This window comes from Garra rufa, chromosome 10 (assembly GCF_049309525.1).
Source record: "Garra rufa chromosome 10, GarRuf1.0, whole genome shotgun sequence".
NCBI classification, from domain to species: Eukaryota; Metazoa; Chordata; class Actinopteri; order Cypriniformes; family Cyprinidae; genus Garra; species Garra rufa.
The window spans coordinates 15,363,703-15,433,474 of record NC_133370.1 but is presented as its reverse complement, the minus strand read 5'-3'; the positions used below and the strand labels follow the sequence as shown (position 1 = coordinate 15,433,474).

The 69,772-nt window shown below is 35.4% G+C and overlaps 7 protein-coding genes and 1 long non-coding RNA gene across 9 annotated transcripts; 4 read left to right on the top strand and 4 right to left on the bottom strand.

Moving 5' to 3' along the window:
* Positions 1-1,136: 1,136 nt before the first annotated feature.
* Positions 1,137-3,659, bottom strand: cbln13 (cerebellin 13). The gene is made up of 4 exons (XM_073848887.1): positions 3,280-3,659; positions 3,044-3,106; positions 2,839-2,970; positions 1,137-2,749 (listed from the first exon to the last, which is right to left on the bottom strand). The coding sequence occupies exons 1-4, from the start codon at positions 3,431-3,433 to the stop codon at positions 2,472-2,474; spliced, it is 627 nt and encodes a 208-aa protein (XP_073704988.1). The 5' UTR covers positions 3,434-3,659; the 3' UTR covers positions 1,137-2,471.
* A 1,228-nt stretch (positions 3,660-4,887) lies between these two features.
* On the top strand, positions 4,888-11,311 carry LOC141344112 (uncharacterized). The gene is made up of 5 exons (XM_073848859.1): positions 4,888-5,747; positions 6,983-7,078; positions 7,163-7,268; positions 7,352-7,444; positions 9,343-11,311. Exons 1-4 carry the CDS (start codon positions 5,243-5,245, stop codon positions 7,407-7,409), a joined length of 765 nt encoding a protein of 254 aa, XP_073704960.1. The 5' UTR covers positions 4,888-5,242; the 3' UTR covers positions 7,410-7,444; positions 9,343-11,311.
* Positions 11,312-18,869: 7,558 nt separating this feature from the next.
* On the top strand, positions 18,870-22,628 carry LOC141344486 (protein lifeguard 1). The gene is made up of 6 exons (XM_073849374.1): positions 18,870-19,092; positions 19,189-19,256; positions 19,335-19,535; positions 21,667-21,795; positions 21,911-22,054; positions 22,160-22,628. The coding sequence occupies exons 1-6, from the start codon at positions 18,870-18,872 to the stop codon at positions 22,310-22,312; spliced, it is 918 nt and encodes a 305-aa protein (XP_073705475.1). The 3' UTR covers positions 22,313-22,628.
* A 3,432-nt stretch (positions 22,629-26,060) lies between these two features.
* On the bottom strand, positions 26,061-35,335 carry parp2 (poly (ADP-ribose) polymerase 2). 2 transcript variants are annotated; one of them, XM_073848932.1, is made up of 18 exons: positions 35,269-35,335; positions 34,926-35,014; positions 34,523-34,726; positions 34,263-34,436; positions 32,901-32,974; positions 32,686-32,736; positions 32,354-32,450; positions 32,190-32,265; positions 31,510-31,612; positions 31,249-31,402; positions 30,397-30,535; positions 29,887-29,950; positions 29,630-29,764; positions 28,781-28,908; positions 28,526-28,625; positions 27,452-27,550; positions 26,538-26,662; positions 26,061-26,453 (listed from the first exon to the last, which is right to left on the bottom strand). In XM_073848932.1, the coding sequence occupies exons 2-18, from the start codon at positions 34,996-34,998 to the stop codon at positions 26,294-26,296; spliced, it is 1,956 nt and encodes a 651-aa protein (XP_073705033.1). In that variant the 5' UTR covers positions 34,999-35,014; positions 35,269-35,335; the 3' UTR covers positions 26,061-26,293. The 2 variants fall into 2 exon arrangements, with proteins under 2 accessions (XP_073705033.1, XP_073705034.1); XM_073848933.1 differs by having other exon boundaries at positions 34,926-34,999; positions 35,269-35,331.
* A 68-nt stretch (positions 35,336-35,403) lies between these two features.
* mettl17 (methyltransferase like 17) lies at positions 35,404-44,185 on the top strand. The gene is made up of 14 exons (XM_073849687.1): positions 35,404-35,578; positions 41,075-41,213; positions 41,343-41,492; positions 41,577-41,664; positions 41,778-41,859; positions 41,936-42,009; positions 42,161-42,255; positions 42,339-42,409; positions 42,494-42,601; positions 42,812-42,880; positions 42,986-43,036; positions 43,143-43,235; positions 43,333-43,532; positions 44,009-44,185. The coding sequence occupies exons 1-14, from the start codon at positions 35,501-35,503 to the stop codon at positions 44,103-44,105; spliced, it is 1,395 nt and encodes a 464-aa protein (XP_073705788.1). The 5' UTR covers positions 35,404-35,500; the 3' UTR covers positions 44,106-44,185.
* Positions 44,186-53,537: 9,352 nt separating this feature from the next.
* Positions 53,538-57,410, bottom strand: sdr39u1 (short chain dehydrogenase/reductase family 39U, member 1). The gene is made up of 6 exons (XM_073849700.1): positions 57,285-57,410; positions 56,701-56,807; positions 55,798-55,880; positions 55,581-55,702; positions 55,236-55,388; positions 53,538-54,206 (listed from the first exon to the last, which is right to left on the bottom strand). Exons 1-6 carry the CDS (start codon positions 57,298-57,300, stop codon positions 53,779-53,781), a joined length of 909 nt encoding a protein of 302 aa, XP_073705801.1. The 5' UTR covers positions 57,301-57,410; the 3' UTR covers positions 53,538-53,778.
* Positions 57,411-57,914: 504 nt separating this feature from the next.
* Positions 57,915-60,209, top strand: LOC141344133 (uncharacterized). The gene is made up of 7 exons (XR_012356807.1): positions 57,915-58,157; positions 58,516-58,536; positions 58,714-58,749; positions 58,843-58,866; positions 59,650-59,672; positions 59,848-59,883; positions 59,994-60,209. It is a non-coding gene; the product is annotated as an uncharacterized lncRNA (long non-coding RNA).
* A 333-nt stretch (positions 60,210-60,542) lies between these two features.
* On the bottom strand, positions 60,543-68,085 carry ltb4r2b (leukotriene B4 receptor 2b). Its single transcript, XM_073848907.1, has 5 exons — positions 67,835-68,085; positions 63,921-64,506; positions 61,451-61,651; positions 61,325-61,365; positions 60,543-61,246 (listed from the first exon to the last, which is right to left on the bottom strand). The coding sequence occupies exons 2-5, from the start codon at positions 64,485-64,487 to the stop codon at positions 61,039-61,041; spliced, it is 1,017 nt and encodes a 338-aa protein (XP_073705008.1). The 5' UTR covers positions 64,488-64,506; positions 67,835-68,085; the 3' UTR covers positions 60,543-61,038.
* Between the last annotated feature and the right edge of the window lie 1,687 nt (positions 68,086-69,772).

Sequence of the window (69,772 nt, the reverse complement as noted above, 5' to 3'; positions counted from 1 at the left end):
GATTAGCCTCATATATATATATATATATATATGGGCCATTCTACAGGATTGGTGCAAAGTCAGAGTTGGAAACGTCTGGGGAAAAAATGTTCTTTTTCCACTTAATTTTGTTTGAAAAATTGTAATATCCACAGTACACATTTTCAGTTAATTCTCATATTGTGTTTCAGAAAGTTTTGGAATATTTGTCCTTTCTTGGAAATTTGTCACTACTGAAACACAGTAATATATAATTTAATGAGAAGGGTTGTATTGACCTATTCAAATTTTGGATACATCTTCCTTGTAAATATACAGTGCCTTGCAAAAGTATTCATACCCCTTCATTTTTTTCACATTTTGTTTTGTTGCAGCATTATGTTAAACTGCTTTAAATTAGTTTTTCCCCACATCAATTTACACTCCATACACCATAATAATGACAAAGCAAAAACCAGATTTGCAAATTTTACAAATTTATTAAAAATAAAACACTGAAATAAGTACATTGCATAAGTATTCATACCCTTAACTCAGTACTAGTTGAAGCGCTTTTACAGCCTCAAGTCTTTTTGGGTATGATGTGACAAGCTTTGCACATCTGCATTTGGCAATTATCCTTTTCCTTTTTATCGCAATTACCTTATCACCTCTCAAACTCTGTCAGCTTGGATGGGGGCTGGCAGACATTTTTTAGAGTCCTAGTTGTTCAAATCGTCTTCCATTTTGGATAATGGAGGCTACATGCTTCTGTGAACTTTTGACAAGGTTAAAGGGTGTTTTTTTTACACTACTATTGAGAATTTTTAACCAAAGTATATTAGACTTTTCATTAAGACCCTAAAAAAGCATATGAATTTGTGGAAAATAGGCATCCGATGACCCCTTTAAGAGAATTTTGAATCTTTGTAAAGGCAAAATGTTGATCATACTGATTTCAAACTTAAGGATTCATTAGTTTGAATATACGTTGAACCAAACACTATCCTAACATCTTAGTTGATAATTCAGTATACTTCATTTACTGAACAAAACATGTATATATTACATATAAGTATACTGACAAAACATCCATGTTTCAGTAATGACAACAAATGTCGCAAGGGACCACATCACAGAATTTTAACCCTCATACTAAAACCTACAAAAAAATTGCATGAATGTACTAAAATGTGTTTATTTCCACAAATTAAAGAATTATGGGCTCCCATTGGTTATTGCTGAAACAATGATGACATGTTTTGGTTGTGACTGTTTCGGTAGTGACAGGATACTTTTGAACTTAGCTCAAAGATGCTAATCAGCACATGGTTAGCTAACACAGTTCTAAACAGTTGTACACATACAAAAACTAAATGTCATGGAATAACTCTCAAAAAAGTGTGCTCAGTTGCTGAAAAAAGTTGTTCGGTAGTAACATTCCTTGAAGTTACACGCAAATTTTCAGACATTTGAAAACAGTTTACCCTCAAAATGATGGGACCTATCTACTCACACCTTGTAGCTATAAGAGAGAGGAATACATGATCATAAATGTAGGGGTGTGCCGGTGTAGTTAAAATCAGTCTCAGCCAATGGACTAAAACATACTTTATCACTGTTTCAGTAATGATGTTGAAAATGCTGGACATTTTTCAAGTGTCATGATTTGAAAAAAAAAAAACTAAAATATATATTTTTAAAAACAACAGTGGAATAAAATACCCAAAAATTCTAGATTGTTTTCATAAGTGGAAATGTATGGGTTAGGGTTGGGGACAGCCACTTCCCAATTGAAAGCACCCACTAAATTATGGTTTTGCTTACTGATGGGTTTCAACAGATCAAAGAAGGATCTAGTCAACATCTAAGATTTGAATACTTAAATACTTTTTAAATGTGTTTTTTGCTTGTGAGGCAGCAGTTTGCACCAATTCTGTAGAATTATGTAAATATTATACAAATAAAGCCCATATATATAAAAATCCATTAATATTCTACTAGTTCACTATCATAAAAAAATCAGGTACAGTTTGGAATTAAAACATCTTAATGAGCAATTCTTTGCTTTAGAAAACATTTATTGATAGACTGGAGTCGTGTGGATTACTTGTGTATTATTTTGATGTTTTTATCAGCTGTTTGAACTCTCATTCTGACGGCACCCATTCACTGCAGAGGAAGTATTGGTGAGCAAGTGATGTAATGCTAAACTTCTCCAATCTGTTCTAATGAAGAAACAAACTCATCTACATCTTAGATACCCTGAGGGTGAGTTTATTTTTGAGTAAATTATTCCTTTGGTGAACTGCAATCCAGACTAGGCTGTTAAAAAATGTATTGCATACTAAAAAACGTGTTCATTACCATTTGAAATCCATATGTAAAATGCATACAATGTTCTCCTCCCTTGAGGCAAATATCACACAAATATTATTATTACAACACTACACAAAAAGATATGGTGGCAAGCATATCTTTTTGTCACGTCCAATTTTCTATTCTGTGGACACTCACATGGGGAAAAGCAGAAAACCGCTGAAACTGGTGTAGCTGTTTCCATCATCATAAACCCAGCTGTTTTCCCACATCTGTGTGTACACTTCATCACCCTTCTGCAGTGAGAGAACGACACCATTGCTGCCATTAGCGTTGTTTTGAGGCTTCATAGAATACACAGAGCATTGGAGCTGATTATTTTTATGGAGACTGACTGCCATTTGGTCAGAAGTTTGAGCGTGAGCATAAAATCTGAAGAAATAGACTCCGTTCACTGGTGCTGTGAAAATACCTGTGGATACATAAACATGAATGCTTTTATTACTTGAATATGCATTGAACAATTAACATCATGAAGAAATATGAATGGCACAGGTTTACCAGTGTTGGAGTCATATGCATTTCCAGTGTTAGTAAAGATTTTTTGGTACACCAGAGTTTTCCGAGTATCAAAGGGTCCAATTTGTTGTGAACCAGATGCCAGGAGTCCAACTGAAAAGGCAACCTTTTTGACTGTGAATAGATAAGTAGACTTGTTTTGTCTTGGTTGTAAATATAACATTGCATAATAATATTTTTAATATACCTTTATTTTCTGCCTGGATAGATTCGAGTTTATCACTTGCGGCTTTAGTGGAAGTTCTTAAAGCTGTTCAGAATGAGCAATACAGAATTTTGTTATAGTCTTTTGGGCCAGAAATGATTCGACAAATCAACGTATCTTATAAAGGTGAAAATAGATCAAACAGAAAATACATATGATGTAGATGCGAACTCATACAATTATTATTATTATTATTATTATTATTAGGAGATATTTACCTTCATTCTCTCTCTTCAGTTCTTCCAGTGTTTCCTCAGTGGCTTTCAGCCTTAGCTCAATGTCGATTAACCTTTCTGTTATAATGAGATCTTGCGCCAGTGAGACCCCAACACAAAGCAATAAGAGCATCTTCTGAGCAACCAACATCTTCATAGCTACCTATGGCTGATGTTTTTATGGCACATGTAACATGTTTGGGACAAGATGGAATCGAATGATGCAGTAAAGTAAACATGACCCTTGTATTGTTTGGACTTGCATTGCTGACTCAGAAAAAGTTCAGATCAAACAATAACTTTTGCAGTTATATTTACTCTTTGGATTTGTTTTTAAGATTTGATCATTTTCTTTGAGACAAATGTCTTGGTGGATCATTCCTGTGCAGTGTATTTTGAAAACGGCACCAGTTGGATCGAAATCAGTGCTTTGAAGATAAGGATTTTGTCATTTTAATAGTATATAATTTGTTTAAAAATTATATGTTTGTCATTTAATTTATACAATTATGAACTAATATAATTCTAAAACTGATACTATATGCAGTGATATGTAGCATGATCAACATAGATTTGATAAATGTATTTGAAGTGTTCACTGTTGTTTCCCAATATAAAGATTAACAAAAAAACTTAAATGTTTAGTATTTTGTCACTTTTTTAATGAGAATAATGCAATACAATCAACTAGAGCCAGAGTATAATACAACAAAAATACACTACCAGTCAGTAAATGGTTCAAAGCCTGCATTTATTTGATCCAAAGTACAGCAAAAACAATAAAATGTTGAAATATTTTTACTTTATAAAATGATGAATAGAATGATGAATAGAAAGAACCAAAGATCAGCATTTATCTGAAATAATAAGCTTTTGTAACATTAAACATTATACTATTCTTTATTTTCTTTTTCTTTTTTTAAATTATAAATTATAGAAATTAATATGTTTTATTTAGCAAGGATGCTTTGAAAGGACCAAAAGTGATGATAAAGACATTTATAATCTTACAAAAGATTTTTATTTAGATAAATACTGTTCTTCTGATCTTTCTATTTATCAAAGAAACCTGAAAAAAATTACTCAGCTGTTTTCAACATAAATGTTTTTTGAGCAGCAAATTTAGAATATTAGAATGATTTCTGATGATAAAATTCAGCTTTGAAAACAGAAATAAATTACATTTTAAAATATAAAAAAAATTTTTTATTTTAATTTATTTTATTTTAAATCGTAAAAATATTTCAGAATTTAACTGTTTTGCTGTAGCTACTTTGGATCAAATAAATTCAGGCTTGGTGTGCAGAAGAGACTTACTCTTCAAAAACATTTGAATGGTAGAGTGTATATAAATAATCTTCAAAGGAAAAAATACAATTTTATGCTACAATGTCATATTTATATCAATTTTAAACGCTCTAATGGCCTTCTTACTTCTGCAGTTTTGTAAACTATTACAATAAAGCTTAAAATAATTTTTAAAGTGAGAAAAATGTGTCCTCTGAATAAGGAAATGACTGTACAGAGACGTTTTTATTGCCAAAGTATCACAAACACATAATCGAATAAAGAACAAATACTAATTTTATTGATTTAATCTAGAATTAATAATGACGAAACGAACTCACATACTTTTCAAACATTCATGTGCCTTCTCTATGATTGGATAAAAAGTTAATTTAGGGCGTGACGTCACACTGTCGGTTGAACGAAGAAGGAAAAAGGCCAGCTTCCGGAATGGTGTGTTGAACGGGGACCACAGGACATAACTGCCAGGAAAATGCGGTAGGCTGTTGTCATAACTGAAAGAGAAATTAAAACACAACACGTCTCAGTGCTACTTTTATGACTTCTTAATAAATGTGGCATATGCTTGTACGGCCTAAGGGCTTTGTGACGGAAGCAATCGGGTTAGCTGATCAGGCATCGATCGATCGGTATTAGGGAGCTCTGCGCGCCGTTTAACATGGGGACGAGATCGAGCCGTTTACACGAGGAGACTGCTTCGACACCTTTCGATAAAGATGGCATCAAGAGAGACTCCTGTCGACGAATCCGAAGCACCAGGCCCACTAGCCTCATGGTGGAGTTCTCCGGGAGTTTCGACCATGACTCAGAAACGAACCGCAGCCGGTCGGAGGAGGGCAGCGACTCGGATACCGGGCAGCAGACGAGCAGCGACGGCAGCCCCGCCGACAGCCACATGTCCCCGTCGCTGAGCAGCCAGGCCTCTCCGACGGACGAAAACGGGGCCGAGGACAAACGCGAGGATGACGGCAGTCCGGCAGGCCCTGTGAGCGGGGAGGAAATAGGCCGTGCACCGCAGCGCACTTTCTCGGAGCGCTTGCCCGGTGGTCGCCATTCTTCCGCCGGCGGCGTCACAGCCAGGTCTGCCCGGGTGAGGGGCACTCACGCCCGGCCAGTGTCTGAGGCGTGGATCGGCCTCTACAGGGTCAACAACCGACACGGTGGTAAGTCAAAAGACTCATCGTTTCTTTCCCTCAGTAGTCATCTCAGACGTTACACCCTGTTCGGCTCCAATTCTGTCATTTAAACCTGCCCTATTTACACTGAGCGACAGCCAAAAAATGTTCAACAGCCCAGTATATTAAACCAAAACAATCCTGTATGGTCTTTTCATGATATTCAAAAAGCATAGTACACCCCGAAATTATAATTATGTCGTCGTTTACTCTCCTAATATTGTTTTAGATCTATGCTAGTTTCACAGAAGATGGACAAAATGACAGCTCTGTTCACCATTAACTCCATTTTTTTAAATTAGCAAAGAAAGTGAGATCTCTATTATTCGTCTTTTTTGTTTTCCACATGCAAAAGTCAATCCAAAGACGTTGTTCATCAACTAGTTAGCTTAATGAAAGTTTGGCAACACTTCCATTTGTTAGCATTCATTAACGGGGACTAGCAATAATATTCTTAAGTATTAGGTAATGTTAACTTTAACATTTATTAATATGTGACCCTGGAGCACAAAACCATCATAAGGGTCAGTTTATAAAGTTGAATAAATAAGCATTCCATTGGTGTATGGTTTGTTAGGATAGGACTGAGATATTCTATTTTGATCATATATTTATATCGTATTTGGCTGAGTTTATTAAAAAATCTGTAATCTAGTCCTAAACTAACATGAACCTGCAATGAGTAGACTTAGATTTAAGTTTATCAAAGAGTAATAAATACTGTAATAGACATGTAGCTTATTGTTGACAATAGTTAATGCTTTAACTAATATGACTTTATTGAAAAGTGTTACTGTACATAATAAATTACACAAAACCCAATCTCAGTGCAGTGTTTTTTTTTCTCTTTTAAACCAAATAAAACATAGAAGGTGATTAAAACAAGATTAATGAGTCTGCACGAGACTAATGAGCTTGCGGTGTAATTGGGTGTTGGGGTTTATAGACATTTCCAGCATTCCTGACAGGATGATCTATGATGGATTGAAACGCAAAGACGCAGTAAACACAGTTTGCTGACGATCTTTTTTCTTTTCTTTTTTTTTTTACACTATATTGGTTGTAGTCCAGCCAGAGGGTTCAGAAAGTGGGCCACAAAGGCGCATATTCACCCGTTTATTACTGTGACCTGCATGTCACAAAACCTTTCTGCATGAAACCAAAACTTTCTGCATCTCCATTTTACAATCCTAGACAAATGAAAATGTTCCTCTCCTTTCCAGCTATTCGTTGTCCCTTCTGCACCAAGCCGTTCCCTGGAGGGCGAATCGAGGACCATCTTCTAAGTTGTCTGACTTCTCCACCTCTCCCTTATAACAGTAAGCATCCTCTTTGTTTTTATTATTGTTTTCTTTCATCTGCTAATATCTTGGTTATTAATTCTACCGTATCTTGTCCAACAGCTGATGTGCTAGCTAAGGACAGTGGAGAGTGTTCGATCTGTCTCGAAGACCTGCTACAGGGGGAAACCATTGCTCGACTAGCTTGCCTGTGTGTCTACCATAAGAGGTAACTATAACCAACCTAAATCCGAAAAGAAAGTGCTATACAAATGCTTTCAAATATGTAATGGCTGATATGTCTTTAAATAGCTGCATTGACACATGGAGCAAAGTGAAGCCGTGCTGCCCTGAGCATCCTTTTGATTGATTCATGTCTTCACGTGCAATGACACTTTGACTCAGGTGAGTTTGGTCATTAAAGTAATTTTCTTTGTTAAAATATATTTAAATCCGTTGCATTTATTAAAATTTCATGTCACTAGGGATGTAATGGTATTATTAATATTGTGGTATCGCGATTGCAGACCTGAAACGACACAACAAAAAAAAGTGTGGTTTTTCAAATATACCTAAACTTCTTATTCTAACATTATAGGTGTTTGAAGTTGTGTTATGGGCCATTATGTTTTGGGAAAGTATCTGTCAAACAAACTAAAAAGGCGATCTGCTCACGATCCAGTGTTTTCCACAGCTCAGAACGACTCAGTTCACAGTAAATGCAGTGAACTCATTTATTGCATGTGCTGTGCGTATAGCACACGTTTGGGAACGCGCCAACCACCAGTTATGCTTTATTTTCATGGCAGATGATTATAGCATTTCACTAGGTTTGTAGTAAGACACATTATCCTGTTTTCACTGAAGCTGGAGTTTTCTGTCAAAATAAAAGCTCTGCTTTTCCATCAAAACAAATGCTTGTATTAATTGTAATGTATAAATTGCTGACAGCTAGTGGTTTAAATGGGTAATGTTACTGCAGTCCAAATTCAAAATACCGCTTAAGTGTAGAAATTAGGAAAGAAGTATTGGAATTTCCCTACTGTAGTGTAAAGTAAAAATAACACACATGAAAAATTTATTTATTTTACAGTGCAATTGTTTTTCAATATATGGCTATTACTGTCATAGGAATAACAATAATATGTTTATTATATTAATTAGTTTGGCTTCCTAAAACAATGTAAATTTAAGTTTTTTTTATTAGTTAAGAACATGGGTTGGAGCTCTTAATTTTAAACTCTCAAAGTGCATTAGATAGTCTTTTTTTTTTTATGAAATATTTTATTGTTGACTTCATATTGAGATTATTCTATCGTGATATTTTTTTTATATCATTACATCCCTACATGTCACTCACCTACACTGTTAAAAAAACACAATTTGTTGAGTCTACTTTAAAAAAAAAAGTGTTTCCCTGCTGCCTTAAAATTTTAAGTTAACTCAACTCAAATATCCAAGTTGTCGCTTAGTACAACTTAACATTTAAAGTTGACATAACTTAAAATTTGAAGGCAGTCAGGTAACAAATTATTTTAAGTTGACTCAATTTGTTTTTTTTTTACAGTGTGTATATTGTTCCACCTATGTATTGTGACTTTTTATTCTTTGGAAGATACAATACTTATAACTAATATAACTATTTTTAACTTTAGACCCTATTGACTGATTGTATGGACATTAAAATATTTCAAAATATCGTCTTTTGTGTTTCACTGAAGAAAGAAATGCATACAAGTTTTTGAACAATATTTGAGCGAACGATTCCTTTAAAGGAATAGTTCATCCAAAAATTATAATTAGCTAAAAATGTAATTACCCTCAGGCCATCCAAGATGTAGATGAGTTTGTTTCTATATCTGAACAGATTTGAAGAAATTTAGCAGTACATCACTTGCTCACCAATGGATCTGCAGTGAATGGGTGCCATCAGAATGAGAGCCTAAACAGCTGATAAAAACATCAAAATAATCTACACGACTATAGTCAATCAATGTCTTGTAAAGCAAAAAGCTGCATGTTTATAAGAACAAATCAATTGTTTTTCCCTTGCAAACAGTAAATCAGTCTCTCCTGATTCAGACAAGACAATTTTTTTCACTGGAAAAAGCAATATTAATAATAGATAAAGGACTGTTTTAGTCAGAGCCAACATTTTATTACAAGCACGCAGCTTTGCGTTTCACTGGAGTCATGTGGATTATTAATCTTATTCTGACGGCACCCATTGCAACACACAGCGTGAACTAACCCTATAACATTTTAAGAGTATATATATATTTTTTTATGTTTCATCTTTTTAGGAGACAATACCCCCCTGGCAGGAGCTTATATTTTCTGATGAGAGGATTGAGAGAAAGACAAAGGAACAAAAACAAATAACAAGCATCAACACTTGTGGTCAGCTTAACCACTCTGGCCCCAAATGAGCCTGGCTTTAACTATCTGATATGACTCTTGAGACTTGGCTTTTCTCTGCTCTACGGCACCTGCGCGAACAGCGGGTTTGCACTGCTTGCCTTTCCTCTCTTAACTCTTTACTTCAAAGCTCAGAGTGAAACTGAAAAGAACTTTGTAAAAGAAACACATAAATGGAGAGAAGTTACACATGGATCGTGTCTCCGCGTGGACATCTCGATCTCCCGGAGGGATGGTGTTCTTCTTACCATGGAAACGTGGCGATCTGTAATTTATGCCGGGCTTAGCGTTTGGTTTTGTGCAGCCTGCTGGGGCTGCGTTGGCTTGAATGAACTACTTGATTTTGTTGGACAGATCCCGGATGAAAGCAAATGAGTTGTACATGCGTAAATATTGCACAGGATTACATATGAGGCATGATGTTTTATATTTTTGGGGGATGATCTTTTACCCTTTTTGTTACTATAGGAACATTAAAAGGCAGAGTGAAATTTCCAATAGATACCACGAATAGTGATTTTATCCATCATTGAGGCAAAACTCCCTCTCGTTGCCACATCAAGCTCTCTTAACCTCGATCTGATTGCTTTTACTCATTTGAGAACTGTATATTGTTAACAGATCAGAGCGATACCTCCAGTAGTTAGCTTAATGGATGTTATTGGTTGCAGTGAATTGCGTGTGTTCAAGTGTGTACTCAAATGCAGAAGATTTTGACAGCATGTACTACTCTTGGAGGGAAGGTTTGTGAAATTGCCTCTCTGACGTCGCAGCCTAGAGAAATCCAGTCACTTTACACTCTTTGCACCAGGCCTCCTCTACTTGAATGAGGCCATCTGTGGCGCAGAGATGTATGTCAGGCGCAGTAAACGCCATATGGCGTATGCTTTGCCTGAGGATGGAGATTGAGAACAGCTGATGGGTAATTATGACAATGTCATCGACCCCCTTGGAAAGAACAATGGATTAAATACGATGGAAAGGTAAATTGTTTTTGTTTTTTTAGACAGGGTAAATACTTTGAGAAGGTTTTTCATGTTTTGAGGTTCATGGGGTTTCTGATTGTGGGTGTTATGTTCATTATTCTATCGTGTCTTGTAGAGGTCATTGGGTCTGTTACTTTCTCAAAAAGAACTCAGAATGGAGGTGTTTTTTTCTTCTTAGTGGGGAGGTTACTTCTAACTTTGAGAGTATTGCAATGCGTTTCCTTTACAGGAGAGTCTGACGGTTCTTTCCGATTGAAAACATGAGAAATGCCAAGTGTGTCTGTGTGAGTCAAAGGCAAAAGTCATTTTTACAGTTACATTTATGTTTTTGTGTCGGTGTAGTGCATTGTGGAGTGGAGGGGAGGTATTGTCAGAATATTTTGACAATCTTTAAAGCTCTCTTGGCTCCTTTGCCCTTTAACTTATGTGGTGCCATACCTCAGTATCCATATTTACTATACTGACCTGGGGCTTAGCTAACTCCAAAAGTTGGTCTTTGTTTATTTTCTTGAAATATTATTACAGTATAAATACCATAGCGAGTTCTGTAATTATCAGTGCTAAGGGTTTCTACCCGCTTGATCCTGTGTTTTGACAGTTGTCGGTCAAATATGAATGAGTTGGGAATGCTTTTTTTTTTTTTAGGTCAATATGATTTGCATATAGTCACATCCCCAAACACAGACAATCTGCCTTCATTCTGCTAAAGAACAATTGAGTATTTATTTATTAAAGTGTAAATATGTATTGCATTTCAAAATGGCTTTGTCTTTTGTTTGTCCATGATGCTGTTTCTATGCCTAAATCTTTTGTATGTCTGAAAAATTGTTTTTATATGTATTTTTTACAATAAATATGCTTAAGTGTGGTTGTGTTTTGGATCATCTTTGCTAATGAAACTATTACATTTTACATGTGCTGTGTATGGGACATTCTACAGAATTGGGGCAAACTGCTGTGTTCCCACAATAAAAAAAAAAAACACATTTAAAAGCATTTAAGTACAAGTATTGCTCTTGAAGTATTCGAATCTTAGATGTTCACAAAGATCCTTTTATTATCTATTGAAAGCCGCAGTAATATTTTAAAAATCAGTAAGCTTAATATATATAAAATCATTATTTATTGGGTACTTGCAATTGGGAGGTGACTGTCCTGAACCCTAAATCCTAAATTTCAACTTATGAAAATATTGAAATTTAATTTTTTCTATTGTTGTATTTTAAAGTATCTTTTTGATTCTTAAAAAAAATTAATGTATTCCTATTTTCTTTGTAAATTATTAAACCATGTTTAAAAAAAAAATTCATATCACTACCGAAACAGTGCATGTTTTAGTCCATTGGCTGAGACTGATTTTAACTACACTCCTACATTTATGATCAGAAAATATTCCTGTGTCCCTATTAGTTTGAGGTAAATGTGTTCAAAAGTCTGTGTGTAACTTTAAAGAACGTCACTACCAAGCACAATTTTTCTGCAATTAAACACTATTTTTAGGAGTTATTCTATAACATTAAATTTTTATATGTGTACTGTTCAGAACTGTGCTAGCTAACCATGTGCTAATTAGCATCTTAGAGCTAGGTTTAAAAGTAACTTGGTGGAGTTTCGGTAGTGACATCTAATTTTTTGGGCTTGTTATTGTGTAAAATGGCTACTGCCATAACAGTCACAATCGAAACATTTGGTGAAGTTTCGGTAGTGGCATCTTTGTTTTTTTTTAGCATTATCCCATAAAATTGACACAATCGAAACATTTAGTGAAGTTTCAGTAATGACATCTTTTTTGGGGGGTGTTATCCTGAAAATTATCACTACCGTAACAGTCACAATCGAAACATTTGGTGAAGATTCGGTAGTGGCATCTTTGGTTTTTTTTTGTGTTATCCCATAAAATTGTCACAATCGAAACATTTGGTAAAGTTTTGGTAGTGACATCTTTTTTTTGGATGTTCTCCCATAAAATTATCACTACCGTAACAGTCACAATCAAAACATTTGGTGAAGTTTTGGTAGCAACATCTTTGGGTTTTTTTTGTGTTATCCCATAAAATTGTCACAATCAAAACATTTGGTAAAGTTTCGGTAGTGGCATCTCTTTTTTTGGGTGTTATCCCATAAAATTATCACTACCGTAACAGTCACAATCGAAACATTTGGTGAAGTTTCGGTAGTGGCATCTTTGTTTTTTTAGCATTATCCCATAAAATTGACACAATCGAAACATTTAGTGAAGTTTCAGTAATGACATCTTTTTTGGGGGGTGTTATCCTGAAAATTATCACTACCGTAACAGTCACAATCAAAACATTTGGTGAAGTTTTGGTAGCGACATTTTTTTTTTTTTTTTGTTATCCCATAAAATTGTCACAATCAAAACATTTGGTAAAGTTTTGGTAGTGACATCTCCTTTTTTTGGGTGTTCTCCCATAAAATTATCACTACCGTAACAGTCACAATCGAAACATTTGGTGAAGTTTCGGTAGTGGCATCTTTGTTTTTTTAGCATTATCCCATAAAATTGACACAATCTAAACATTTAGTGAAGTTTCAGTAATGACATCTTTTTTGGGGGGTGTTATCCTGAAAATTATCACTACCGTAACAGTCACAATCGAAACATTTGGTGAAGATTCGGTAGTGGCATCTTTGGGGTTTTTTTGTGTTATCCCATAAAATTGTCACAATCGAAACATTTGGTAAAGTTTTGGTAGTGACATCTTTTTTTTGGATGTTCTCCCATAAAATTATCACTACCGTAACAGTCACAATCGAAACATTTGGTGAAGTTTCGGGAAGCGACATTTTTTTTTAACCCATAAAATTGTCACAATCGAAACATTTGGTAAACATTTGGTTTTAACTGCACAATTACTAGAAATTTGTACCTTGGATATTGTACCATTTACATACATACAAATATTTTTTTTTTGGAAAAAGATGTTTCCAATTCTGATCTTAAACCAGTTCTGTAGATTGGCTCATATATGTCAATACAACATTAGTCGTGAATAAGTAAACTGACTGTCAAATTACTTTTTTGTACGGTGGATTTATGATTGTGAAAGTAATAGTGGTGGACGTACTTTTGTTTCCTTTACTTCCTTTGTTTAAAACCTTGTAGTCTCTAAATTGATTTTGTAATGCACTGTCACACTGATTTCATATTCTTTTTATGGTAAACGTTTTAAATTCTGTTAAAAAGGAAGCACTTGTGACTGAGTTAAGTGGGTTTTGCCATGAAGTGTCAAAATCCTGTATAACCTATATTTCGACAGCTCTTGCTGCACTTGCATTTTGTGGTTGAATTTGTGAAACTTGTTGACCCTGCTCAGACCCCATGCACATAAGCAACATAGTCAAAGTCAACTCACTTTTACAATAATACTAAGACAATGTGCTAGAAAATCTAGGCTAGAAACTGTTGCTCTAAATCTGCAAATGTAAACAAGCTTGCATATTCAAGATTTTAGGATTTGCCTATTTCTGTGTCAAATAAGAATAAAACTGCTGAAAGATTGCATATTAGAATTATTGTCATTTAATGGTGGAGACATAAAAATGTACCAGTTCAAAATGTGGGCACTGAGAAAGGAACCCAGTGGTGTAAAGTTTCAAGTTTCAGTCAATTCTGCGCAATTGTGTGAACTTCTGAACAGCAGATTTTCCACAGAGGGTTTTTTTTTAATGATGTAATAGGAGGATGTGGAGCCTACTTCTGTCTGTGTGAAACAAAGGTGAGGCATTAAACATCTGAGAGCTCCGAGCGCTCAGACTTTCACACCAGACCACACTGAGGGTGAGAAGAATCAAGGTAAGCTTTTTTTTAGTTATGTTTAATATAATACAATAAAATATCAAATTTAGTTATATACATGCAGAAATCGATTGTTCTAAATGAATTATTAATCTGTAAAATAAATCAGAAACCCTTTAGAAATAAAGTGATTACGTCAACTGAAATACGAATGAGAACAAAAGCGAGCTTTTAACACTGAATGTTGCACTCTTTGTCTCTTTAATCAACTTTTAGTCAAAAAATGGAGGATTTGGCCCATTTGTAATCCACTCAGCTTTTCTAATTCAAATGAACTTCAATCTGCAGATTTAGGTGAAGAGTAAAACAATACACAAATGCACTAAAGTAGTGCAGCCTTAAAGCTTGCTCTATGCAACACTAAACATTTATTCTGTGATTATTTATATATATTTTTTTTTTGCAAAAAAAGGTTTCCTGTTCTAACAGATTGTGTAAATTTGTTGTAACTCAGTTATATATGTGACCCTGGACCACAAAACCAGTCATAAGGTTAAATTTAAAACTGAGATTTATACATCATATGAAAGCTCAATAAATAAGCTTTCTATTGATGTATGGTTTGTTAGGATAGGACAATATTTGGCTGAGATACATCTATTTGAAATCAGAAATCTGAGGATGCAAAAAAATAAAAAAGACTGAGAAAATCACCTTTAAAGTTGTCCAAATTAAGTTCTTAACAATGCATATTACAAATTAAAAATTACATTTTGATATGTTTACAGTAGGAATTTTACAAAAAATCTTCATGGAACATGAACTTTACTTAATTTCCTAATGATTTTTGGCATAAAAGAAAAATCAAAAATTTTGACCCATGCAATGTATTTTTGGCTATTACTACAAATATACCCCAGCGACTTAAGACTGGTTTTGTGGTCCAGGGTCACATATGACATTGTAAAAATGTTACTATTATCCTAGTATTTTCTTTTTAATCTACACAAAAATACTGGAACATTTCAGTATTATCAGTAAATATTACATGGGCCATTCTACAGAATTAGTTCAAGGTCAGAGTTACAAACGTCCTGAAAAATTTTCCACACGTTTTATGAATGCAAATTATATAATATCCAAGGTAGGCTACACATTTCTAGTAATTGAGCAGTTTCTCTCAATTCTCATATTATATTTTCAGAAAATTTAGGAATATTTGTCCTCTTCCCAAATTTGTCACTACTGAAACACAGTAATATCTAATTTAAAAAGAAGGGTTATATTTACCTATTAAGATTTTGCTTACATCCTCCTTGTAAATATATATTTTTTCTATTTTATTAAAAAGTTTTTAGAGGTAAATCAGTAACAAAATACAATATTTCTAGTGTAATTTATGAGATTTGTTGTATTTTGAATCCAGTTTTTCTTTGTAAAAGGCAAAAGGTTGATCATACTGATTTGAAACTAATCATAGCTAACTTCATTAGTTTGAATATACATTCAACCAAACACTATCATAACATATTAGTTGATAATTCAGTATACTCTATTTTTAACAAAATATTCCATGTTTCTGTTGTGACTACACATTTTTGGTATATGACAGTAATGTTTTGGTAGTGACCACATCACATTAACAGAATATTAGCCCTAAAACATTGCATTACTGTACTAAAATAGTGTTTATTTTCCCCAAATAAAGGATCATGTGTTCCCTTTTGTCACTACCGAAACAATTATGAAATGTTTTGGTCGTGACTGTTACGGTAATGAGAATTTTATGGGATAACACCCAAAAAAACAAAGATGTCACTACTGAAACTTCACCAAATGTTTAGGTTGTGACAGTTACAGTAGTGACAATTGTATGGGATAACACCCAAAAAAACTAAGATGTCACTAACACCGTGTCTGCACCGGACACGAGCGGCGCAACGCGACAGAATACAATAGAACCTATTATGCTGTCTACACTGGATGCAGCGCGGGGCGGCACGGCAAATCCCCGACAGTAATCTGCTGCCGCGTCCTATTTATGACGTGCTCACACAAAGTTTAAATAATTTGCAACGGTCACTTTGTCGCGTCCAGTGTAGACAGACTTTAGCTGTTGTGGCGCGTTGCGACAACTGTCGTGTCCGGTGTAGACACAGTGTAACAAAACTTCACCAAATGTTTCGGTCGTGTTTTGGTAGTGACAATTTTATGGGATAACACCCAAAAAAACAAAGATGTTACTACTGAAACTTCACCAAATGTTTTGGTTGTGACTGTTTTGGTAGTGACAATTTTATGGGATAACACCCAAAAAAACAAAGATGTCACTTCCGAAACTTCACCAAATGTTTTGGTTGTGACTGTTTTGGTAGTGACAATTTTATGGGATAACACCCAAAAAAACAAAGATGTCACTTCCGAAACTTCACCAAATGTTTTGGTTGTGACTGTTTTGGTAGTGACAATTTTATGGGATAACACCCAAAAAAACAAAGATGTCACTTCCGAAACTTCACCAAATGTTTTGGTTGTGACTGTTTCGGTAGTGACAATTTTATGGGATAACACCCAAAAAAACAAAGATGTCACTTCCGAAACTTCACCAAATGTTTTGGTTGTGACTGTTTCGGTAGTGACAATTTTATGGGATAACACCCAAAAAAACAAAGATGTTACTACTGAAACTTCACTAAATGTTTCGGTTGTGGCTGTTACGGTAATGAAACTTTTATGGGATAACACCCAAAAAAACAAAATGTCACTTCCGAAACTTCACCAAATGTTTTGGTTGTGACTGTTTCGGTAGTGACAAATGTATGAAATAACACCCCCCCCCCCCAAAAAAAAATGTCACTACCAAAACTTCACCAAATATATAGGTCATGATAGTTTCGGTAGTGACAATTTTATGGGATAACACCCAAAAAAACAAAGATGTCACTTCCGAAACTTCACCAAATGTTTTGGTTGTGACTGTTTTGGTAGTGACAATTTTATGGGATAACACCCAAAAAAACAAAGATGTTACTACTGAAACTTCACTAAATGTTTCGGTTGTGGCTGTTACGGTAATGAAACTTTTATGGGATAACACCCAAAAAAACAAAATGTCACTTCCGAAACTTCACCAAATGTTTTGGTTGTGACTGTTTCGGTAGTGACAAATGTATGAAATAACACCCCCCCCCCCAAAAAATGTCACTACCAAAACTTCACCAAATATATAGGTCATGATAGTTTCGGTAGTGACAATTTTATGGAATGAACCCCAAAAAAAGGTCGCAACTGTTGCTTTGTCGCATCCAGTGTAGACAGACTTTAGCTGTTGTGGCACGGTGCGACAACTGTCTTGTCCGGTGTAGACACGGTGTAACAAAACTTCACCAAATGTTTCGGTCGTGACTGTTTTGGTAGTGACAATTTTATGGGATAACACCCAAAAAAACAAAGATGTTACTACCGAAACTTCACCAAATGTTTCAGATGTGACTGTTTCGGTAGTGACAATTTTATGGGATAACACCCCCCAAAAAAACACAAAAATGTCACTACGGAAACTTCACCAAATGTGTAGGTCGTGACTGTTACAGTAGTGACAATTGTATGGGATAACACCCTAAAAAACAAAGATGTCACTACAGAAACGTCACCAAGTGTTTCAGATGTGATTGTTTCGGTAGTGACAATTTTATGGAATAATACCCAAATAAACAAAGATGTCACTACCAAAATCTTCACCAAATGTTTTGGTCAAAACTGTTTTGGTAGTGACAATTTTATGGAATAATACCCAAATAAACAAAGAAATCACTACTGAATCTTCACCAGATGTTTTGGATGTAACTGTTTCGGTAGTGACAATTTTATGGATTAACACCCCCCCCCCCCCCCCAAAAAAAATGTCACTACCGAAATTTAACCTGATGTTTCGGTATGTTTAATTAAGAAAAAATGGTGTTCGGTAGTGACATTTCTCATACTTTTGAACACATTTACCTCAAAATGATAGGGGATATCTACTCACCATGTAGCTATGAGAGAGAGGAATGTTTTCCTGATCATAAATGTAGGGGTGTAGTTAAAATTAGTCTCAGCCAATGGACTAAAACATGCAGTGACATGGTAGTGACATGAAAATGCAGGACATATTTTTTAACATAAAGTTACATCATTTACAAATAAAAAACAACAATGGAATAAAATAAAATAATATTTGAATATCATTTTCATAAGTTGAAATTTAGGGGGGTTCGGAAGAGCCACCTCCCAATTGCAAGTACCCACTAAATGATGATTTTATATATATTAAGCTTACTGTTTTTTAAAATATTATTGTGGGTTTTAATAGATAATAAAAGGATCTTAGTATAAACATCTAAGATTTGAATACTTAAATGCTTAAATGTGTTTTTTGGGGGGGGGGGGGGGCAGCAGTTTGAATAACTCGGTAGAATAACTTGTCAGCAATGGTACTATTACAAACCACACAATAACAAACAAACACTGCAGAACCCACCATTTCCTGTGCACTGTGATGCTTTTCTGCATGTTTTTTTTTTTTCTTTGACTCATAACAGTCACTTCTACAAGTCACTGATAAAATCTTTTCCTGTCATTTTGACATTCTGACACCGCAGTCACATCTAACCACATCTTGTTTAGGATGACAGACGTAGAGAGCCAAAAAATTGCGACTGAGGGTGACCCTGGCTATGCAGCAACAGCTCCAATTTATCCCCCACCTCCATACATGCCCCCTCCTTATCCGACGGGGCCTGTCATGAACCCCCAACCCGTTCCTGTGGCAGTCGGCTTTATCCCACCCAACCTGCCACCAGAACAGCCTGGCTTCGATAAAACAGAAGAACCAGGTCCAGACCCAGCAGGTGTTTTATTTCACTGAATTTCTTACTGTTAGCTCAAATCTAACCATCTAATGACATGAATGTCATCACAACTATATTTGTTCTTCTTTAACATAGCTGAGGAATCTCAGTTGATTGTATCAGCATTTGATGATGATATCGTTCGGAAAGCATTTATCAGAAAGGTGAGCATTTCTGTTGTTTGTGAGCCATTGTGTTTGCTGGTCCTCAGTCATTTCTAATCCCTCTTTCTTCCCATGCAGGTGTTCAGTGTGGTAACGATTCAGTTACTAGTCACGTTCACTGTAGTCTGCGTGTTCACCTTCTCGAAGACAGTCAAGATAGCGGTTCAGGGTAACATCTGGGTGTACCTCAGTTCATACATTATCTTTGTAGTGGTGGGCACATGTCTTGCTGTGTTCTCCAAATTCAGTCGCACACATCCCTGGAACCTGCTGGGACTGGTGAGTGTCTTTGTACTGACATGTCTTCATGCTGTGCATTATATGAGCATTGCTGCAACACAGAATATCACCTATTCTTAAACGCAAAAGTAAGCCTATAAGTGAGACAGGGAAATAATGAGAAGAATAACAATGTGCAGTAAATGGTAAAACTGTTTGTGCTCATAATTAAGATAATACATTCAAATAACATGGTAAGACACACCAATTTCCAATTCCAAGAAGCAAAATGAGCTGTTTTGTACAGCTAAAAATAGCTGGACGCAGATGAGACCAAAAGCTTGACCCATAAAATGTACAAATGGCTGCGCCCTTTGTCATTGGGGGAAAAAAGGATAGGGTAACTATTTTTTTTTTTTTTGTTAATCAATGGTTTTTGTTAAAGCCCATATTATTTTGACTAATCATCTAAGAGCAGGAATTCCTGGTGTAAAACTACTTTCTGCAAAGATATCTCCCCAGTCATAAATTGCTGCAAAAAACAAACAAACAAACAAACAAAAAACACTTTAGTGTGCTGATAAGCACTGGGAATGACAAGAGTCAGTTTCCTGCCATATTCTGTATGAAGGATTAGCTTGAAAACTGAAACTCTCTAACCTTGAAAAGTGGCATTTCAGCATTTCAATTAGCCAAGCTGGTTCCTTCTCTTGGTTCCTCATGAATCCTCCACAAAGTTTACTACTTAACGACATTCTGTAACACTGTACATAGGCTGACCCAGTACACAATCTCCTTCCCTCAAATCAGCCTTTACATTTTGTAACTTGATTAAGCTACTTCCTCTACGTGACCACAACAGACTAGTGCAGCCTGTATTTCCTGTGTAAGTGCAGTGGCCTATATATAAAGATTTATCAACAGAAAAATAAACAGGGTGAAAAGGTTTATTTTTGTTATGATGCTTATAAATGAATAGACATGAAATATTAATTTGTGAGAATAAAGATGACTAGAGATATGAAACTAAAATCATATCATTAGTACAACGCAAAACATGACAACAATTGGATAAGACCAGAAGCCAGACCCATAAAATGTACACATGGCCACACTCACTCTTACGCCAAAAATAAGATGAATAATCATTTGCATAAAACGTGCATAAATATGTCCATATAAGGGTGTTTCTACAACTCTTTTAAGCTCAACTGAACACATGGGTAACTTGTGTGAATGAAAAAGGCACCTTTCTCAAAACCACATCGTGTTTCGGACATCTTCTTTGTGCATTTGCCTATACAGGCTGCATTTTATGTCATTTTTATACTGTTATGCATGCATTTGTAAAGTAATTTCCAATAATGCATTTTATTTATATAAAATGACTTGACAAATTTGTTGTTTATAAAGAGTTGCTTGTGTTCATGTGTGGTGTCAGTTTGAAAAACAATGCATTAAGAGCTGAGGGGTGAAAACTTTTTGAATTTGAAGATCAGGGTAAATGTAATTTATTTTGCCTTCTGGGGAACATGTAAGTATATTCTGTAGTATTAAATGGGGAAAAAATATATTTAGGCAAAATACTAAAAATGTACACTCATTCGTTCATAAGTTTTCGCCCCCAGCTTTTAATGCATTTTTTTTTTGTCCTTCTGATGCATCAGTGAGCGTTTGAACATTCTGTAATAGTTGCATATGAGTCCCTCAGTGTTAAAAGATGGATGTCAAAATCATACAGTCATTGTTGGAAAGGGTTCAACTAGACAAAATAAGAATTTGTGGCACCTGAAGGATTTTTCTGAAGAACAGCAGGCAGCTTAACTGTTTAGGAGGACAAACAAGTATTCATGAACAACTATCGCTAAACAAAAAATAATAATAATAACAGCTGTGGATCATTCAGGTATCAACACAGTATGTAAACTTTTGAACAGGGTCATTTTTATAGACTTAACTAGTATTTTCTCTTGTAAACATCTTTTATGTGAAATATCTTATTCAGGTCAGTATTAATTAAAAAATAACACGCAGCTTGTATGATCCCTGTTATTTTGTTAAGATATTTAACTTTTTACAGATTCTGCAAGGTGTATGTAAACTTTTGACTTAGCTGTATATTAGCTGTATATTATATTCCATTGGTAGAAATGTTTTATATAGGCCTAACATGCCCTTATGTTTCCTGCAGTCAGTGGTCACGCTGAGTCTGTCCTACATGGTGGGAACTGTAGCCTCATATCACAACACAACTGCTGTGGTCATCGCTTTAGGATCAACTCTGGTCATCTCATTCACCATCATCATTTTCTCTGCCCAGGTATGTTCACTTTCTCTATGAAGTTCACTTATATGGCAGCTAATTTTCAAGTTAAAGTTAGCTATATGTAATTTACTGGATCTTAACCTTATTTCCTTCTTTGTGATCCTTTCAGACTCGCTTGGACTTCACAATTTGTAACGGTATTCTGCTCATACTGTCCGTCGACTTACTCATGTTTGGATTCTTCAGCATCTTTTTCTACTCTAATGTCCTGCAAATTGTCTATGGATGTCTGGGAGCACTTCTTTATGGCTTGGTAAAGCATAATCAACATTTAATAATACTAACCACTTGAGAAAGTACTTAATTTGTGTTTCACTGTTACCGATGTTGCTGATTTCTCTCTCTCTCTCTCATGTAGTTTCTGGCAGTGGATTGTCAGCTGGTAATGGGAAGGCAAAAATACAGCCTTAATCCTGAAGAGTATGTCTATGCTGCCTTAATTATCTACTTGGATATCATTATAATATTCCTCTACATACTTATGATTTTGGGTGGAGGCTCCAAAAATTAAACTCACACATGCATGTCTTGTGGCACTCCCAATCTGCACATGCCAGCGGATATTCAACCTTTTGACCTTGAATATTCTCACAGCATTGCTATGCTCTCTCTACTGGTTAACTCATCATGGTACTTGTGTCTCGCTTGAATTTGTTTAACATGCATTCTGTTTACTACATTATTTTGAATCATATTGTAAATTACATCTTTATCATTTGTTAACCTCTTTTTAACCTTTTGTTAGTCTTAAATATAATGCCTTATGTAAATGCCTTAAATGTTATAAATGTGAAAACATCCCACCGATGTGAATCTTCATGATACTTGCAACCCTGTAAACGTGGCTGCTTTCTTATTTGCAATTATATCAATAAATTATGTTTATTTCATCAAAGTTTAAAATGAAACATTAACAATTCTCAAATAAACAAACAAAATAACGTATGAATTTATCAGTTATATATTGGTTAGGTTATTGACTACAGACTGTATCTTTGTTATTTTACTTTAAATAGTAGACTAAATGTAAAAATCAGACTCCCTGTCTTACCACAGTGTGAAAAGGATAAGGAACTAAGAAAAAAAGGGTGATAATAATATTCATTGCAGTAGAGGGTGTAGCCTTTCTCATGTCACTCAAAATCTCTGCTTCTGTTTCTTCCAGTGAACACAAAAGAAATATTCCAAAGAATCTTCACACAATAACTTTTAATACAATGACACTTACAGTTTATTGTGATCGTGTATGCCAAGCTCTAAATAGGACAACAAAGAGGAGAGAAGAAAGTAGCATTTTCAGCAAATAGCAACATAGATTTGCTAGTGTTTTGTCCTTTTGGAGCTTGACAGGTATTGGTCACAGTACACTGTTGTTGTATTGAAAGACCAGCTCAAAAAAAATATTCTATCCACCTTTTTCTTCCCCTAAGAGCAGGTGTGGCCATTTGTAAATTTTATGGGTTTGGCTTCCGGTTTCATTTGCGTCCAGCTATTTTTAGCTGTACAAAACAAGCTCATTTAGTTTCTTAATATTGCAGATTGGTGTGTCTTACTGTTTTATTTTAATGTGTTATCTTAATTATGAGCACGCTGGTTTCTAATGCACATAGTTTTACTGTTTACTGCATGTTGTTATTCTTCTCCTTATTTCCCTATAGCAGCTAATGAACTGGAAGTCTCACCCATAGGCTTATGTCTGCATTGAAGGGGTCATCGGATGCAAAACTCACTTTTACATGTTGTTTGAACATTAATGTCTGTTGGCAATTTGTGTACACAACCACCATACAAAAGCGCTGATCCCGATCTACATATGCATCTATATGTTTGTGTGAATCATTTGTGATGCAGCTTTTTTAACGGATGGAGGGTTTTTTATGCATCTTTGCAAATGGCCTTTCTTAATAATGTGCTTGTTAGCGCTAAACGCGGCTAAATGCGACTAAAGTAAACATTATGGCTCATCATCCCATGGCAGAGAGGGGCGGGGTGAGCAGAGCTCATTAGCATTTAAAGGAAGATGCAACAGAATAGCTTGCTCTAAAAAGGGCTGATTTTGACAAGGTACAAAGAGTGTTTTTTATAGTACCATTGAGAACCAAAGTGTGTTATAGACTTCTCATTAAGACCTTAAAGAATCATATCAACTTGTGGAAAATGGGCATCCGATGACCCCTTTAAGAAAAAGATGAACGAAACGTCCATATTTTGCTGATCATGATCTGAAAATGGTCAATTATTGTCATGCTTTGTGCTGTACTAATCAGTTGGACCATGAAAAACATTTGGAGTACCAAAATTTGACTGCCAAAAGTTCGAACAAATTAAGAAGAAGAGTGCAAAAACTGTATGAGGCGTTTGTGGTTCATCAAACCGAACCAGGATTTCCAGGGCAAGAATCTCAATAACATTTGTGTTTGTTCTTATTATTTCCACTCAGGTAGGTGAAATATTATGCTAATATCTTAATTAATATTGCTTGTATGTATCTTTACCACCTATTAACTTTAGTTTGTCAAAACATTCCTGCTTACTAAATCCTTCTCTAGATTTAGCAGCTTCCACACGTTTTTATGGTTTAGAATAAGAACAACGTATTCAATAATACATTAACTGTGCAATCCATGCCGAGTATCGCAAATATGGTCATACATCCAGGTTGTGATGCTAGTACACTGTATTAAAAAAAAAAAAAAAAAAAAAAAGTAAAATTTACGGTAAAACTGGCAGATGTGGTTGCCAGAATTTTACCGTAAAAAACGGTTTTCACTTAAATTTACAGTAAATACTTTAATTTCATTAACTGATACAATGGTAATGTACCAACCTTTTGAAGTACCGAAGTCTCTTTTGTACCTTTATAATACACTGATAAGCACCAAAAGCAGGAGGTAATGACAACATCACATGATAAAACAAAGCTCATCACAAGGAGATTTTAAATAATAAAGCATATAGATGGTGCACAGTGTAATTCGCACAAACACTAAACACCATCACGGTAACACACATAAAACTGAAATAATTAATTCAACAACATCAGATGTAACATACAACACTAATGTACAAAACTGCCAAGAAAAAATTATTTCAACAAAAAAAATGTCAAATTAAAAATGAAACACAGGGAATTCTGGGAATGTCAGTTTATGGTTATTCACTGTAAATTTTACGTTCTTTTTCACTTCCAAAAACGGTATACTACTGTAAAATTACATGCAATGTCCAACACAGTTTTACACCGTATATAGGAGGAGAACTTATCGTTAACCATTTCACAGGTTTTTACTTTAGCATTTTTACAGTTTTTTTACCGTTAAATTCACAGTAATTTTTTACAGTACACCCCATCCTTAGTGTGACGTCAGAGCGCGGAACTGGGAGTACATCAATCTAGTACGACTTCACGGGTGGAAAGTCACGGGTTTGACTGCCATCCCAGGGCACTTTCGTGGGTAGAAGGATTGAAAAACACGGGTAACGGGTTGCCTGGAACGCGGCATTTATCAGTCACATGGCATGCCATTCAACTGTGCCAAATGTTTGTGTTTAATAAGCAAAGATGGCAGCCTTGAGGTCAAACACTCCATTCAAGTGACTTTTAGCACTGCAGGTTAACTCTCACTTTACTCTTGAATAGTGACAATGGAAATGTTTAAAACGAGATGGTGTAGTACTAGTTCGATCATATCCTAGGATTAGTGAATGCTTCACTTTGAGTCTTTTTGTGTTATATGTTTACACATTACCATGTATTCAGCCTGTGTAACAAAAACATGAATTCATGAAAACATTTGATCTAACATCAATTAAGTAAACTCCACAAACACAGTGATAACATCTGATGCAATATTAATTCAATCAAGACCCAGTATCTCCACATGAAATGGTGCATTCTGGTGTTTTAATGTACATGCAACAAATAGTTGACACTTAATTCACTGTAATGCAAAATTAAATGCATTTGAGTTTTTTTTTTACATTTCTAGCTTTTATAAAACTAGCTGTTTTGATTCATATATAGCCCCCAAATAAATGCTTATTCAATATGAATATTATTATGATATTCCTTTACATCACTATGATTTAGGGTGGAGACTTCATGAACATATAGACATATATAATACATTGGGACACATTTTTTGCAGCAGAACCTGTAATCGTTTGATAGAATGTGTATGACTTCAATAAATTCTGTTGTTTGTATTTCACAAACACATATTTGTATACACACACAAAATCATGTATAACACAGTATATCAGTAGGAAATATAACATTTCATTTTATTTTGATTAATTGCAATATTCCATTTATGTTAATAGAAACAACTCAACTCCTGATAGCTATTGAAGTTACAAGACGTTTGCAGAATAATATGCTTGAGTCTCTATTTAAATTCACGAACACATGAACTACATACTGTATAACTATAGCATAGGTCCTTCACCTTAGACTGTAAAACTGTTCTAAATGTAAAGAATCCCCTCTGCCTCACCACAGCGAAGAGAAGTTAAACTGAACTCGAAGGAGGTACTTCATCTGTATCTGAGCAGGGTTATAAACAATGTATTCATTATAAAGGAGGGTGTAACCTCCCTTCTGCCCCACCCCTGTCTTCACAGAGGGCCCCATGGGTACAGTCACACCATCTCTGAGAGAGAACGAGAAAAAAATTCTTCAGTACAGCACTTATGACTCAGTCATGTGTAACATTAAAAAGAAAATCGAAACTCACAGTGCAACATAGTTGTTTGGGTCGGGCGCAGTCTGCCCCAGGCCTTTTGTACTATGTTTCCCAGGAGGCAGTTGGTCAGCATTGTAATCTGAATCCAGAAGTTCATTACTATTCCCAAGGGCAACCTGTGTACAAAATATTGATCTCTGAAATTACTTTTCTTTATTTCTAGCTTTTCTGTCTTTAAAAATAAGTATTATATCACAGTTTAAACTAGCAGTTTTACTCAAATACACCCCATAAATAAATGCTGTCCTTTTCTATGTAGTCAAACCAAAAATTATTCAGACACCAGATTTAATTTTTGATATCTTTTTACTAGTGGATGCAGGACACTATAGTTCATTTATGTAAGTGAGGATATCAAAATAAAGTAAACTTTGACTTATTATACCCACAAATTCTTCATACAGTGGACTACCAATAAAATTAATACAAATTTAGGACCAAAATTTTGATTTGACACTTTGACCTGACCATGTTTTATAACATACCTTTCTATCACAGTTATCTGACATTATCAAATTGAATTTGTTCTGACACAGTGCAACTCTGAGTTCTTGTCATATTTTCTTACAATTTTCTAAACTATAGTGAATAAACTGTGATAACGTGAGAAATTTTGAAGGTATCTGAAGAACTTTGGTTTGACTATAATTCATTTGTGATTATCAAGATGAATTTGTTCTCACACAGTTTAACTCTGAGTTCTTGTCATATTTAATTACCATTTTCGAAACTATAGCGAATGAACTGTGATAATGTGAGAAATGTTGAAGGTGTCTGAAGAAATTTTGGTTTGACTGTATCTAATTTTCTTTTTAAAGTATCCTGAAAAAAGTATCACTGTTTCCACAAAAAATATTAAGCAATTATGTCAGTGGAAACAGATCGTTTAGATGCAAAAAACCAACCTCGCTCAGCAACAGGATTCCTTGGTTGTTTTTCTGATTGGCAAAGCAGTAATTGGCACTTTTAGATGACATGTCTGCAAAATAGATCCCCTTACCAAACTTGAGAGGGTGGAGAAGTTAGAAAATTATATTAGTTTGAATTGCAGTAGTTCATTGCTTTTACAAAGAATGTTGCAATGTGGCAAAGAACGTCTTGTCAGCAAAGATTTAAAAGAATTAGTTTACTCCAGAATAAAAATTTCCTGATAATTTACTCATTCCCATGTCATGCAATGTAATGTTCATGTCTTTCTGTCTTCGGTTGTAAAGAAATTATTATTTTTGAGGAAAACATTCCAAGATTTTCTCTATATAGTGGACTTCAATTGTGGGTGGATGTCCAAATTGCAGTTTCAATGCAGCTTTAAAGGGCTCCACACGATCACAGCTAAAAAATAAGGGTCTTTTCTACTAAAACGATCTGTCATTTTTTAAAAATGTTTTTAAATATATATACTTTAACCACAAATGCTCTGCGAAGCACATCTGCAACCTCACATGTTACGTAATTATGTTGGAAAGGCCACGCATGGTTAGTTCTTTATTTGTGTATTTGGATTCAAAAAGGTAGGACAGGACGAAAATTGCCCGACATCGTTGTTTTACCCTTTTTGGACTTTCTTTGCACGTTCACTTTGTAAACACTGGGTCGATACTTCCACCTACCTCACACAAGATTTTTCCAACATGATTACATAACATGAGGTCAGGCATTTTGACCAGGCGTTTCACTAGATAAGACCCTTATTCCTCGGCTTGGATCTTGTAGAGCCCTTTGAAGCTGCGCTGAAACTGCAATTCGGACCTTCAATCTGTTGGCCACCATTGAAGTTCACTATATGGAGGTAACCCAGGTAAGCTTTCCTCAAAAACCTCAATTTATTTGCGACTGAAGACAGAAACATGTAAACATCTTGGATCACATGGTGGTGAGTAAATTATCAGGAAATTTTTACTCTAAAAGTGAACTAATCCTTTAACTCAAAATTTTCTATTGATGTTATTTGTGTGATTCCATTTATCTCTTTGTCTCACCATGTATCCGGTCACGGGAGCCTCTGGAGGGGCCACTCGCAGCCCCTGACTCAGAATCCCCACCCAGTTTGACAGACGAGAACCGTGCCACAGGAGCATCCTAGTATCCACACACACAAAAACAACATGTACTCTCTAGAATAAGATTGCGGTAATTCAGTAAAAGCAGATGAGGTACAGACAAGACCAGAATCTAAGGGAGTTCCTGTTTACACAGAGCGTACGTAAGCGTAATTGAGAAGGGTGGTTTGGTACCTGTTTTCCAGCTCAGAGCAGAAGCTGTTCTTCTCGCCCTCTCTTTCCAGAGCAAAGAGGTCCAGAATTGTCATTGTGTAGTCAGTATGGGTGGGTGCATGAGTGGACTGAAGATATTTCTCTATAACCTTCACAAAGACAGACAGCTGGTGTTTAAAACTAAATATTTTAAAAGGCTAGTTATGTTTTTAACATGCACCATTCAAATTTCTACTTGGATGGTGCATGTATTCAGTATCCTTTCTACAGTAGGGGGATACTGTCATTTATTACTCGTTCCAAACCCGCAAAACCTTTATTCATCTTGAGAACACAAATTAAGATATTTTTGTTGAAAATCAAGTGCTTTCTGACCCTCCATAGACAGCAAGGGAACTATTCTGCCCTCCAAAGGCAAAAGGCAGTAACTACGCCAACACTGAAACTGAGAAAAATGCCTTTAAAGTTTTTACACAAGCTAGTCATGTTGACACTCTCATTACTCTGAACAAATTAATTGAACCAGGGAAAAAAAATTTACCAGTACACTTTGACACAAGACAAAACAGTTGTCACAAAGTCCATTTAAGCCTTAACTCAATTTTGACCAAATGTGTAGTTACTGCGCTTTGCCTTTGGAGGGCAGTATTACTACCTTTCTGTGCCTTAAACATGGTAGTTCCCTTTCTATGGAGGGTCAGAAAGCTCTCGAATTTCATCAAAAATATCTTAATTTGTTTTCTGAAGATGAATGAAGGTCTTATGGGTTTGGAATGACATGAGGGTGAGTAATTAATGACAGAATTTTAATTTTTAGGTGAGCTATTCCTTTAATATTATATTGTACTTCAGCTAAGTCCTATACTGTACCTTATATTCATTGCTGTTAGAATCCACCGGCTGCAGTTGACATTGTAAAGACCGATATTGTCTGTCCAATGGATGCTCATCGTTCTGAACACTAGACTGAACCATTTTCACTGCTATCTGGATGTCACTTAGAGCCTAAAAGACAGAAAACATTACTATGAACATAGAACTCTCTGAAAATGCAGTAAAATACAAATTGCAAATGAATTGTAGCCATTCAACATCAGCAATACTGAGCAGCAACTGCAATGTCTCACCTCAAGCAAAGCAATTTTCTCCTTCAGCTCATCCTCTGTGCGTATTATAGGGGGTGTCCGCAACCTAAATGAACAGTGAGTCAGGAACAACAAATTTAGGCCATATTAGCCACACTATTGTGGGTTAAAAAGTAGGGTAAGGAAGATGTTTTGGTTTGTTTTTGAAAAAAAAAAAAAGTTTCTCATGCTTGCCATGTTGCATTTACTTGATTAAAAAAATAAATAAATAACAAATTCTGAAATATTATTACCATTTAAATAAATGTTTTCTATTTTAATATACTTTAAAATGTAATTTATTCCTGTTATGGAAAACCTGAATTTTCAGCCACTACTCTTCAGTCTTTAAAAGAACAGGATTATTTGAAAACATATTAACATTATAAAGTCTTTACTGTCACTTTTGATTAATTTGAAATATTCTTGCTGAATATAAGTAAGAATTTATAAAAAAAAAAAAAAAAAAAAAACTTACTGATGACAAACCTCTTGAATGCTTGTGTAACTTACCCAAAGTCATGGGGGATACGAGTGTAGAACTGGTTGCAAGCATCCAAGAGTTCCTTATTACTCTTCTTTTTATTTAAACACTCCTCGATCCTCTTCAAAGAGGCGTAGCCAGCTCGAATTTGCTCTGTAGTTAGTTTTCCTTTAGCAAAAAATAAAATAATTGAATGGTTTTCTTTTGCAATTGTGTCATTAAGAACAGAGTGTTTTTACAACACTTCATCAATCAGCCATATTGGCGGCACAGAATGTAAACAATGCCACTGAACTGAGTGAAACATATTTTGCTGATTATTGCTGCTAAAAAAAAATATTTTTATTGTCACATTTCGGGCTGTACTAATCGGTCGGACTGGAAAAACATTTGAAGTACTATAGACTGCCAAAAGTTATAACAAATCAAGGAGAAGAGTGCAAAAAACTGTCTGAGAAACAAAAGGCATTTGTGGTTGGCCAAACTGAACCAGGATTTCCAGGGGAAGAATCTTGACAACATTTGTGTTTGTTCATCATTTCTGGTCAGGTAGGTGAAATATTAGGCTAATATCTTATTTAATACTGCTCGTACATATCTTTACCACCTAATAATTTCAGTTTGTCAAAATATTGTGCTCTTCCCTGCTTACTAAGTCCTTCATTTTGCAGGTTCCACACATGTTTTCTGTGGTTTAGACAGCATAAATTAGCAGAACAACGTATTCAGTAGTACATTAAAAGTGCAATCCATGCTGTTGTTTACATCAGAGTATCTCCAATATGGCCACGCATCTGGTTAACTGACCAAACGTACGTGCAAACCCTCTATATGCAAGATTCATTTTATCAGTTTGGTACACAAAATGCACAAACACTCACCAAGTGGGGCTTTTTTGATGTCAAACTTCATTTCTAGCACACACTCTTCCATGGCTTTGAGGTCACATATAAGCTCTAGGAGAGACTGGACCTTGCTGTTCAGTTGGCAGGGCTTTAATTGAGGAGGAGAGGATACCACGGCCTTGTCCTTTTCCTGGTGAGAGGAAATATTAGGTCTACATATGAGCATAATAAGAAATAATGCAATTGCAATGAAGAGCAATAAATCATGTGTTATTGGAAGCAAAAATGTCTTTTTACCTTGTCTTCAATGCTGTAGTCTACAAATACCATGTCATATTTTCCGGCAACTTTCTCAAAATTAGCTCGATGCTCCCACTCATTCTTGGTCTTGTCAAAGAATCTGTATACAAGCAGATTATAAGCAAATTCTTACTTATATATTGTATATGAGTAAAAAACAATGATAAGTTAAATCAAAGTCTCAAGTCTCAAGTCTTATTTATTTATATAGCCCTTTCTACTACAACGTAGACCAAAGGACTGTACATCTAAAAGAAAACAAAACAAAAAAAAAAACATACAAGCCACATACCATGCAATGACAGAATCAAGAATTAAAAGCCATAGAGTACAAGTACGTTTTCACACGAATTTTAAAAACATCAACTGATGGTGCAGATCTTATATCAGGGGGAAGCGCATTCCACAGTCTAGGGCCAACGACTGAAAAAGCTCTATCCCCTTTAGTTTTTAGACGAGTTCTCGGAACAAAGAGCAGTAAACAATTAAAAGACCTTTGTGATCTACCAGAATTCATAAGCACCAAGTCCTTAATATATCCCGGGGCCATATCATGAACAGCTTTATAAACAAACAACAATACCTTGTATTGTATTCGATATTTCACAGGAAGCCAATGGAGCCTTTCCAAAACTGGTGCAATATGCTCCCTTTTCTTCAATCAAAAACAAACTTACTTCTTTTTGAAGGTGTCTTTGGCCTGAGCAAGATTGCCCCCACAGTTAACCAAGCTGTTCTGTCCTACTTTACCCACTAAAGGGGAAAAACAAGAACATGGATGATAAAGAGGCATAATAAAGCTCAGCCTGGTAAAGAGCATCCGTGGTGATTTGGCACATACCTCGTCCCCACCTCATCCAAACACTGTAGGCTTTTGCATTGTCATCCTGAAGAAGCTGAATCAGGTAATATTTATTGTTGTTGAACTGAAGATTTGTCTGTAACAATTAAAAGCAGAAGAAAAAGATTTCAATAAATTACATTTTAACTACATCAACGCAGAAAACAGTTATTTTAAATTCTAATAACATTTCGCAATATTACTGTTTTTATTTTTGATCAAATAAATGCAACCTTGGTAAGCATAAGAAACTTTCTTCAAAAACTCAAAGAAAATCTCAATCTTATCGACCCCAAACTTTTTAACAATAATGTAAGATCATCAATATTTACCTGATTCAGCATAACATCATATACATCGGCCCCCTCGCTGTAGACGTGGGCCTGTAATAACCAAAGAAAACGGATCTAATGAGAAGAATGCACTGAAGTAAACAGTCTATATTTAGAAGAAAAGGGAAGTTTTTCAAAAGAATTTTAAAGGTGATTACACAAGTGTCAAATATTGTACAATAATTTCACTTCACATGACCCTAAAATGCATTTACCTTTCCAATTTTAGCCTTGCATTCTGAATCAACTGGGGCTTTTCCTTTCATAACCACCGTCTTCACAACCTCTTCTAGAAAACATGAGGGGAAAAATGCAATAACTGTTAAAATAAGTCTGAAATGTACAGTTGAAGTCAAAAGTTTACATATACCTTGAAGAATCTGCAAAATGTTAATTATTTTTCCAAAGTAAAAGGGATCATATGAAATGCATGTTGATTTTTAGTTGAATTTATAAAAAATTACTCTGTTCAAAAGTTTACATAAGCTTGATTCCTAATGCTGTGTTGTTACCTGAATGATCCACAACTGTGTTTTTTTTTTTGTTTAGATAGTTGCTCATGATGAGTCCCTTGTTTATCCAGTTAAACTGCCCGCTGTTCTTCAAAAAAAAAAATTCAAGTCTCACAAATTCTGTTTTTTTAGCATTTTCGTGAATTTGAACTCTTTCCAACAATGACTATATGATTTTGAGATCCATCTTTTGACACTGAGGACAACTGAGGGACTCATATGCTACTATTACTGAAGGTTCAAATGCTCACTGATGATCCAGAAGAAAAACAATGCATTAGAAAACATGTTTGTATCTTCTGTAACTTCTAAAGGGCAGTACTAAAAAAGTACACCCCTGGCTCTTAAGGCATCATTTTTCCTTCTGAAGCATCAGTGAGTATTTGAAACTTCTGTAATAGTTGCATATGAGTCCCTCAGTTGTCCTCAGTGTCAAAAGATGGATCTCATGCCTCACAGTCATTGTTAGTAAGAGTTCCAATACACAAAAATGCTGAAAAACCAAAGAATTTGTAGGACCTGAAGCATTTTGAGAACAGTGGGCAATTTAACTGTTCAGGTCAAATAAGGGACGTATGAAAAACTATTACTAAAAAAAACAAACAAAAAAAAAAACACACAGCTGTGGATAATTCAGGTAACAACACAGTATTAAGAATCAAGCATATGTAAACTTTTGAACAGGGACTTTTTTAAAAATAAAATTCAACTATTATTTTCTCTTGTGGACAATATGTAAATGTCTTTTATGTGAAATATTTTATTCCGGTCATTAATAAATAAAAAATAAAATGCATTTTGTATGATCCCTCTTATTTTGGTAAAATAACTAACATTTTTCAGATTCACAAGGTGTATGTAAACTTCTGACCTCAACTGTATGTAACACAATGTGAATCATTTTTTGAGTGAAAGTCAACTCAACCAGAAAAAAAAGTAGGACTGGACAAAAAAAAGTCTCAATTTGACAGGTGCTTTAAGAAGATGTATAGAAAACTAAGAGGGATTGGTAACATCATACAAAAAGAAAAGTCAAAGGATGTTCATCTACCAAAGTAGCATCACCTTTGCTTTCTTCTTTTACAACAGCCGTGGCTTTGTTCGCTCTCTGACTCCTCACTTCATTGCGTCTCTTCTTGGAAACCGGTTGCTCGTCTTCCTCCTCTTTCTCTTCTTTAATCTGAACAACACCTGCAGCTTCATTTTTACCATTCAAAGCCTTCCCTTCATTCGGATCTTCTGCAATGCAATAAATAAGCAGCTATTAGATTTCTGTGACAGATACTGATTCAACATCAGACACAGGTACAGACAGGCAGGCATACCAGACTTCACTTTCTGAAGGCGGATTTTTCGCTTGTACTTGGTGACAGTATTAGTCTGAGTCATTTTCACAAGATCCACTTCATAACCAGGTCCCAGCGCCAGTGACACAGACTTTTCACCAGCCTGCTTTGCTGTATCCAGCTGGACACAGACCTCTGGAGGATACGGTTCCCACTCACCCTCATCCCCCTTCCACTGCCAAACTGAAAAGAATGAAATATTCAGATAGTGATTATGTGTAATATGAAGATCTAAAACAGTGTCAGAGATTAAATACGATAAAATTGGCGTGGCTATGGATTTAAACATATTTACTTGGAAGTGCAATTAGTGTGAATGCTTTAAATGCTGATTATGAAACTTTGAGTTGTTTTGGCATGTTCACTGAAATTGAATTCATACTTGTCTTCGCCTCTGAAGCTTCACTGCCCGAATCTGCCACAGACTTGCCCCGGCAACTCCTTGTTCGTCGCATGCTTTCCACAGAACAGCTAAAATTAGAGGAAACCTTTCCTGTACCGATGGTTTACGTATTACGTAATTATTACATAAACTGAGGCATTCAGAAACGTGATGTGACTCATATAATTTGAGTTTCTATCTACTTCCTCATCAACCCATAACCATGGATATTGCATAAAAAACAATTTCAGAGAAACGTTACAACATAATATACGCAAAAGCCACACTTTTACCTCAATAAAATGTAAACAATCACAAGATTTGAACGATTTTCAACACCTACCTACTTACGCTCAGTACTTCAGTGTGCTGAAAGGCGCGAAAAGAATATTAGCACGGACCGTTTGTCTAGGAACGAATTTAGCGTTGAGCTTGTTTCCAGACGGATTTATTTTGAAGTCGTATTGGCGACGACCACATGAGCATGCGAACTGATACGTGCATACGTAGTGACTTTTCTGTGCTCGTTTAATAAAGTATCTAATTTGTTGTTGAATTTGATAATCGTAATAAACATGTATTTACTAGGCAGCCGAATGTATGTTAACTGTTCGAGATGCCATGTGGCTTTACGTTTAAAAGAAGCGCAACGGGTGAGTATATCTGTCATGTATCTTATTTAGACAATTATTACGAAGCTCAAAAGAGCGGAGGGAGAGTAGTCTGAATTGGGTTCTAGTATCTTGTACTAGCTTACACATTGAACTCAGTCGCCAGCCGCGAGCGTTTCCAAGTCAGCGGGATCGCATCAGTTGATCTGCTGAAACTGTGCAAGTATCAACGTCTCGTGCGTGAACACCGCGCTCTGACCCATGTTTCTGTGCACTCGCTCATCTGTTCAGATGATGTCCTGTGAGGACAGCTATTGGCTCTTGTCTCAGACCTTCCCCGAGGTGATTGGTTGAGTGATTAGCACTCAGTTTGTGACCTCTACAGTAAGCTTCCTGCCGCTGCGAATTCATTGATGAAGAGACATATACTATATACCGCTCAAGGTACGCTATTCGTTTGGACGACGGTAAGGGATAAGATAATTAGATATATTTGTTAATAATTTTTAGAAAGTTCCTTCTTTGGCCGACTAAAAGTATTCATTGGAAAACGGTTTGTTTAAGTAATGTGTTGTTTAAACGAGTTAAACATTTTCATAAATGTAGAAAACGAGAATATGTTAATTACTGCGCTGTGATTGGATAAACCTGTGATTTAAAGAAAAAAATCCCGTTATAGTGATTGTTTTCTAATTCATCAGTAACATATTTGGATAGTCTCTAAAACATGTTTTAAAATACCGTTACACATCAAATCAAAATTGACCCTTTCAGAGTGCTACATTAATTTTTTTTCAAGTATACAGTTCTGCTCAAAATTAAAAAATTTTTTTTTTTTTTTTACAAAAATCTAACCTTTTATTGTAGAATAAGAATTTGAAATTGGAGAGAAATCTCGTACACATTTAATCATACCCTTTTAATCAATACTTTTTGCAACCTCATACAGAATCTCTCCACACCCCTTAGATTTCCAGGTTCATGTTGGTGTTTCTTTTCTTCAGTTCACCACACTCTTTTTCTATAGGGTTCAGGTCAGTGATCTGGGTTGGCCATGGCAGAAGCTTGGTTTTGTTTTGATTTTGATGTTTGTTTGTGGATCATTGTACTGTTGGAGGACTCAACCATTGCTCATTATAAGATTTCTAGCAGAGACATGTTGGTATTTGTTAGAATCCATGATGCCATCTATCTGAACTTGATATATAGGAACTCTGGCAGAAAAATAGGCCCACAGCATACTGCTGTATATTTCAGTATACACTGGGTACTTTTTTTTATCCATGTGTGCACCAAACCCATCTTAAATATTTGCTGCAAAAAAGCTTTTTTTTTTTTTTCTTTTTTTTTTTTTCATCAAACCATTGAACCCAGTCATGTTTGAAGTTCCAGTAGTGTCTAGCAAATGAATATGACATTTTTTTAATGTCATACCCAGGCTGTCAGAGAGAATGCGTTCACGTGTTAATCAATATAAACATGATTATAAATTGATCCCTTATTTGAGATGGAAGCTTCCGGGCAAGCAGACTCTCCGCATCTTTCTCGACCCCATTGATGCGCGTTCTCGGTTTCGCTGGCATGCGCGTGATTTCTTTCGCGGGGTAAGATGTCCAAGACGCGCTTGCCCAACATGCACTGTTGCTGCCAGATCTGGATTGCCGAAAATATTGTGTTCGATGCACAACTTACTCAACTAAATCAAAAGGGGGGGGGGGGTATCATAACTGTATATTTTCATAATTTCTCAACGATGCAAAATTTGAAAGTCCACTGAAAAAAAGTAGCCTAAAATGTATATATATATATATATATATATATATATCAGTGGCGGCTACTGGTCTGTCAAATAGGGGAAGCTCATTTTCGGTCTACATCATAAAATTGTCTATTTATTTAAAAGTAAATTCTGCCCTACGTTCCTTTTCAAGAAAATAGTCTGTGACCCTGTCGTACCAACTAGGCGTCTTTTCCAGTGACTTTTCGTGTGCAGTTTCATATGAATGAATGATCTAAAAAAAAATATTAAACTCTGTAAAAGTGAAACAAGGAATGTGGTGAATAATTGTGTGAAATGTATGATGAAAATCAAGCAATTTCGCCAAGCAAATATAAAGAAATAGGTTGCAGCAGTTTTTATTTCGACTGAACTTGAGAAATCCACGATGGGACTGAGCGGCCGCAGAGAGCGCGAACGAATAGCTTCAGCGATTCCTTATAGGACAAAATCGCTGTCAGTCAAAAGGAGATGCAATCTTTCGACAGACCCTCCAATCATCACGCAGAAGCTCAGCGTCCAGGCCAGCCCACTCCTCATTCACCCCCAGAGACGCTGAGCGTCCGTGGGCGGGACATAATCGCAGCGTTTATCCAATGACCGTCTAGTTTCAAAGCACTGAAAAAAAACGTTCAAAGCAGCCCCATTGAAGTCAATGGACGCTGGGCTTCAATGAGGAAATGCACTGTGACGCTACGGGAATGTATGAGAAGAAAATCAAGTCAGCCGACCTGCTATATCTAACTGATTCTGAACAAATTCTAACGCATTTTTAGTCAATAAAATGTTAATACAATAGTACGTAATTTGACCATTAATTTTGTGACATTATAGGGGAAGCTGAGCTTCCCTTGCAGTCTTAAAGAAATCGCCACTGATATATATATATATATATATATATATATATTAATAACAACAAACGGGAAAAAGAGGAAATATTAAAATATGATTTCGTCTCTGATTTTATTTGTTTCTAAAATAATCTAAAGATAGTATTATTTTTTGGTATTATTGGTGGTTTTAGCACTCAGCATACCTGGTAAAAAAAAAAAAAGTCACCGCTCGCCACTGCTGTGCATTAGTTTGAATGCAGCCTTTTAAAGCTGCCTGTCTATGATCTCATCAGTAATAATCAAACGCAGTAATGCTGAGGAAAAAAGAAAAACTATATTGTCTGTAAACTTTAAGATATAAACTTGATATAAAACGTGTATGAAAATGTAGCCATGTGCAGTAACTAAGAATCTGACCCTTTGTGATATTTAGTTGATAATGAAAACAGTAAATAAAAATTTAATCTTGAAGCCAGTGAAGACTGACACATCTACTTCTACAGAGATTCCAACTGTAATTAAAAAGCATAGAAGCTGCAATTTTACATGTTTTTAAAATTTTAAGTTCAAAAGATGTATTTGCACAGCAGTAGGATTAAATGGGGAAAAATGTAGATCAAGAATCGTTTCGGATCGTGACTCTCATAATCGAAATCGCATCGGATACTTACCATACCATCCTCAACAGTGGTGACAATAATTATTCATTCTGCAGTGCATGATGGGAGTTTTCGCTGTTATTGCCCAGCATGCATTGCAACATGAAGTGTTTTATTAATTGTTACCATTGATGTGATTCATATGCTGGTTCTTGATTTCTGTATTTGTCCTATATCCATGAGAGTTCATTTAAGTTTTAAATAGATTATAAAATGTGCAGCACTATTACTATTTGCTCACTGCTGTTTTTCTGGATTAGTTACACATAATTAGAAGACATATATAGAAAAACAATTAATTGTAATGGTAACAGAACAGTGTATAATTGCTGTCTCAACAGATAACATCAGTTAAAGGTTGTATCAGCGATTTCTAGCCTAAAACATAAAGTGTCGATTTCAGCTTACCTTTCTTCACGATCCGCTCGCTGCCTGCCCCATAAATTGTCTGTGAAAAAACCGCGTCTCTCTGGTCAGCCTAGGGTCCGAGATATGCCAAAAAAACAATCGGCACTACCAACCTTTCCACACAAAAACAAACAGTGTTCCAACCAATCAGCGTCAGGGGTTTGGTGTTGTGGACTTTCCTACTGGTGCTGGGACGTGAGGGAGGCGGAGCGAAAGTCCACAACACCAAACCCCTGACGCTGATTGGTTGAAGAAAGGTAAGCTGAAATTGACACTTTATGTTTTAGGCTAGAAATCGCTGATACAACCTTTAAAGCAGACTTAAAGTGAAGTATTAAACATTGCCTGTTCAATACTACATGCATTGTTAAAGACAGAAATCTAACACATCTAGTGAAAAGTCAGGACCCAAACTAAAGAAAGCATTGATCTAATCTCCATGATGGTGACATCGTGTTAATCAAAACATTATTTTTCAATAAGAGCTCCGATAGACGTGTGATAGAAATAAAGTCAGTCTGGTTAGTAATGATTTATTGTTTAATCAGATCTTATACGAGATTTAATGAAATATTTTATTTCAGTTGATTTCATCTGTTGCTGAAATCTGTTGTAGTTCTAGTGTTTCTTCAGTGACGCAGCTTGTTAAAAGCTCATCATTAATGCTCACTCATCATTTAATTGATGACATCATTACCTAATTCACTTGAACTCTGCTTCAGTGTTAATTTAACTCTATAGAGAGGGACCAAATGTTCTCTGAATAGAGTTGATTTTACTCTGGGGATTTTACTGTGTGGCCTTTGCTCTTGAGAAATAAACATGTTAAATTATAAGACCTTTGTTTTCTATTACCATTTGAGACTACTGATATGGAAAAAATTTACAAATTTTCTTGTTTTAGGAAAAAAAAAATTCTCTATTTAATGCAATATATAACACATTGTACAGATTGTAATGTTGTAAAATTAAGTGGCATAACATTATATTATGGTACTTAATAAAGTCATGCTGCCAGAATGTAAATTGAAATAGAAAAGTTTTACAGTACATACTGTAAACAAAAATTAAATTACAGCATGATACTGGGGACTACAGTACAATACTGTAAATGTAGTTTACAGTTGTGGTTCTGTAAAAAAAACAGAATGTGGCTGGCAACCCAGCTGCCAGTATTATACTGTAAATTTACAGGGGAAAGTTCTACAATGTCCAGCACTCTCTCCACCCTCAATACCACGACTGAGGTGAGTCCCTTGAGCAAGGCACTGAGCCCCCAACTGCTCCCCGGGCGCCGCCACAATAACAATGTGGTTATCCACTGTTCTGGGTGTTTGTTCACTACTGTGTGCACGTGCTTGGATGGGTTAAATGCAGAACACAAATTCTGGGTATGTGTCACCATAGTTGGCCTCACATCACCCCCTTTCCTTTCCTTGTAATATTATACAATTATGTGGCATAACAGTATAATACAACACTTAATAAAATCATTTTGCAAGAATTTAAATTAAAACGGAAAAGTTTTACAGTACACACTTTAAACAAAAATTAAATTACAGCATGATACTGTATACGTAGTTTACAGTTGTGGTTCTGTGAAAAAAAAAACAGAATGTGGCTGGCAATGAAGCTGCCAGTATTATACTGTAAGTTACAGGGAAAAGTTTTACAGTATGGTTCTGTACAAAAACAGAATGTGGCTGGCAACCCAGCTGCCAGTATTATACTGTAAATTTACAGGGAAAAGTTTTACAGTGTATGGCTCATTGTAAAACTAAAATTGATTGAAATTGTCATTTGTAGGTTGACTTGAGTCAGCTGTAGAATTTAAATACTGTCTTACTGTTTTTGTTTTAAGTGTCAGAGTTCTGCAGCTCCTCTGGAACAGGCCGACTTCTTGAAAGGTGCTCCTCATAGAAAGCACCCAGGTGTGACAAACCTCAAAACAGTGCGCCTGCCAGAGCCACTGCAGGTAGCAGCACAATCCATCTTAAAAAGTAAGCAAACATTGATCCACCAGTCTAAATGTTTAGTGTTTCAAGCTTTCAAATCGGTATTTGTTAAGAAATGCACTATAGTGGTACACTGTGTAAATGCTTTTTATATGCCTTCATTTTGATATGTAGGGGCAGAGGTAAAAGGTCTGACCGAAAAGGCACATAAGCTGTCCAACTTCCTATGGAGCAGGAAGCGGGCCATAGAATCCTCTCAACTCAGGGAGAAAGCCATCCTTCTTGAGAAGAAATTTTTGGAGCAAGAGAATGACATCCATACAGGTGAGTTAAAGATGGAGGAGAGGTGGCCTGTGAGAGGCCTGTGTGCTTAAGTCTGTAAATAAAACAATTAAATGTTTTCTTTAGATGGCATTGACCACAAACTAGAGGCTCGAATAAGAAAGAAAGTGTTATCTGAACTGAGAAGAACAACATACCGCAGGTCTTCCCTAAGGTACAAATGCATAATCTGTTTGAGACATTTATCACAGAATGAAGCTGTGAGATTTTGTGTGTATTACTGGATAACTCAACATTGATTTCTTTGCTATTCTGGCATGTTTCAAGGTATGATGAAGATCTTGGGTTGGTGTATATGGCTGCTAGGCTAGCAGGTGGATATGCTGCTGTGTTCAGAGCATTAAATGAGGTATTTAATGCACATTATCAATCATTTCTCTTTGCATTTGTTCAAAAACAAACAGTCTCGTTGATATATATCATAGATAAAGAAGAGAGATCCTTTGTTTGCACCATATTCTCTCCTGGACTTTGGATCAGGACTTGGAACATGTACTTGGTAAGTCAGACTTAGATATGAATATTTTTAATATTATAAAGTGTAATGAACACACAGGGTTGATCGATTTTAGTGGTATGTATTAAGTTATTTTAAAAGATGCTTGTTTCAAGATTAGTGAATTTATACTATATTTGATTCTTCGACTCAGGGCATCACACACACTCTGGGGAGACTCTCTGAAGGAGTATGTTTGTGTAGACAGCTCTGGAGACATGAACACCTTGGCAGAAGAGCTTATTCGAGGTAAGGAGGTTCGAGGTTGAATTTTTAAGCACAGTGTTATATGAACAGATCTATAGACAGATATTTTTATTTGTACCAAACAGGAGGCAGCGAGGTGGATAATGCAGAGATCAAACAAGTTTATTTCCGCCAGTTTCTTCCTGTTTCTCCTAAGGTATCTTCAACTGCCATTCTTAATTGTTTTTACTTACCCAAATTATACACTGCTTTTACACAAAAGTATTTTTTTTCTCCGTAGGTGCAGTTTGATCTTGTGATAGCGGCTTACTCTTTGTCAGAACTGGCCACTTTGGAAGAGCGAATGAACGTTATTTTCACACTTTGGAGAAAAACCAACTCCTACCTTGTGAGTGATGATATTTCAGTAATAATGATTAATTTTCATACACAGCATCTTGCTGTGTTGTTGTTGCTGTTAAAGGTATAATTCATTTTAAAAATTAAAATGTCATTGTTTACTCAACCCTCAGTTTCTTTTTTTCTGGTTGCTGGTAGCCATTGACTTGTATAACATTAGGAAACAGTTTCCTAATGCAGTTCTTGGTACTTTTTAAAGGTATTGGTGGAGAATGGAACCAAGGATGGCCATCAAATCCTTATGGAGGCCAGAGACACTATACTAAAGGTTTGATTTGAAATTTTTGGCTCAGATATTGCTAACATGACTTTCTGTTTGAAGTGTAGAACACCTTTCAGAAATTTCTCACAAACCTTTGCTCTATGACTATAGAGAAAAGAAGAGATAGTACATGACTTGAGGAGACCATCTGTTTTTGCCCCTGTACGTAAAAAAAAAAAACCCATATTTTATTTATTCCATTAATTTGATCCAATCATTTTTTATGTCTATACTGACATTATCTTCTGCTCGGTTTGATTTTGGACAGTGCACTCATGAGCTGTCTTGTCCCAAGTTGATCAAGCAACCTGTGGTACCTTGTAACTTCTCCCAGTTCTACTATTCTCTGCCTTTTTCTAGGGTAAGGCTTTCGAATTGTGACATTCGCCATGAATAACTCATTTTCATGTTCTGTAGGTTTAATGACAATGCATTATATATATAATCAATCATTACAGAGCCAAGAAAGGCAGCAGGAGAAGTTCAGTTACCTGATTATATCCAGGTCCGATGAGGAGAAGCCTCAGAAGACTGAGCATTGGGACATGGCCAGACTGATGGCACAAGTCCGACGCCGACCCAGACATGTTCAGTGTCAGCTGTGTTGCGCCAATGGAGAACTCAAACAGCTTTCTGTAACAACCCGTCTTCATGGAAAGTATGTAATGTTTTTTTACCAAATGACCTCTATCTATATTGCCATTCATAGAAGTCTTGTATGACTTAATATAACATAAATGATGTCTTACTGAACTATGTAGTAAAAAACCCATGAAAAATTTACAACATGCCATGCTGGAAGGATTTAAAAATGTCTCACCGACTGAGTGTTTTCTTAGCATTGATTTCACAAAAATTGATGGTACAGTATTTGGTTTAAGTGTACGCTTATATCCATTGCCATGTATAAGCTCGTTCAATAGCTGGGGTCATCGTATCAGTATTGTATTTTCAAAGTTGTGTATTCTGAGTTGCGTTGTGGTTAAAATAGCAACATGTCATCGAAATAATGGCGCCCCCGTAGTCCAAAATAATGTAAACTTTTATGGGTTTTCTACCACATATTTCAGTAAGAGACATCATTTACAAGTTTTAATACCTAGTACGCTTTAACAATCATTTTCATTTTCTCAGGGACATGTACAGATGTGCTCGTAGTAGTGACTGGGGAGATTTGCTGCCAATGTTTCAAGCAGAAAACGACGACACTGAAAATGACGAGATGCAATAAGACTATAATCTGTTTACACTGTGTTTGTGGATAACAGTTCTTGTTTGTTTATTTCCTAATACAATAGTTCATCTATGCAACCTGATTGTGTTTTGTTATTTCACTGAACCTAATACTCTTTACTCACCAATATCAAAGCCCAAAATCCACATCTGTTTAAAGGTTATATAGAGAGTTTGCACTTACATCACGATTTGGTTAGTTACACAAATGCGCAGCCATGTTGGTGATACTTGGATGTAAACAACAGCATGGATTGCACAGTTAATGTCCTACTGAATGCATTGTTCAGATAGTTAAAACTAGGGGAAAACGTGCAGCAGCTGCTAAATCATATAGAGAAGGACTTAGTAAGCAGGAAAGGGCGCAACATTTTGACACACTAAAGTTAATAGGTGATAAAGATACATACAAGCAGTATTAATAAAGATATTAGCCAAATATTTTACCTACCTGACCGGAAATGATAAGAACAAACAGGAATGTTGTCAAGATTCTTGGCCTGGAAATCCTGGTTTAGTTTGGCAAACCACAACGGCCTTTTTTCCTCAGACATTTCTTTACACTCTACTCCTTGATTTGTTATAACTTTTGGCAGTTTATACTGCAATTTTTTTTCCCCAGTCCGACCGATTAGCACAGCCCAAAACATGACAATTTTTAGCAGCAATAATCAGCAAAGTAAGTGAGTTTCGTTCAGTTCAGTGACATCGGTTACGTTTCGTGCTGCCAATATGGCCGATTGATGTCGTGAAAACAACTTATAGTTCTAAACAGGAACCTTATTTTATTTTTGATAGCACTTTACAATATGATTCTATATGTTATAAGTTAAATACAAGCTCACTTACATGAACCAACAATGAAAAATACTTCTAAAGCATTCATTATTCTTAATTTGCATTCGTTATCCTTAATTTGTTAATTTGAACTAAACTAAATTCCGCCAGCAAAAGAGCGGAGGGAGAGTAGTCTGAATTGGGTTCTAGTATCTTGTACTAGCTTACACATTGAACTCAGTCGCCAGCCGCGAGTGTTTCCAAGTCAGCGAGGATCGCATCAGTTGATCTGCTGAAACTGTGCAAGTATCAACGTCTTGTGCGAGAACACCGCGCAGTGACCCACATTTCCTGTGCGCTCGCTCATCTGTTCAGATGATGTCCTGTGAGGACAGCTATTGGCTCTTGTCTCAGACCTTCCCCGAGGTGATTGGACGAGTGATTAGCACTCAGTTTGTGACCTCTACAGTAAGCTTCCCGCCGCTCCGAGTATAAACGTCGATTACACCTCTCTATATAGCCTCGCGACTGTGCAACTCTATACATCGACGGTGAGTCATTGAGGCGGCGAAGAGTAAAACATTTGTAAAGCGTAATTTATAAGCCATTTCAGGTCAACTTTTTCCCCAGATAATTGTTCATTTATTAGTTAATACTGTATATCTCGGTGGAACATTTAGGCTGGTGATCGTAACTGATTGGAGATCGTTGTGATTGGGTAGTTGGCGCATGACGTGTTACAAGCATCACATAGCTTATATAAATGTATTGAGAAGCTTTATATTTTCAAATTACATTTTGGAATCTATTACATTACGCAGTTATGTATTTTATTAGGAAAATACCATTTATAATACCAAGACAAAAAGACAATACCAGCCTGTCTTCTGCACTTTTGCTATCTGATCGGATACAGTACAGCACTAGAACAGTCGGCACAAGAAGCGGCTAGAGTACATAGCGATAGAGGATATTTACACTAAGTGAAAATAGCATATTTCCTTAACGATAGATATATTTAGATAAATAAGTGCAAATAACAATGGGTTCCATTTACACTAAGTGCAAATAGCTATAGATTCTATTTACACTATGTTGAAATAGCATAATTTTTTTGATATTTATAATACTTATTGCAAATAGACACAATTATCTGCACCTCAGTATTGTAGTACATTAAAACAGTATGCAGTAATTACGTACTGAGTGTAAATTATAGTTTTAATTTAATTTATTAAATTGTACCTTATTGGGACAATAAGCCCTCCCTACACCTACCCTAACTGATACTTTATTTTCAACTTTTCAATTATGTCCTTTATTTTTATTGAACATAAATGCCTTTCTGATATGATATGGGATTTGAAAAGGGAGAAAAAAAAGTTCGCCAGAAGAGGGATTCGAAACCGGTCGTGTCGAAAAGACTGAAATATGCCATTTATCCCCTGCGCCACTGGAGCCGACGATTGGGTGCCATCTAGTGTTGACTAACCCAATCACACATTGGTGAATAGAGTTGGTGTAAATAGCCTCTGCCAACAAGCCTGGCAATTTGCACTTAGTGTAAGACATTCCAAAAAAGGGTTGCTTTCCAAAAAATAAATAAATAAAAATAAAAACATGTCTAGTTAAATTCCCCATGTAGGTTCTGCACACTGTGCAGTAAAATACCCTACTTCTTATTCTATTTCCTGGTAATTCTGTTTATAGCAAACCTCTACATACAAATTGGTCTATTTTTGTTTATTTACTATATATACCCTACCAGTCAAAAGTTTTTAATAAGATTTTAAATGTTTTTTAAAGAAGTCTCTTCTGCTCATCAGGCCTGCATTTATTGAATCCAAAGTACAACAGAAACAGTAAATTTTCGAAATATGTTTCTATTTAAAATAAGTTTTATGTTTTAATATATTTTAAAATGTTATTTATTCCTGTGATCAAAGATACATTTTCAGCTTCATGTCACTTAAAAAATCATTCTAATATGCTGTTTTGATGTTCAAGAAACATTTATTATCATAATTATCAATATTTAAAACAGCTGAGTAATTGTTTTACTGATTCTATGATGAATAGAAAGATCCAAAGACTAGCATTTGTCTGAAATAAAAAGCTTTTGTAACATTATAAACTACACCATTCAAAAGTTTTGATTCAGTATATATTTTTAAGAGTTTATAAAAAAAAGTTATTTAGCAAGCTTTAAATTGATCAAAAGTGATGATACAGATATTTATATTACAAAATATTTCTATTTTAGATAAAGGCAGTTCTTCTGAACTTTATATTCATCAAAGAAACCTGAAAAAGTTCTACTCAGCTGTTTTCAACATAAGAATACATGTTTTTTGAGCAGCAAATCCAAATATTACAATGATTTCTGAAGGATCATGTGACTGGAGTAATGATGCTAAAAATGTAGCTTTGAAATCACAGCAATAAAAAAACTTTTTAACATTTTTAAATAGTAAAAATATTTTTAAATGTACTGTACTTAATATTGTACTTAATATTTAAAAATGCAGGCTTGGTGAGCAGAAGAGACTTCTTTTAAAAACATTAAAAAATCTTACTGTTCAAAACATTTACAAAAATATTTTATAAACAAAAGGCACTGAAAACATGTAATGTTATAAAATTTATTTTTGGTCTGGCAGCTAATGTTCTGAATAATGTGACTATGGTAATACCTCTTGTTCTTGTGGCATTTAATAAAAAAAATTATATTTTTAAACACCTTTTGCTAGTTTTTATTTTAAATCCCGTCTTAATAGCGCCATGTATAATAATAAAAAAATAAAATAAAATTTAAAAATAGTGTTGTTAATGGTGTGTACTGCTCAACACCAGACATGTCAACGTCCCCAAAGTATTTGAGTAAAATGCTCATTATTTAGCGCATATAGATTTCAGATCAGATCCTTTGGAATCGTTCTAACCTTCCCCGTTATGGCATATAGGAAATATAGTTCATATACAGCAAAAGAGCGGAGGGAGAGTAGTCTGAATTGGGTTCTAGTATCTTGTACTAGCTTACACATTGAACTCAGTCGCCAGCCGCGAGTGTTTCCAAGTCAGCGGGGATCGCATCAGTTGATCTGCTGAATCTGTGCAAGTATCAACGTCTTGTGCGGGAACACCGCGCTCTGACCCACATTTCCTGTGCGCTCGCTCATCTATTCAGATGATGTCCTGTGAGGACAGCTATTGGCTCTTGTCTCAGACCTTCCCCGAGGTGATTGGACGAGTGACGAGCACTCAGCACGTGACCTCTACAGTAAGCTTCCTTCCGCTCCGGGTTGTGACGTAGACTGTGCTTCCTAATATAGCCTCGCCACTGTCCTACACTTTACAATGACGGTGAGTCAATTTTTAGACGACTGGAAGTAAAACAGTTGTAAAAAAATATCTTTGTAAACGTAAATTTCAGGTCAGCTTCGTTTCCCAGATAATTGTTTTGTTTGTTAGTTAAAATATTGTACACTAATCTCGGCCGAACGTTCAGGGTGGTGTTTATGTAAATGATTCCGCAGTGATTGGGTAGTTGATGCACAGTGTTGGTCATCTTACTTTAAAAAAGTAATTAGTTACAGTTACAAATTACTTCTCCCAAAAAGTAATTGAGTTAGTAACTCAGTTACCACATTGTAAAAGTAATTAGTTACTCAGCAAAGTAACTGTGACGTTGTTTTTTATGTTCTATAACGCTATTACGTTCTATAACATCTTTAATATCAAAGATGTTTATATTAACTGATTGAGAAATAAAAACACTATATACAGTATTGTAGAACATTTGGTATTTATTTGAGCTCAATAGATTGCAGCCTGCTATATGATATGCATAGAAATAAAAACATATAAAAAATAAATATTGTGCAAAATAAAGACACAAATGTAAACTTGGGTAAAAAAAAACAAAGGAAAACCTGGCCATTAGTGCAAATCTCTGTAACTGTATATTAGGCCTACTGCACAATAAACAGAACACTATCCAACTCTTAAATATTCAGTATGCCTTTAATTTCAATTAACGAGAAGTAGTGCCGGTACTTCCAGTTCGCGAACGCTACCTTTGAATTTCCCCGGCTCGTCGCCATTGTCACTCACGCTGTCTTGTGTTTGTCAGAGCGTGCAGTGACTGAGACAGCGTGAGCAGGGCACCGCCCACCCAGCCAATCATCATCGCATTTGCAACGGTGTCATCATCCCCACCCCTGCTCTCTCCAGGCAGCTGATGGGTAGCCAAAGCATGACACCTCGCGCTTTATTCAACCAAATTTTAGTAACGCGACACTTTACATTCTCAGTAAAGATAACGGCGTTGCAACCATGGGAAAAGTAATTAATTAGATTACTCCGTTACTGAAAAATGAACTCCGTTACTAACGCCGTTATACTTAAACGGCGTTACTGCCAACACTGTTGATGCATGACGTGTCCACGAATCTTTTTTTATAAACATACATCGTGTATATAAATTCAAAGGAAAGCTGTGTTTTTTGTTTTTAAAGAGGTCTCTTCTGCTCACCAACGTACAGCAAAAACAGTAACATTTTTAACTGACTGAAATGACTGACTTTCTATTTGAATATATTTTAAAACGTAATTTATTCCTGTGATCTCCAAGCTGAATTTTTAGCATCATTACTCCAGTCACAAGATCCTTCAGAAATCGTTGTAATATTCTGATTTGCTGCTCAAGAAACATGTATTGTATGTAATTTCTCCACCCCCAATAAAAATAAATAAATAAATAAAATAAATATACTGACTCCAAGTTTTGAATGGTATAGTTTATGTTACAAAAGCTTTTTTATTTGCGATAAATCCTGATCTTTGGATTTTTCTTATGATCAAAGAATACTTAAACAAATTACTCAGCTGTTTAAAACAGTAGTTCACTTTCAGAACAAAAATGTACAAATAATGTACTCACCCCCTTGTCATCCAAGATGTTCACGCCTTTCTTTCTTCAGTCGTAAACAGATGATCTTTTTTGAGGAAAACATTTTAGGATTTCTCTCCATATAATGGACTTCTATGGTGGCCCTGAGTTTGAACTTTTAAAATGCAGTTTAAATGCAGCTTCAGATGGCTCTAAATGATCCTAGCTGAGGAAGAAGGGTCTTATCTAGCAAAACGATCGGTTATTTTCTAAAAACATTTACAATTTATATACTTTTTAATCTCTACACAGAATACACACAGAGCTAGACAAGACGAGCATTTGAGGTTAAAAAGTATATAAATTGTAGAATTTTTTTTGGAAATAACCGATCGTTTTGCAAATAAGACCCTTCTTTCCTCAGCTGTGATCGTTTAGAGTCCTTTGAAGCTGCATTTTGGAATTTCATACTCAAGGGCACCGTAGAAGTCCATTAAATGGAGAGAAATCCTGAAATGTTTTCCTCAAAACATTTTATTTCCTTAAGTATGAAGAAAGAAAGACATGAACATCTTGGATGACAAGGGGGTGAGTAGGCCTACATCATCTGTAAATATTTGTTCTGAAAGTGAACTCCTCCTTTAAATACTGATAAAGATTAAACATAAATAAAAAAAGGTCTCTTGAACAGCAAATCAGCATATTAGAATGATTTCTGGAGGATTATGTGACACTGAAGACTGAAGAAAAAATTAGCTTTGATCACAGAAATAAAATACATTATAAAATATATTCAAATAGAAAGCTGTTATTTTAAAAATGAATTGGGTTAAAATCCAGATGGGTTAAAAGTGACCCAACAGTTGAGTTAATTATTTATATTCATTTACATCAGTATTTTCTTATAAAATTACTTAATAAAACTACACTATAACACTACTTTGTTTTCAGATACACATTTTATTTAAATATGCAAAACAATAAATTTTTAAGAAATTCGTTTTGAAATGTAAAAGTTTTAATAAGTACAGCAAATTCATAAAATAAGTGTACAAGAATGTGTAAAAATATAACATTCAAAACACACAAATGTGCACATACAACTGACATTTTCAATTTGTACACTGAATTCAAAACCAACAAATGTGACTGTCATAATAAAATTTGAAAATCGATTATTTTGACTCATACAATGTATTGGATACAATTGGTTTTGTGGTCCAGGATCACAAATGTGTATCAATTCATATTCATTTATATCAAAACATACACAAATGTGCACATACAGTACATAAATAAGACAAACATAGACCTTTATCAATAAACAAAACATCATAAACACAAGTTATAATAAAATAATAATAAAAATGCTTAAATCTGTTGGCTGCTGGACTAAAACGCTTTTACTGATCACTAAATGCAACATTTTTAATGAAGAGGTTTTAAAACTGTGTCAAAAGACTGTCTTCGGGTAGTTGATGTCATACATGTAGAAATGTTTAAACACAGGTCCACTGCTTGTAGTCAGGTCTTCTGTTCCATTGCCTCCCCGTTGAAAATGCTACAAACTTGGGAGGAGTTCTTGGAATTAGTGCAGCAATGCTGGTGGCATCCAGTAGTGTACTTCCTTCATTCACTCCTTCCTAGTATTCCTAGTATTTCACAATGTTACTGCTTTTGCTGTATTTTGGATCAAATAATTGCAGGCTTAGTGAGCAGAAAATAATTCTTCATAAAACATTAAAAATGTTACTGTTTAAAAACTTTTTACTGGTAGTGTATATGGAACATTAATTTAAGTAGTTTACTTACATTGAAATTTTTCCGTTAATTGGCATCGATTCCACTGTTGTAGTTTTTCCTTCTCTGAAGAATCCAATGTCTAAACATAAGAATAAAGACATTTAGTACATTTAAAAAAAAAAAACAGATGCAAATCTGTTATAGCTTTATAAGAGAAACTGCTGTAATTAAAGGCTGTTCTGAAATATGCACAATAATATTCAATATGAATAAATCATAAAAAAAAGTTAATGTTATTACAGTTGGTGCTGGTCGCTTTCCAAACATTGACGCTGGCCCAGTTTTGACCAGCAGGCGTCACTGTTGTGTCACGAACATTTGGAAGCAGTGAAGCCTTTTTCACAAAAATCGGAAATTACGTCAGCGCAGGGTAAAGTCAGTTCCGCTTCAGGTCTGCGCCTATTATATTAATATGCTCTTGTCACAAATAATGCCTTTTACCTTTTCTGTTTTGTCTGTTTTCCAAGTTGTTATATAATCAACAAAGAAACAACATTTTTACTTGTTTGTGATTTATATGGGCACTCGGACCGCTGACTCGTCAATATAATATGCGCAACATAGCGCTAGCTATAGTTTCTGTTCTCAATCTCTGGTATATTTAAGCTATTTTCTCAATTTACTCAGTCATTTCCCTCGAATCACTACATCATAGTAAATTATGACAGCATTTGACAGCCTTTTTATATCCAAATGCACATATTTTCCCAAGATTAAATTAAACGATTCTGTGTCCGGATGATGCCTACACTCAAAAGCAACCTAATCCAGATCCAAATGGAATAAAGCCATTCATCGGAGTATTGTCTTGTTTAGTATTATATTATTTTATTATGTATATCCCTGGGCACATTATGCAACGTACATTTACACCGTAAAATGAATAATGCAAAGGAGAGCAAGTAGAAAATACAATATTACTTTAATAATAATAACAACATTAATAATCGCGAAAAAAAACTGACGTGAAGAGTCATAATGCACAGCCAGCACCAAACAGACAGAACGGCAAAACTCAAAACTGTATTGTATTATGTGCTATCATTCATAATTAAATAAACATAGTCTTTGTGATGACCAGAAGCTGACACAAAGTTTTTGAAAAAATGTTTGCTATTTTTAGAGTAAAACCCCGGTATATATCATAGTATCTATTTTGTAAAAATAGACTTAGATTCCCGAATTTACGCATGTTAAGTACGGCCGCTGCTGTCACCGGAAAAACTTTTACCCTACGAGCGCCAATCCGGAAGCCAGAAACACGGAAGTGTGAAAAAGGCTCTCCCGCCATCACGTCTTTCTTATGGGAGAATTCTTTTTAGATAGACGCGACAGCTTTAGGTTACTGTAATGCATCTCTAAACAGTTTCACTAGTCTTTCCAGGTCATTTTTATTTACTTTATTAATGCTAGCGAGCTAACAGCTAATAACGTTAGGTTATTCATTTACAAACGAGCTCATTCTCCGGAGTAGTTACAATAATACGCTGGCAAAAGGGAACCATAACTTTGTGAAAAAAAAAAAAAACATTCAATTTTGCATTTCACGTTTCTTTTTATAAGTAGAATGTTACAAGAGTTATCAAAACCCTTACCTCAAACTGATGCAGCAGCTTCTTCTGTCGTCTGTGTCCGTTAAAATTTGAATCGTTGCCGCGGGAACCAATTTAACCCAACGCTGGTTTATTATTAAAAATAACCCAAAGATTTTTATAAAATAACCCAACATAGTGACCCAATATGTGCAACCCATCTATTGGATTAAACAAATAACTCAACGTTTTTTTCTGTGTAGTGTTTGAAGAAAATATGTTAAATGTTCCTTGTAGAGAATGATCCAAATAACAGATGAGCCAAATATAGCCACTCTAGTCATGAGAGACATAACATCTGTTGTGATTATTAAAAATAATGGAATATACCACGTATAAAACAGCTGGACTCAATCATTTTCATATAAACATTTATTTACAAATGAGTGCTCATTTTGTAAACACAGACAAATATAAGTTATTCTTAAGAGGGACAGGCAAAGGAGAAGAGAACAATGTGTCTTTCTAAGTATCTACATTAAATCAAGCTAGCTTTATTTTTTATATGCTTAATTTAAATGAAAAAATTATATATTATAAGAAATGTATTGCATTTGTATCCTTAAATTCACAATCTCTTTAGGTTTCTTTTCTTTTTTGATTTATTACTAATTTCCAACAATTTCTTTGAGAGCAGAAGCAAGATTTGGGTATTGAAACTCAAAACCAGACTCAAGAGTTTTCTTCGGCAATACTTTCTGGCCTTGTGTGAGAATAACAGCTCTCTCAGAACCGAGAAAGGCATCCAAGAAAAAGCCAGGCACAGGAAATATAGTAGGTCTTTTTAGAGTCCTGCCCAGTTCCTTAGTGAATTCAAAATTAGTATTCAATGCAGGGGCAACTCCGTTAAATACATGTGGCTCTGTGGATGGTGGTTCTTCTTTGGGCTCCAAGGCATGGGCGATGATGCCAGCAAGATCTGACACATGGATCCAAGGGAAGGGCTGTTGTCCTGAGCCAAGCGTCCCACCCAGGCCAAGCCAGAAGGGAACCAACATCTGTTTCATGGCGCCACCGTCACGCCCTAACACTGCACCTAAGGGTTAATGGAACAAAGTACATACAGTAATTACACTACTATTCAGAAGTTAGGAATTGGTAAGATTTTTTTTTCTGGTTTTGAGTCTCACAAAGGCTGCATTTACACTACTAGTCAAAAGTTTTTAGACAAATTTTTCAGCATCATTCCACCAGTCTTCAATGTCACATAATCCTTTAGAAATCATTCTAATATGCTGATTTTATAGTCGGATTATAGCAGTGTTGGAGCAATGCATTACAAGTAATGCAAGTTACGTAATAATATTACTTTTTCCAAGTAACTAATAAAGTAACACATTAATTTCTAATTGACAAGAAAATATATGAGTTACTTGTTTTTCAAATAAGTAATGGCAGTTACTTTTTCCCTCCATTTATTGATTAAAAGCTCTCCTGTCCACATGTTGAGAGAAACTGTGAGTAAGGTGTTACTTTAGTTCTAGTTTAGTACATGCATTAATTCATCTCAATCATTAAAAACAGATACAGTTCTCCTCAAAATGAATAAAAACTGAAATTTAACACAAACCTGCAATAATTAAATACGTTAAATAGGACAAGTATCCTTTATGTATTTAATCCCATTTTATTAATTGACTTTCTTTAAAAAGTGACTAAGTAACGTAATTAGTTACTTTTTTATGGAGTAACTCAATATTGTAATGCATTACTTTTAAAAGTAACTTATGCATTACTTTTAAAAGTAACTTTCCCCAACACTGGATTATAGAAATTAATACTTTATTAAGCATGGATGCTTTAAATTTATCGAAAGCGATAATAAAGACATTTATAATGTTACAAAAGATTTCTGTCTCAGATAAATGCTGTTCTTCTGAACTTTCTACTCATCAAAGAAACCTGAAGAAAATTCTATTATGTTTTTTTGAGCAGCTAATCAGAATATTAGAATGATTTAATGCTGCTAAAAAATTAGCTTTGAAATCACAGGAATAAATTACATTTTATATTTGAATATATATTCAAATAGAAAGCAGTTATTTCAAATAGAGATAAGATTCACCTGGTCTGATAACCACTTGTCTTGTTTTCTTAGCGATGTTTTCAGGAAGTTGCCCTGCCGCCTCCCAGTCTTTCACCAAACGAGACAGGAAGTCAAATGGTGTCCATTCGCTCTCCTCAGTGTATTGGGTTTCTAGACTAGGTTTATAACACGCTGAAGACAAAATCAGAGAAATACGGCATGAAAAGTCTACCTTACACATTTTTTTAACTGATCAAATCAAAAAGAGACAAGAACACAGAGAGACATATGTGAATGGGATCATTATGACAGTTTATGCTTCATTATTTGAAACAAAATATATAATATTTTGTTTAGCTTACTACAAAAACGCCCCTTATTTACCTACTCCTGTAACAAGCACCCATGAAAGTGGTGGATTAGGTGAAGCAGCAATAGCTTGAGCAAGAATTCTGGTTGTGTTTACACGGCTGGAGACCAGATCCTTTTTGTAACTGTCACCCCACCTAGAGAAAACATTAAAATGATATTAACATAACCATATTAAAAAGAAGATATCGTTATTTTGATGTAATTATTTATATTTAAAAAAAATTCATACCATCTTAAAGGATTCATAATATTCTCCCCAGATAGATTCACAGCGCCCTCGCATGGCGGGAGGCCTCCGGATTCTACCTCACCCTGTTTGGATAGGTAAATATGGGTCAACATTTATATTTAACTTCAACCTTTAAGAAGTATTTTAACATATCTTTAACTTCGATACTGAGTAACTTTGTCAGGTTTGGTATTACTTTGCTTGTACTTAAAGGGATAGTTCACCTAAAAAGGAAAATTCTGTCATTAATTACTCACCCTCATGTCATTCCAACCCCATAAGACTCTCATTCATCTTTGGAACACAAATTAAGATATTTCTGATTAAGTCCCAGAGCTTTCTGACCATCCATAGACAGATCGGATCCTACCAAGTTGAAGGCCCAGAAAGGTACCAAGAACATTGATCAAATAATCCATGTGACATCAGTGGTTCAGTGTCTGCAAAAACCTAAAATATTAACTTTATTTAACAATTCTTTTCTTCTCTACTCTCAAAAATGACAGAAGGCGGTAACTCAAGGAGAAGAATTTTTGAATAACATTATTTGTTTTTTGCGCACAAAAAGTATTCTTGTCGCTTTACAAAATTACAATTAAATGACTGATGTCTCATGGATTATTGTGTTGATTTCTTTGTATCTTTCTGAGGCTTGAACGTGGTAGAACCCTTGCTGTCCATGCAGGGTCAGAAAGCTCTCAGATTTCATCAAAAATATCTTAATTTGTGTTTCGAAGATGATTAAAGGTCTTACAGGGTTGGAACAACATGAGGGCAGTTCATTAATGACAGAACTTTCATTTTTGGGTGAACTATCCCTTTAAAATAAAGATAGCTTTACCACTGATTTATGCACAGATACAATGCACATCAATGCAATATTCAATGTAAGTTACACCATACCCATGTTATTTTTCCTGGGCCAGGCTGCCTGGATATAATTGTGATTTCATGACCTTTGCTTTTCAACAAACGTGTCAGCTCACGACCCACAAATCCTGATCCTCCACCTGATGAGTGAAAAAGTGAGAAAAATAAAGCTGGATTAATTTTACAATCAAATAGACCCTTTACTGTAAAACATAAGAGGTTGGTTGGGAGGAAAAGATAAATTATATTGTTGTATTTACAGTATAGCAACTAGTATATAGAATGTATTTGTTTTTCCATAATGTAAAACAATGTGGACATTTGGGACTTTTAAAAAAAAATTCAGGTGTAGATGCGCATGCGCTGTTAAGCACTTACGAAACATCACTTTTTAAGCAAAATTAAATTCTCATTTATACATCAACTGATAAATGAAGCAAATCATACCATTAGAAACACGATTACATGCGTTCAAAGTAGATGACAGGACATTTTAATAAATATTTTAATATAACAACTATGTTTACATTGCAAGAGACTCTTTAGTGTTACACACGAGCATTCAAAATGAGCTATTTTGTTACGCGACAACGCAAAAATTAATACAAGCGATTTACCTATTACAACTCTCATTGTGCTTGTAAAGTGTAGTCCGTTTATTTCGTCAACTTGCAGAAATCCACTTCTTTCACATCTTCATGCCAACGAAGGTTACACCAATGAGAGTTTATGCTATGTTTACCGCGTGTCGCGTGATTGACACAAACTGGAACGTAACCGCAGCCATTTTGATAAGGGCACCAGGTTACCTTCTTTCCTCTGCGGTGCAAACTATAATTTGCAGCAATTTTGTACTTAAAAGTCTTTAAATGTATCAATGATTTACATAGCAATCAGTATCAATGTAAGATATTAAAATATTAAATAGAAAATCATATACACTCTGTTAACATACACTTTTGTAATAATTATCTTCGAATACAAACTTCTATAATTTATTGGGTATTCATAATACCTTCAACCACTGTATTAAATGCATAAATACAACAAGGATTATTCAAAGCTTTTCCATACACTAACATCATGTCGGACTGAGCTAAATAAGTACACACTGATCCAGCCAATAATAATTTGTGGGTTGGGGGTGCCGCAACCGGAAGCGCTTTTTTTTCCTGTAGAAACACGTGGTTGATTAGGAAATAAATACGGCCTCGTGCCTTTGTAACATCCTTTCTGCGGGAGATGTTCAGTTGCGTAGTGTCGTTAGTGTTAGTCATTGAAGTATTGGTTTTGAATGCAGATTTAATTTTGTTAAGCACTAATACTAATTAGGCTATATCGCTTTTTAGCGTACATGTATTGTAAATGTAAGCATTTTGAAGAAAAACTAGATGATCAGTTTTCCGCTGCTTTTTGTAAAATATAAATAGAATCCAAATGAGGTGGTGTCCTAATCGCACCGGTATGATGAACCCTTTGGTTTGTATTCTGTAAGTTATTTCTTTTATATTAATCTCACAGCAACACTAAAAGCTAATATGTGGTTTTAAACAAAGTTTTGTGGGGCGCCGGATTGGCAGGTGCATCTGCTTTGCTAACTACATCTGGCTGCCTCGTGTTATAACCCCAGCTGTATTATTACTGTAGCAAGTAGTGTTTTATACTGAACCCTGGTCCGCCGCTGTTTAGCCCAGACATGATGATTTCGCAGTCCGTGTTTCACCTGAAACTAATGATTACAAACCTACTGCACTGACTGGTTAAAGTTGCGGAGTAAGTCGACGAGATGTTTTGGCTTCCTAAGGAATTCATTCTAATGTGCGGTATTTCTGTTTATTTAACTTGCAGGCACTCGCGTTTGGACATGAGGTGAGTTCAAATCTCGTGTGCCTCGAGTAGACAAATGTGTTCTGCTGAGGTGATGAGTTGCATGTCCGTGTTTCTGAAAAAGTGATTATTTCAACATGCTCTGATTAAAGTGTTGAGGGTGATCACGAACCCCATTTTAGACTTAAGCCATCTAACATCTTCACTTATGTTTTGCAGGAGCCCCACCTTTTGAAAGCAGTAAAGTGATTTAAGGTAGGCTTTGTTTCAACAGAATAAAGCTATAAGATGTTTTGGTTCCCCTCAGAATTTTTTTTTAATGTGCATCGTTTGTTTTCTCTCTCACAGGGACCTGTATTTATAGAAAATGAGGTGCGTTCAATCTCATGTGTCTTCTATGTGACTTTGAACCACAAAACCAGTCATAAGGGTCAGTTTTGCAAAACTGAGATTTACACATGTGAAAGCTGAATAAATACTTGTTCCATTGTTGTATGGTTTGTTAGGACAGAACAATATTTGGTTGAGATATAACTATCGGAAATCTACTGAGGGTGCAAAACAATCTAAATATTGAGAATCACCTTTAAAGTTGTTGAAACTAAGTTCTTAGCTATTCATATTACTAATCAAAAAAATAAGTTGAAACATTTGCATTAGGAAATTTACAAAATATCTAAATGGAACATGTTTACTTGCTATACTAATAATTCTGGCATAAAAGAAAAATAATTTTGACCCATACAGTGTGTTTGCTATTGCTGCAAATTTACCTGTGTGACAAGACTGGTTTTGTGTTCTGTTTGTTGCTTTTTGTAAAATATAAATGGAGTCCAAATGAGGTGTTCTAATCATTCTGATGTGATGGACCCTTGGGATTGTACCCTGTAAATTCATTCTTTTAATCTCATAGCAATACTGAAAGCTGAAGTGATTTAAATTTTTTGTTGGTCAAGTACTGTTTTATCCTGAATTCTTGCCCTGGACCGCTGCTGTTTAGCCCAGACATGATGATTTTGCAGTCCGTGTTTCACCTGAAACTAATGATTACAAACCTACTGCACTGACTGGTTAAAGTTGCGGAGTAAATCGATTTAGATGTTTTTGGTTTCCTTTAATTTATTCTAATGTGCAATATGTTTATTTGATTCACAGGGTCTCACATTTATGGACATGAGGTGAGTTTAAATTTTGTGCCTCAAGTAGACCAATGTCTTCTGCTGAGGTGATGAGTTGCATGTCCGTGTTTCTGATCAAGTGATTATTTAACATGCTCTGATAAAAAGTGCTCAGGGGTGAAAATAAACCTCTGTTTGGTATGTTTGTTCTAACATCTTTATTAATGTTCTGCAGGTACCTTGGCGTTTTGAAAGAAGGGAATTAAATAAGGTAGGCTTGGTGTTTCATTTTGATACGGCGTAAGTTCAGAGTATGGATTCTCTGCCTTTTTGTTTAATGTTTTTGTATTATATTAATTCATGTTTTCCTTTTTTCTTTAGGCATTTAATGTGACCAGATGAAGTCTTTGGATTTGAATGAGTTTTACTGACCTTTACATTACTAGAGATAAAAAAGTTGTTACAAAGGATTGGAGTATATAATTGTTTGTAATATGCTGTATGTTCATTTTTGCTTGTACTCTGAAAGATGCCAGCAATATACTGTCAGTGATGTAATGATTTGAAACCGCTACAATAAATTCTCATTTTTAAATACATGGCTCATTAATGGTGTGAATTGTGTACTAGTTGTAAATAAAGCCAGCTTATTCAACACAGGAGTAAATCTATGGTTGAGACTTCTGGTTCAAGAATAACATGCAGCAAATGGTAAAACTTTGCACTACAAACCAGTGTTCATAAGATAATGCATTGAAAATAACATTGTAAGACACATTTGCAATATCAAACCACAATTTTTTTTTTTTTTTTTAAACTGCTAAAAATAGCTAGACACAGCTGAGACAAAGCCTAACCCATAGAATTTACAAATTGCTGCATCTGTTCTTACAAGGTAAAAGGTGGATGAATATTGGATGCTAAAATTGGTACTTTTAGTATCTTTATGCATAAACTTCGAATTGCTTAACTCCTTACAAGAAAGTTCAGAAAGGTTTAAATCCTGTTTGAGTTTATATACTTTAAAAAGTAATTGCACAATATGACACGTGGTCATTTGCTAATTACTTCATAATTTCAGCCATGTTTGCTGGTGTTTTACATCCAAGCAATATTTCTGCAAGTTGGTAAGTAATATGACTTATGTGTACACACAACCCAAATCCAGATTCAGTAAGGTTATTCCAATGAATGTATAACAGCAATACAGTATTCAAACGGGTGCAATTTTGTATATACTGTTTACGAGTTAGAAAAGACTTGAAAAGACAGCAAGCTGCATAAATAAGATCATTCATGATAGTTAAATTCGTTTAAAAATGGCACCTTCTCTTATTCCTCACAGTATCAGTCACAGTACAAACTGATGCAAAAGCATCCAATTTATTGTCCGAGATTCATTTGTGTGTTTGCGCTCCAAAGAGGTTTAGAGCCTGATGGCATCTTTGTTCTGACGGCTTCTCCGTGCACCATAGTCCAGGACTGTGCCCTCAAAGAGTCTGGCCATGAATGCCACACCATCAGCTTTGATGTAGGAACGTCCAGCTAAGGCGTAGAGGACAGGATTGGCACAACTACTGATAAAAGCCAGAGCGGAGGTAACGGCACGGCTGGACTTCCAGATGTTATCCAGTCTGGGGATAGAAAGAGAAGGTAGTTACTGTGATTCTGTTGACTTTTGGAAAAATATCTGTGGACCATATTTCACTTACTTCTTCTTGAGGAACCCTTCTGGTGTAAGAGCTGCTACCACCTGATCAGAAAACAATGATAATTCATTCATACATTTTGCTTTGGGAAAAGATTACCAAAGTAAGATGGAAATAAAAATGACTTACTTGCACTATGTTAATACAGTGGTAAGGAAGCCAGAAAATGCAGAATGTCACAATAATGGCTTGAATAAGGTTTTCACTTCGTATCCTTCTCTTGAACATGGTCTGTCTGAGGCGGCGAAGGATACACACATAACTGCTGACTATGATCATGTATGGCACCAGGAAGCCCACCACTGTCTCAAGTGTGTACTGAAATACCCCCTGTATATAAAAGACATTAGTTTGTGAATTATAGAATTGTGTAAGGGATAAGCACAGTTCATTATCAGAAAATAGATAGATTGGGTGTGCAATCCTACTCCTGGAAAGCCACTGTCTTGCAGAGTTTAGCTCCAACCCTTACAAGTTTGAGCTCAGCTCTGCAGGACAGTGGCCCTTCAGGACAGTTTGGACACCCATGTAACATAGTAATATTAACAGTGAAGTCCCTTTGTGGCTATTTTCAATATAATTGGTAACTAAGGTGGTGCTAATTGTGTTTATATTACTGGATCTCAACGTTTTTAAGGGATAGTTCACCCAAAAATGAAAATTCTGTCCTGTTCTGTAAATATTACATTTAAAATTATGGTTGAACAACTGATGTCACATGGACTATTTTGTAGATGTTCTTGGTACCCTTCTGGGCCCCTTGCTGTCTATGGAGGGTTAGAAAGCTCTCGGATTTCATAAAAAATATTTTAATTTGTTTTCCGGAGATGAACGAAGGTCTTGCATGAGTAATTAATGACAGAATTTTCATTTTTGGGTGAATTAACCCTTTAAAGGCCCCAAATTGTCCAACACAATATTCAAAGTTGTCTTATCTAAGCTATAATTAATATTTAAGTATTTAATAATTATGATATTTTTAATAATAGAAACTGGGAGTGTAAAGTTATTAATATAAGCCATAAAACTTTATATTCTTTAACAAAACAATATAAAAATAATTATTATTATTTGGAAATAGGAATTTAAATGATTAATAAAAATGCCTAAATAGTCTACACCTTGATTTTTAAAAGCATATTTTAAAACTGCAGTCCTTAAATTAAGCTGCTTTGTCGCCATCTTTGTTTGAAACCTGCAAATGCGATTATTTGCGGAGTTATCTTTTTGGGTTGTGCATCGGCACGGCTCCTCATCGCGGATTAATCTAATGTTTTGAGGTGTATGTGTGGACTGTCAGTCAACCAGTTCAAATATTCACTGTACTTCGGATTTACAGATACCACGTCCTGGAAGTGTGTTCAAAATAATAAGTTTCACGCAAAATGTCATCTGATGAAGTAAGTAACATTTGCCAATTTTATTCTGTTTTATAAGTTTTACAATAAATCACGCATCCTATGGTGATTAAATCTAACGAAAGCAAAGTTAGCTCAGATTACGTCAAACTGCAAATTATTATTATTAATTTACTATTATTAATATACTTTGTTCTCAAATTGTTATTGTGAACAACATCAACATTGCATAGTACCCTTAGCCTACTTCTTTATGTATCCACCTTCTTTAAAGCGGAAGTGTAGTAAAAATGAAAACTGTTTGCACTACAAACCAGTGTGTTCATGTTATTTTAATGTATTATCTTATTTATGAATCATAAATAAGATAATACATTAAAATAACATTGGAAGACACACCAATTTGCAGTATCAAGCAACAAAACAAGCTTATTATTATTTATTTTTTTTACCCACTTAGGAAAAATAAGGTGGATACAGACGTGATGTAATGATGCAAAGGCCAACTGTGGCCAATTTGGAAAAAATAAGGTGGAGCATACTTAGAACTCAAATTAGAAAACATTATTACAATCATTTATTCCCCCTCATGGAATTCCAAACCTAAATGAATGCAAAAGAAGTGTTTTGAAGTTGTTTGCTAAACAGTTTCCAGACTTTCAGTGCATGTTTTGTCCATATTAGGACAAAATTATGTAAATGGATCACCACAAATTTTCAGTTACCAACATTCTTCATTATATCTTCTTTTGTGTTTATTTAGGTGGAATGGCATGAGGGTGAGTAAACAGTCTCAGAATATTAATTGTTGAGTGGACTATCCCTTTAATCATTTTCAGTAATTTTGTGACCCCCTTAAAATTTTGTTGAAGCCCCCTCTTTACTAGTACTAGTAGAGCCAGTCTGTAGTGTGATATGTGACCCTGGACCACAAAACCAATCATAAGGGTCAATTTTTTGAAACTGAGATTTATACATTACCTGAAAGGTGAAGGATAGGACAATATTTGGCCGAGATGCAACTATTTGAAAATCAGGAGTTCGAGGTTACGAAAAAATCTAAATAATTGAGAAAATCAAAGTTGTCCAAATCAAGTTTATAGCAATGCAAATTACTTATCAAAAATTAAGTTTCTAAAATATGTTTACTTAATATCCTAAGGATTTTTGGTTTTGTCATCCAGGGTCACAATGAGAGATATGAAGGAAAATGCTGAGTTTAATGGGACAAAGAGACTCACATGCTGTGGATTCTTATGATAAGTTGCGCACACAGTGCGTTCCTTCCCATTGTCGATCTTCTCTGTTCGTCTGAATATCAAAGCAGGAAGTGCCAAAAGAAATACGACAATCCACAGGCCCCCGAGCACAAGTAATACTGTCCGTCTACGAGTGCAGGCAGTCAAGTATGTGGGCCACACCACTGCCACTAGTCTTTGTAGGCTCATCAGGGTAATGATCATAATAGAAGCGTACATGTTTGTATTGCACAAGTAAAAAAGCAGCTTGCACATGACATATCCAAATACCCAGTTCTGTTTGGCGAGGTATATTATAAAGAAAATTGTCAGACACATCAGAAAACCATCTGCCAAGGCCAGGTTGAGGATGAGCAGGGTCGTGACGGAGCGTTTGCGGGCGCGTGCCAGGATGCTCCAGATAATAAAGAGGTTGCCAGGAACACCCAGGAGGAAGACAATGCTGAGGATGAGGGCCCCAAAGGTAACAGAGATATTGTTACTCACAATGCTCTCATCCTTGGAACTGTCTGTCATGTTCAAGGAGGTGTTTCCATTATCTGGTCCCATCAGGAAGGCGTCAGAAAATCTGAGGGAATCAGAAAGCAATGTTATTTGAAGCTGTAAAATGCTTTCATATCCCTAATCCTGGAAAGCAGTGGGGAAGTCATGTTGTCAGATGTTATGTTTTTATACTCTGAATCAAAAACTGATGTAGGATGCACATTTCACTGAAAATTAATCACATATAGTCCACAAAAGAAAACAATAGTTGAATTTATAAAAATGACCCTGTTCAAAAGTTTACATACACTCAATTCTTATTACTTTGTTGTTACCTGAATGACCCACAGTTGTGTTTTTTTATTTAGTTATAGTTGCATTTGAGTCCCTTGTTTGTCCTGAACAGTTAAACTGCCCGCTGTTCATCAGAAAATCCTTCAGGTCCTACAAATTCTTTCCAACAATGACTGTATGATTTTGAGATCCATCTTTTCACACTGATGACAACTGATATGCAGCTATTATAGAAAGTTCAAATGCTTACTGATGATTCAGAAGCAAACACTGCATTAAGAGCCGAATTTGAATTTTTGAAGATCAGGGTAAATTTGTCTTATTTTCTCTTCCAGGAAACGTAATTATCTTCTGTGGATTCTAAAGGGCAGTACTAAATGGGGAAAAAAATGAAATTTAGGCAAAATTAGAAAAATGTTCACATCTTTATTCTGTTCAAAAGTTTCCATTACTGGCTCTTAATGCTTTGTGTTTCCTTCTGAACCATCAGTGAGCGTTTTAACCTTCTGTAATAGTTGCATATGAGTCCCTCAGTTGTCCTCAGTTTGAAAAGATGAATCTCAAAAATGGTTGGAAAGAGTTCAAATACACAAAAAATGCTGAAAAACCAAAGAATCTGTGGGACCTGAAGGATTTTTCGGAATAACAGTTGGCAGTTTAACTTTTCAGGACAAACAAGGGACTCTTGAACAACTATCACTAAACAAAAAAAAAAAAAAACACAGCTGTGGATCATTCGGGTAACAACAGTATTAAGAATCAAGTGTATGTAAACTTTTGAACAGGGTCATTTTAATAAATTTAACTATTATTTTCTCTTGTGGACTGTTTGTAAATGTCTTTTATATGACTATCTTATTCAGGGCAGCACTAAATAAAAAATAACGTGCGTTTTGTATGATCCCTTTTACTTTGGTCAAATAATTAACATTTGGCAGGTCCTTCAAGCTGTATGTAAAATTTTGACTTCATCTATATATTTTTCATTTTATAATATTTCCTTCAGAGGCAAAATCAGTGTGGCCAAAGACAGGCTCTCAGCAACCATGTAAATATTACAATTCTGCCAGAACTCTCCTATCAATAAAAGAAAAAAACATGCTACAACTTGCTGTGTGATCTTGAACTCATCTACTAGGAACGCCACTGCTGCTGTAAAATACTTAGCTACGTACTAATTTTATATTACTACAGCAATTGTCAAGAAAAGATGACCATATTTAAAGTTAAGTTAAAAGAAAATAAAGCAAGGAATTTAAAGAAACGTAGTTGCAAAGTGAACTATAGTGAACCTATCACTATTGTAATCCCTACAGTGCAAGAAAACATTGCCCTTTCTGCCATGCTGTCACTAAAGTTGTTCCTGATTACACACAATGCTGACCTCAGAGTAGAGCTCTTCACAGAGGACCCGAGACCCGAGGACCCGGGACCCGACCCGGGACCCGTACGGGTTCGGGTCTATATTTTAAATGGTTAGCCGGGTCCGGGTCGGGTCCAAATCTATTACTTCGGGTCCCGGGTATGTTTAACTTGTGTGTAATACCCGAGTCGATCGGAGAACATCGCACCTTCCAGTGTCAGTCACCACTTTGCACGTGTTTTGTAACTTGCATCTTGTAAAATTATGATAAGAAAAGTGTGAGAAGGAAATAAAAAAAAGAAGAAGATTAAATAAATAAATAAAAACGCGTGTCGCGTGACCGCAGCAGCGAGAAGCAGAGCGCAGGAGGAGTTAACGTAAACGGACGGTCGGTGATCATGGATTCCTTCAGGAGTGATGTGAAATAAAAAGCCTTGCACATTTATTTATTTCACATGAGCAACAAAATATGAGATCGAAAATGAACAGTCACATTAATGTTGTCTGTGATGTTTACACTGCATTAAAATAACGCGCATGAAATGTTTCTATGGCAACCAGAGCTGGCGACTTTTACCAAAGACCAGAGCCATAGAGAAACTCTGCCAAATACTATAGAATACCTTTAAGGCCTTAAAGGGACTTTGCTTTTACTCTGCCATAGTACACATAGCATTCTTTCTTACGTTTATAATAATACGGAAGAACCATCTTGTTATATTTTAATTTTTTGGTCAGGCTCGGCTCAGAGAGCACAGTGATAATAGAAAATATGGTGGAAAAAATACACTCTTTTCAGAATAAGCTATTTACGCTATCAAGCTGTCTCGTGCTATACGTGCGAATTCCTCCTTTAAGTTTCATAATGTGACCACTAGGTGGAGCTCTAAACATATGTTTTGTATTGCTTTATCTTACTGAAGAAGATACTGTTATTGAAGATGCACGCAGTAAAGTTTACCGCATTCATTGTTTTGTGCCTTTTTGGAAAAAAAATGTTTAATTATAAATTAATAATATTAATAAATAATAAATTAACTAATAAATAAAACACTTGCGCCGAGTCTTTATTACAATCTGCAAAAGTAGGCTATCGTGTAGTTCAATGGTCATTCGTCACCGACCGTGACCGCGAGTAGCCTGCCCTAAATTAAAGCTGGAATAGTGGATTAAAAAGGGTCTTTCTGTCGGCAAGAGAGAAGAACAGCCTAACATGTAAATGTAGTGAAGGAGGTCTGTATGCAACGCTACTAACAGTAGTTTACGCCAAAATAGTTTTGTTTTTTTCCTTCGCAACTTATTTATAGTTAATAACAGTTTGCTGTGCAATATGTGCCGATCGGGTACAGTCGGGTCTGTGTCTTCCCAGCCGAGTTCGGGTCCAACTAGTACATTTAAGGTATATTTCGGGTCTTCACGGGTTCGGGTCCCACTTTAAAATAAAATACGGGTCCGGGTCGGTTCCGTCCAGGACATTTACGGGTCTCTTCGGGTTCGGGTACGAATTTTTGGACCCGTGAAGACCTCTACCTCAGAGCCCCAAAGATGTGTGACATTGAGAAAACTAGACAGTTGCATCAACAAACAGTGGTCACAGAGAGTGGAAAAATGGGCAGATTATGAGAAATAGCTGGAAGGGCTGTCATGTATTTCTGTAAGGATAGCTGTATTAAAATTAGACAACTGGGAAATGATGAAAAAGAAAAAATAAAGGACCAAAAAGGAACAAAATCAAAGAGCGTTTCTTGTAACTCACCAATATTGATTAGATCCGAATGGCTGAGCTATATTCCCCCTGAAGTGACCAGATGGAGCTGGTTAGGTCGTGTTGGTCTCCGAGTTGTTCTCTCTCTGTTTCTTTCCCCTGTCCTAGATAAACTTTCAAAGTTTCTTCTATATTTTGTAAGTTCTTGTTTTTCTATGATCTCACTAAGTAATACTATAGTTATCAAGCACACTTATACTTATAAATGTCCAACTGCTTCTTTCTGACACTAAACTGCTAGATTCATGTTCATGATCATATTTACTCCACCCCCCATCCTTCCTCCTCCCTAATATTTCAACACACCAAATTCTCCATGTCTTTTTCCTTTAAGGAAAGTACAATGTTCTGTTCTTTTTTCTAACCTGCAGGCTACAGCATGCAAGGAGAATGCGGGAAGGAGTGGGTGAGGTCTATGACACAATTCCACACCTCTGCACCCACATTTCTTCTACCTGCTCTTACCAGCTTCCACTTATCTGATAGTTCTTTATAATAGATTACTATACAACTTTCTGTGTTTATTCAAGCAATAGTTGAATATACTCGCCGTCAGTTTCCGTAATGACTGTCTTTCCTCTGTGGAACACAGCAGGAGAAACGGAATGTTTTTTTTTTTCTATGTAATTAAAGGAAGTGCTGTTAGGCTTCTAAATGAATCAATAAGAGTATTATAAAAGCGGTTCATGCAACTCAACTTCCATGTCTTTTGAAGCCATACTTATTTGTAGATATATTACCCATGGTACTCAGATAAGTATTAAACAGAATTACAGAGAAGAACCCAAGAGTCAGGTTCATCCAAGAAAATGTGTTCCATTATGGTTTCAGGAGGAAACATTTAATTGCACAAAAGGTTCTTTATCCACCTTTTTCTTCCCGTAAGAGTGGGCGCAGCTATTTGTAAATTTTATAAATCTGGTTTCCAGACTCATCTGCATCCAGCTATTTTTAACTGTACAAAACTGCTTGTTTTGCTGCTTAATATTGAAAATTGGTGTTTTAATGTGTTATTTTAATTAATTAACTTAATTATAAACATGGTTTTGTGGTACAGTTTTACTGTTTACTGCACGTTGTTATTTTTCTCATTTCCCTATAATGGATAATGAACCTTTAGACAAACTATTAAATTAAAACATTAGCATATGTATGTTTTGTTAAACATCACATGTGATACATCATATTTTATGTGCTCATATAGCTAAATATGTAGCTTGAGTGAAAAAAGTCTGCTCGATGTATCATATTTGATTCTCACATTTTAACAGTATTTATATAAAAAGAGATAATTATATATTGTAACACTTTACAATGAGGTGTCATTTGTTAACTTTGGTGAACAATACATTTATTACACTATTTATCAATCTTTGTTAATAGCAGTTAATAACAATACAGTCAATCATTGTTCAAGTCTCTTTATTCTTAATACTGTATTATTAACTGAATGATTTTTTTTGTTTGTTTGTTTGGTGATAGTTGTTCATGAGTTCCTTATTTGTCCTGAACAGTTAAACTGCCTGCTGTTCTTCAGAAAAATCCTTCACGTTTCACAAATTCTTTGGTTTTTCAGCATTTTTGTGTATTTGAACCATTTCCAACAATGACTGTATGATTTTGAGATACATCTTTTCACACTGAGGACAACTGAGATACTTATATGCAACTGTTACAGAAGGTTCAAGCACTCACTGATGCTTCAGAAGGAAACACGATGCATTAAGAGCCTCAATTAATTTGAAGGTCAGGATAAATTTTACTTATTTTATAAATATCTTCTGTAGCATCTGAAGGGCAGTGCTAAATCACAAAAATATGATATTTAGGCAAAATAAGAAAAATGTGCACATCTAATTTTTTTTTCATCTTTTGTTTTTCCTTCTGAAGCATCAGTGAGCATTTGAATCTTCTATAATAGTTGCATAT

Excerpts from the sequence above, each read along its gene's own strand:
- cbln13 (XM_073848887.1), bottom strand. The coding sequence starts at position 3,433 with ATGAAGATGTTGGTTGCTCAGAAGATGCTCTTATTGCTTTGTGTTGGG. Across the intron at positions 3,107-3,279 it reads ACTGAAGAGAGAGAATGAAG|CTTTAAGAACTTCCACTAAA; the intron begins GTAAATATCTCC and ends CATTCTGAACAG. Across the intron at positions 2,750-2,838 it reads TGCATATGACTCCAACACTG|GTATTTTCACAGCACCAGTG; the intron begins GTAAACCTGTGC and ends ATGTATCCACAG.
- LOC141344112 (XM_073848859.1), top strand. The coding sequence starts at position 5,243 with ATGGGGACGAGATCGAGCCGTTTACACGAGGAGACTGCTTCGACACCT. Across the intron at positions 5,748-6,982 it reads GGTCAACAACCGACACGGTG|CTATTCGTTGTCCCTTCTGC; the intron begins GTAAGTCAAAAG and ends TCTCCTTTCCAG. Across the intron at positions 7,079-7,162 it reads TCCACCTCTCCCTTATAACA|CTGATGTGCTAGCTAAGGAC; the intron begins GTAAGCATCCTC and ends CTTGTCCAACAG.
- LOC141344486 (XM_073849374.1), top strand. The coding sequence starts at position 18,870 with ATGACAGACGTAGAGAGCCAAAAAATTGCGACTGAGGGTGACCCTGGC. Across the intron at positions 19,093-19,188 it reads ACCAGGTCCAGACCCAGCAG|CTGAGGAATCTCAGTTGATT; the intron begins GTGTTTTATTTC and ends TCTTTAACATAG. Across the intron at positions 19,536-21,666 it reads CCTGGAACCTGCTGGGACTG|TCAGTGGTCACGCTGAGTCT; the intron begins GTGAGTGTCTTT and ends TGTTTCCTGCAG.
- parp2 (XM_073848932.1), bottom strand. The coding sequence starts at position 34,998 with ATGCGACGAACAAGGAGTTGCCGGGGCAAGTCTGTGGCAGATTCGGGC. Across the intron at positions 30,536-31,248 it reads CATCAAAAAAGCCCCACTTG|GAAAACTAACTACAGAGCAA; the intron begins GTGAGTGTTTGT and ends TTTTTGCTAAAG. Across the intron at positions 29,765-29,886 it reads AGAAAATTGCTTTGCTTGAG|GCTCTAAGTGACATCCAGAT; the intron begins GTGAGACATTGC and ends TCTGTCTTTTAG.
- mettl17 (XM_073849687.1), top strand. The coding sequence starts at position 35,501 with ATGTATTTACTAGGCAGCCGAATGTATGTTAACTGTTCGAGATGCCAT. Across the intron at positions 42,010-42,160 it reads GGACTTGGAACATGTACTTG|GGCATCACACACACTCTGGG; the intron begins GTAAGTCAGACT and ends TCTTCGACTCAG. Across the intron at positions 43,236-43,332 it reads ATTCTCTGCCTTTTTCTAGG|AGCCAAGAAAGGCAGCAGGA; the intron begins GTAAGGCTTTCG and ends CAATCATTACAG.
- sdr39u1 (XM_073849700.1), bottom strand. Across the intron at positions 55,881-56,700 it reads GCCCAGGAAAAATAACATGG|GGTGAGGTAGAATCCGGAGG; the intron begins GTATGGTGTAAC and ends CTATCCAAACAG. Across the intron at positions 54,207-55,235 it reads ACAAGTGGTTATCAGACCAG|GTGCAGTGTTAGGGCGTGAC; the intron begins GTGAATCTTATC and ends ATTAACCCTTAG.
- ltb4r2b (XM_073848907.1), bottom strand. The coding sequence starts at position 64,487 with ATGGGACCAGATAATGGAAACACCTCCTTGAACATGACAGACAGTTCC. Across the intron at positions 61,366-61,450 it reads ACTGTATTAACATAGTGCAA|GTGGTAGCAGCTCTTACACC; the intron begins GTAAGTCATTTT and ends TTTTCTGATCAG. Across the intron at positions 61,247-61,324 it reads GAAGGGTTCCTCAAGAAGAA|ACTGGATAACATCTGGAAGT; the intron begins GTAAGTGAAATA and ends TTCTATCCCCAG.